Source organism: Macaca thibetana, chromosome 9 (genome assembly GCF_024542745.1).
Source record: "Macaca thibetana thibetana isolate TM-01 chromosome 9, ASM2454274v1, whole genome shotgun sequence".
Classification (NCBI taxonomy): Eukaryota; Metazoa; Chordata; class Mammalia; order Primates; family Cercopithecidae; genus Macaca; species Macaca thibetana.
The window spans coordinates 58,389,439-58,460,349 of NC_065586.1; the positions used below are offsets into that span (position 1 = coordinate 58,389,439).

At 46.2% G+C, this 70,911-nt stretch overlaps 3 protein-coding genes across 12 annotated transcripts in view; 2 read left to right on the forward strand and 1 right to left on the reverse strand.

Annotated features, from left to right (window-relative positions):
• Positions 1 to 1,934: 1,934 nt before the first annotated feature.
• Positions 1,935 to 38,379, forward strand: DUSP29 (dual specificity phosphatase 29). 2 transcript variants are annotated; one of them, XM_050803545.1, is made up of 5 exons: positions 1,935 to 2,017; positions 2,350 to 2,481; positions 17,704 to 17,937; positions 31,191 to 31,411; positions 37,760 to 38,379. In XM_050803545.1, exons 3-5 carry the CDS (start codon positions 17,738 to 17,740, stop codon positions 37,996 to 37,998), a joined length of 660 nt encoding a protein of 219 aa, XP_050659502.1. In that variant the 5' UTR covers positions 1,935 to 2,017; positions 2,350 to 2,481; positions 17,704 to 17,737; the 3' UTR covers positions 37,999 to 38,379. The 2 variants fall into 2 exon arrangements, with proteins under 2 accessions (XP_050659502.1, XP_050659503.1); XM_050803546.1 differs by lacking the exon at positions 2,350 to 2,481 and having other exon boundaries at positions 1,942 to 2,017.
• Positions 38,380 to 43,397: 5,018 nt separating this feature from the next.
• The window catches only part of KAT6B (lysine acetyltransferase 6B), a 205,080-nt gene continuing 177,566 nt past the window's right edge, over positions 43,398 to 70,911 (reverse strand). For all 9 annotated transcript variants that reach the window (XM_050803326.1, XM_050803325.1, XM_050803322.1 and 6 more), the window contains 5 exons: positions 55,009 to 55,240; positions 54,545 to 54,704; positions 53,590 to 53,949; positions 50,599 to 50,890; positions 43,398 to 47,324 (listed from right to left, as the gene is read on the reverse strand). In XM_050803326.1, the coding sequence (XP_050659283.1) occupies positions 44,773 to 47,324; positions 50,599 to 50,890; positions 53,590 to 53,949; positions 54,545 to 54,704; positions 55,009 to 55,240 (3,596 nt within the window). In that variant the 3' untranslated portion in view covers positions 43,398 to 44,772. The remainder of the gene's footprint in view (positions 47,325 to 50,598; positions 50,891 to 53,589; positions 53,950 to 54,544; positions 54,705 to 55,008; positions 55,241 to 70,911) is intronic.
• Positions 44,869 to 70,911, forward strand: part of CAMK2G (calcium/calmodulin dependent protein kinase II gamma) — a 1,229,125-nt gene continuing 1,203,082 nt past the window's right edge. The window contains exon 1 of the mRNA XM_050803448.1: positions 44,869 to 44,872. The gene's annotated coding sequence lies outside the window, so the exon portion shown is untranslated. The remainder of the gene's footprint in view (positions 44,873 to 70,911) is intronic.

A 70,911-nucleotide genomic window follows, 5' to 3' on the forward strand; every position in this document is an offset into this window, starting at 1 on the left:
TCCTTCAGTTCCCCATAATAAATGATGAATTATTTTTTTAACCCTTCTCTATCCTTGTCACCCTCTTTTGGCCTATTTTAGTGTGTGAAGGATTAGAGGATGGGCCATCAGTCTTCTGGTTAACCACATTTAGGGTCTACTCTACTGGAGGTGATAATCCAGCAACCCACCAAATTCTCCTCTTGACTTCATGTAAATTAAGTCATTGAAGGTTTCCTAGATGGTGTGAAATAGTCTTTCTCTCTCTCAGTCATCTAGCTAGCTCAGATGTCTTTAGATATTTTATTTTTGCCCCCTGCTGAACCTACATCTTCAGAGCTCCCTCTTGCTTCCTCAGCCCTTGACTGGGGCTGGGGCTGGGGCTGCCCCCCAGGCTTTCAGCTAAGAAGAAATCTTTCTTCTCTACCTTGGCAATTCCAGCATCTCTGACTCCCTTAGTTCTTGGGGTAAGTGCAGAAGGGCCTTTCGACCTTGCTGTTTTGACTCCAGCACTTGACAGCAGGGACATTTGGACTCTGACATTCTGACTTCATTGTACACTCAGATTCTGTGTATTTGCCTTGGGAATTTTCCTCACACCAAGAAATCAATAAAAGCTAAGTCACTTAGCAATGAATAGTACTAGTAGAAATAATCGCTATAAATAAAACTGGCAGTAGCTAATGTAGCAAATTGTGAGGAAGATATTTGGTTTGCTGAATAAAGTTCTAGAGGACAATATAATGACCTCAGTGCAAGAAGATCGTGTTAAATGAAAGATGTGGGAGCCTGGTGCCTCCTTCCCTACTTCTCGCAGTCCTTCACATACTAAAGCATGCCCCAGAGAGGGTGACAAGGATGGGTATGAATGGAGAACCACGTTATTTATTATAAGGAACTGTGGCAAGCCCTGGGAAGATTTTACTAGAAAATTAGAGGAGACTGGGCAGGATTTTGCCCCTAAGTATTAAAAAGGGGGGCTACATTGGTAGGGCTTGGTGGGAGGGATCCCATTCAGGAATCCCAAAGAATGCTGGAGCCGTTGAGGAGGGAGGTTGACAGAAGAAAGGGCCAAGAAGAGAGACCTGGGAATGACTGTTAACATTATATATATATATATATGTGTGTGTGTGTGTGTGTGTGTGTGTGTGTATGTGTGTGTGTGTATGTGTGTGTGTGTGTGTGTGTGTGTGTGTGTGTGTATGTGTGTGTGTGTGTGTGTGTGTGTGTGTGTATATATATATATATATATAGAGAGAGAGAGAGAGAGAGAGGGTCTTGCTTTGTCACCCAGACTGGAGGGCACAATCTTGGCTCACTGCAGACTCTTAAATATTCTAATACCACTAAATTCTTTATCTCATTCAGTCCTCGTAGCAACGTAAGAGGAGGGCATTATGATTATTATCCCCACTGAAGTCCAGCATGGTTGGGTGCTTGCTGGGGTCTCACTGGAAGCCATACAGCACAAACTCTGCCCAAGCTTAGAGTCTTTCTCAGAGTTTCATTGATCACCCTGTGTGATGTGGCATCCATTCCATTGGCCTCCCAGAGATGGTTCCACAAATTCTCAGAAAAGACTGGAATAGAGAGCTCTTCCCATGCTGGGCGCCCTGGCCCTCCCATGGGATCTGTGCCAGTGGGCAAACCTCCCCTGTTCTAGCTGTTCTGGGACAGGGCTCAGGGCAGGGCCTGTAGACACCTGGCCTCGTCCATCCCAGGAAAACAAAGTTGGAAAATTCCTGTCTGTCCCTGCCCTGGCGGCCACATGTCCTGCCTCTGTGGCTGGACCAGGGACAAGCATGTGAGCTTCAGGTACAGTGCTTCCTAAGTCAAGGGTTTCAGGTCGCACTGGCAAATCATTTTGCAAGCAGATGTCATAGGTCTCCTCTTAGACTGGACGGCACGCAAGGTCAGCGTCAGCAGATCTGACCCTAAAAATAGGCCCTCTGTTGCCAGTCGGGGTGGCTGGGTGTGCAGCTGCCACATGCCCCATGGATCAGAACCTCCTGACCTGGCCAGGCCCCTGAGCACCCAGGTAAGGCTCTTGGGTGGGGAGGCCGGCACCCCTTGGGTTCACCCACGTGTTCTTTGGGGGCCTGGGTGTGGGGATTAGAAGCCCCTTTTCCACCCTGTTCCTGGTGCTGTGGGCAACAGCTGACCTCCTTCTAGTGTGAAAGGTTTCTTACTGTCCTTTTACTAGAGACGCCATGGAATTTTCTCCATTTCCCTTTCTCCAAATCTGAACTTCCAGTTCAATGACCATTTCTAAAGGATAATGGGGTGGATTAAAGCTCATCGAGCCCTTGTGAAGCATTGGATGCATTGTATCATATTTATTCCAACGAGGTTCTATGTTTGTCCATTTAGCCAGTAAAGAGGGAGAAATCTCGGGGGCAAGAGAGAGCGAGGCCCTGGAGTGACTCGGATCCTGTGTAGGGCAGCATCAAAGACAAGAAAGTACTTAAAGCTCCAGGGATGAGAATTCTCCCTGTGTCCCAGGTAATGCAAAAGCATCATTTGGTCAGAGTGACGGGTTTGGAAGCATTTCTCAGTCCTGGTGAGGGGATGGGGTTGGGGATGACGCTGTCGTGGTAGAGATGGGGGGTGGGGCTGGGTCATGAAGGATCAGAGCCACTAGTTCAAGAGTGTAGGTGGCACCACGTGTGGGCAGGAGGCGGGATGGTCCTGCGTCTCAGACCTGTGTGGGCAGGAAGCGGGACGGGCCTGCGTCTCAGAACAGGGCTCTCCCGTTAGACCCTGGTACCCTTGTGCTTTGACCCCAGGGGTCCCTTCATGGGCCCGGAACCCAAGAACAGTTGGGCCCAGGGGCTCTGATTGTTCAGGAAAGTGGAAAATGCTCCAGCGAGCAGGAGGAGGGGGCACGAGGAGGATGTCTGGAGAGGTTGCCACACTCACAGCCACCAGCACCTGAGGGTCCCTGGCACTGGATGTTTTTTCCGCTGCCGCCACCTTTAGCCTGTGGTCCCTCCTTGTTCTCGTCATGAGAAAATCGTTTGGTCCCACCCACAAATCCAAGGACTCTGACATTAACAAACAACACTTGAAGGGCTTCTGAGCTGGGTTCTTAACAAGGAATGAGCGTTGGGCATGGAGGCTGGGGTGGGCATGGGGTGGGTCTGAGGAGAGTCAGTGGGAGTGAAGAGGGAAAGGTTCCTTTGTCTCACAGGGCATGCGATGGGGGTGTGGCTCACCTGTTCAGTACCCAGCTGCTCAGACCTCTAGAGGATTATATAGACGGGTAGGCTGTGGGGCTGTGACCCCATGGCAGTGTCTAGGGGTGAATGTTTACAGCTGAAGCCCCAGTGGGCGTGTGTTACAGGGTGCTCTTTTAGTTTGCTGTCTATAGGCGGCTGGTGTTAACCAGCTCAATTAGACCTCCTTCCTTATCACAAGGACAGAGGGATTTCTGTATGCCGGGGTTTCTTGCCTTGGTGTATGGGAAGCATCGGATCACAGGCAGGCTTGGGGAAAGAGTGCAAGGCTTTGTTGAGTAGAAGTTGCTCTCAGCAGATGGGGGAGCCAGAAGGGAGATGGTTTTTTCCTGGAGTTGGGCCACTCAGCAGCCGACTCTTCTCCTCTGACCGCTCTGGCCAAACTCCGCATCGTTCACTGGTCATGGCCTGCAGGCCTGCCAGTGCCTGTCGGCATGATCTTCTGCCGGCGTGCTCTTGACAACCAGCTGCTTGTGTCTTCTTCTGCCCATGTGTTCCTCAGGACGTCCAGCCGCTTGTGTGTCTCAGGTTTTTATAGGCACAGGATGGGGGTGTGGCGGGCCAGGGTGGTCTTGGAAAATACAACATTTGGATGCCAAGGCAGGAGTGCCTGACCTCACCTAGGTCTGTAGGGGTGGAGCCCTAGCCAGGGACCTGCCTTTCTCTATCCAGCACTTCCCGGCCCCCCTCCGGTATCAGGAGCTCACTTGGCTCTGAAGGATCTTCGTGGGCAAAAGCAGATCTGTGCTGAGGGAGAGGAGAGAGGCAATGGTCCTCTGCATCAGACAAGCTGGAGCCCTTACTGGGGACATTTCAGTCATGGCTGACACCTGGGTTGGGTGGGAACCTGTTCCTGTCTGCAGGTGGCACTCCCATGGCTGTTGTCAACCCCACAGTAGATGAGGAGCTTAGGGGAGGCCCTGAGGCCAGGGGCTGGGCTGTGAGCATTTTCCAGCAGCCCCAGGGAGGCCCAGTTGAGCCCCCCAGGGCGAGGATGAGCAGCCTTCACCAAGCCTTCCCCAGACACTGCGGCCTCGAGGACTGGCAGTGTTTCCTGCGCTATGTGTCTGGCACTGTTCCAAGAGCTTTCCTAACAAGCAGGAATCATTTATTCCTCATAATTGCAACAGCTCTATGAGGGGTGGACAGCACAGCACCATTTCAGATTGGACACAAAGACACAAATACTAAGTGTTCTGCCCAAGGTCATGCAGCCTAGACAGGGGCAGAGGCCAGAACCCAGTGTGCCTCAGAGTCTGGGGGTGCAGCCCCTTTGCCCTGGTGCCCCTCAGTGGGGGTAGAGGCCTGGTGGCATCTCACTCTCCTACTCCTCTCAACCCCTAAACTCCAACCAGGGCCCCTCTCCCGGGGAGGCCCGGCTTGGAAACAGCCACTCCAGGTTCCCAGGCCAGGAGTCAGCTGTTTGTCCTGTTCGGCCTGATTTCAGAGCAGATAATGTTTCCTCTTCTCGTGACCATTCACGTTTCTGGGCCCACCCCTTCCACAGTAATGAGGGGGTCAGATCTCCTAGCAGCCTGACACAGTGACCAGAGACTGACTAGCTGGGGAGAGTCCTTTCTCCTACTCTCTTGCATGTCACACAGGAGGCGATGGACCCTGTCATCCACAGGACAATGCTCAGGCTCACACAAGCCCATCTCCTCCGCCACAGCCTCCCTACCAAGACCTCCGCCCCGGCCAAACTCCTCCACCCACTCTTTCCTATTCTCTGCTGGGAACACAACTCCCAGTACAGCTGGCAATTCCCCACCCACCCTCCTGGCTGCCTCCTTGTCCCTGCTCCCTGAAACCCTCTTTGAGCCCATGCGGATGTGCCAAGGGCTTAGATGATCTCATTTAATTCAGCAACCAGTGAGGTGAATGTTATCCCCATTTGACAGATGAGGAAGCCGAAGCCCAGGTAGTGAGATTCCAAGGCCCGTGAGAGCCACTTGCTGCAAATTTACATGACTCTGGGCTCCACTCTGGGGAGGGAAGCATACAGAATTGACAGGCCCAGGCATGCCCTCAGGAGCTTATACTTTGTGACCAAGAATATAGTGAAGTATCTGTTGCGGTGGGTTGGGATGTGGGGCTGTTGGGTTGAATCCCATTTGTACCCCTTACTAGCTTAGTGTGTTGTTTCTTAACCTCCCTGACCCTCATTTTTTCATCTGTAAAGTGGGGGCAGTTATTCCCTGTCTAGAAGGTTTCTTACTTTTTTTTTTTTTTTAGACAAGGTCTCATTCTGTCACCCAGGCTGGAGTGCAGTGGCATGATCTTGGCTCACAGCAACCTCCGCCTCTTGGGTTCAAGTGATTCTCATACCTCAGCCTCCCTACTAGCTGGGATTACAGACATGCACCACCACGCCCAGCTCAATTTTTTTTTTTTTTGGTATTTTTAGTAGAGACAGGGTTTCACCATGTTGGCCAGACCGGTCTCGAACTCCTCACCTCCAATAATCTGCCTGCCTCAGCCTCCCACAGTGCTGGGATTAGGGGTGTGAACCACCGCGCCTGACCGAGAAGGTTTTGAGAGTAGATAATCACTGCGCACACAATAAAAGCAACATGATCATTTCCCTGGGTCCAGCCAAGGCCTTGATTTCTCTGCAAGCTTTTGTGGGTGGCAGATTTAAGAGGTGGCAGCCTTAGCCCCTCGCCTTCCCAAGGCCCAGAGCGTCTCCTGTGTAGCATCTGAGACAGGACTAGTGACGAATAAGTGGCCTGGACAGGAAGTGGTGGAGCGGCAGGACCATGGTGAGGGCTGCACCTCCCGAGTCTTGCCCTTCCCCGAACAAGGAAGGCTTGTTCTGAGGTGAGGCCCAGTGGGAAATGGTTCCTGTGAAACCGCCTGTGGTGTTTCCACACATCTTCAGAGGGAGTGAAGGCCCAGCTGCTTAGGATTCAGGAACCACAATGGGCCTGGTCAGACGTCATGGTCTAGGTCTCCAGTGCCAGAGCTCCCTCTCCCCTGGCCGCTCGGGAAAGTCCATCCTGGCCGGCTCCCTTGTCTGAGAAGGAAGCTGAGAGTGGCCTCCAGCCTCCTCGGGGTTTCCGGGAGGCCCGCCTCTGCCAAACCAAGATTGGGGAAATCAATTAGAAGTTCATAAATTACCACCCCAAGCGCTTTGAAACCATTTGAAGAGTTAATCAAACAAGTTCATGACATCAACACCATCAGAGAAGGAACATTAAATTACTTTTAAAATGAAGGCTCTTCTGTATTTTTAATAAAAGGATTTTATATTAATTCACATAATTGCCTCCTGTTAACATACTTGCCAGAATCCAAAAGAAAAAAAAATCTGTTAAACTTGGAATATGTCTGATACATTAGGAATTAAATTATAGGCCACAAAAAATTCCTGGGTTTTTACATCCAAATTTTCATTAAAAAAAAAAAAAATCCACTTATTTTATTCCCTAGTTGGGATCATTTTTGTAGATCTAAAATGCATAAAGACAAGCACTGACTTGTACTAAGTTAAAAATATGTACATATTTACATATGGACACTGCTGCCAAATTCTACCCCTCCCCACGTACCCCGGCAGTAGGTATTACTCTCCTAATAGAGTAATTCACCCAACCACAATAACGTTTTTACTCTCCCCCTTCTTTCCAAGCATATCCAAGCCCAACTTGGGTGGTATGTGGAAGAAACATGGTACACAGGCACTTAAACACAGACCAGCTTTCCCCATGAGCTCCATGCTTTAGAAACATGAAAATGCAATGGATGTACACACAGGCACAGATACAGAATGCCTTTGAAGGGAGAGGAGGATTTTTCATATTTAGAAGGTTCTCACTCTGTCATCCAGGCTGGAGTGCAGTGGCATGATCATAGCTCACTGCAGCCTCAAACTCCTGGGCTAAAGCGATCCTCCTGCCTCAGTGTCCCAAGTAGCTGGGACCACAGGTGCATGCACCTCCATGGTCAGCTATTTTTTTTTTAATCTTTTGTAGAAACGGGGGTCTCATCATGTTGTCCAGGCTGGTCTTGAACTGCTGGAATCAAGCAATCCTCCTGCCTCGGCCTCCTAAAGCACTGGGATTACAGGCCTGAGCCACTGCACCCAGCCTTTACTGTATTTTAAAATGCTAAGGTGGTAACTTTTCTGTTATATGTATATAATTTTTAAAAATTTTCTTGTAGAAGGCTGGGCACAGTGGCTCATGCCTATAATGCCAGCACTTTGGGAAGCTGACAGGGGTGGATCATTTGAGGTCAGGAGTTCAAGACCAGCCTAGCCAACATGGTGAAACCCCGTCTCTACTAAAGATACAAAAATTAGCTGGGCATGCCAGCGAGCGCCTGTAATCCCAGCTACTCTGGAGGCAGAGGCAGGAGAATCGCTTGAACCCGGGAGGCAGGGATTGCAGTGAGCCTAGATTCCACCATTGTACTCCAGCCTGGGAGACAGAGTGAGACTCTGTTTCAAAATAAAATAAAAATAAAATAAAATATTTTCTTATAGAGACAGGGTCTCACAATTTTGCCCAGGCTAGTCTTGAACTCTTGGGAGAGGAGAATTTTTAAAATGTTTACACTATAAATTGTTCTACTCAGCTAAAAACCTCTAGAAGGCAGAGACCTCCCTGGCCTGGCTCAGCACACCCCTTTCCAATCCCCTCCCATGCTGGTCTGGCCCAGCCCGACCCTACACAGGGACATACACAGTAAAGTTTTGGAGTCAGGGCCAGGCCTAGAGAACGATGCCACTCCCCATCCCTTCTCATGACCCGCCAGAGCACCCCAATGTCCGCTGAGTTAGACTAAGACCAAGCTAAGCAGAGTCAATGATGCTGGCTCTGACACTGTAAGGGATGGGGTGGGGAGAGGGGCTGCCGTCTTCATCTGAAGTCAGAGGGGAAGGAAGGTCCCCCCTGCTCCGAGGTGGATTTGCCCCAAGCTTCAGAACTGTACGCTTGCACCAGCCTCTTCCAAGGCCCTATACCTATTTGGTTTTTTTACTTAAAAAAATTGAGGCCGGGTGCAGTGGCTCATGCCTGTAATCACAGCACTTTGGGAGGCCAAGGCAGGCGGATTGCTTGAGGTCAGGAGTCCGAGACCAGCCTGGCCAACATGATGAAACCCCATCTCTACTAAAAATACAAAAATTAGCCAGGTGTGGTGGCACACGCCTGTAGTCGCATCTACTTGGGAGAGGCTGAGGCAGGAGAATTGCTTGAACCCAGGAGGCAGAGGTTGCAGTGAGCTAAGATTGCACCACTGCACTCCAGCCTGAGTGACAGAGTAAGACTCTGTTTCAAAAAAAAAAAAAAGAAGAAGAAGAAGAAAGAAATTGAATAAGCTTCAAGATCCACAAAACCTAGATTCCTCCTGCTTTCTCAGGAGGCACGGGGGGCTAGGATGACCTTCTGACACCACGGAGGCCTGGCTCTGCCATGGGCAGCCTTGGGGAGGACACAGAGCTGCCTTCAGGGGCTTCCCACTTGACAGGAGGCACTCGGTGCCACTGGAGAGATGTGAGGAGCAGGGTCAGACCTTGTCCCGAGGGTCACCTTCCTGCCTCGGCCTGGGGATTTGGGGCGAACGTCTACTAGGTGCAGAACACTTCTAAAATAGAACTTTCATGGAATTTTGTTTTTTTCCCTCCATATGCTCAAGTAAAACATGTCTAGCACAGAAAATTTAGAAAAGATGGTTACTTTAAAAAAAGAAAACAAAAATCACATATAATTTCGTCACCCTAAAACGAGCATGTAGCCAGTGTTAATATTTTGGGGAAATTTATTTTTGTACAAGAAGGGGATGGTTCTGTATTTGCTGCTTCACAAACTTCTGCGTTTTCTCTCCGCCGGCGCCAGCCTCTTTCCCTTTGATTTCTTGGAGTCACCGAGAACATGCCTGTTGTGTATAACAATTCTGTTGAAGGGTTAGGGTCCCAGTGAGAGGGCTGCCACGGCTATGGGGCACTGCCACGTTGAAGGTTGGGAACCCCCGTTCTCAGTAATCTCGTCGCTGTTCCTCCCCCAGAAACTCCTCACTTGGTGGTCTCTGGCCCCAACTGCTCCTTTCCTCAGCCCTGCCGCAGGGCCCCCTCATACTCCTTCTAGAATGTTCTGGGAAACACAAAGTCTCTTGCTTTATTGTGCAGAACAATTTAGTTCTCTTTGTTTCACTGCACCTCTTTCTGGGCCATGCTGCAGAACTCATCTTTTTCCCATCAAAGGGATCCTCAAATAGGCCAAAGTGGCTCACTTTGTAATTATTTTACTTTATGCCTGTAATCCCAGTGCTTCATGAGGCCAAAATGGGAGGATCGCTTGAAGCCAGAAGTTGGGGACAGGCCTGGGCACCATCGCAAGACAGTCGCTACAAAAAATAATAAAATAAAATAAAATAAAATAATAAATAATAATAATAGTAAATTAGCTGGGTGTGGTGGCACATGCCTGCAGTCCTAGCCCCTCAAGAGGCTGAGGTGGGAGGATCCCTTGAACCTAGGAGATTGAGGCTGCAGTTAGCCATGATTGAACCACTGCACCACAGCCTGGGCAACTGAGTGAGGCCTTGTCTCTATGGAAAAATAAAAAAATTCTTAAATTGTGCTTTTTGTTAAGCAAGAAGCCTGTATGTGGCTCTTCAAAATGTTAAGATGGCCGGGCATGGTGGCTCATGCCTGTAATCCCAGCAATTTGGGAGGCCAAGGTGGGTGGATCATTTGAAGTCAGAAGTTCAAGACCAGCCTGGCCAACATGGTGAAACTTCATCTTTACTAAAAATACAAAAATTAGCTGGATGTGGTGGCGGGCACCTGTAATCCTAGCTACCCCAGAGGCTGAGGCAGGAGAATTGCTTGAACCCACGAGCTCCAGCCTGGGCGACAGAGCGAGACTCTGTCTCAAAAAAAAAAAAAAGAAAAAAGATAAGCCTTCTTTCCTGACACATGCTCTCATTCCTAGGCATGGCTCCCTAGCCAATCTCTGCAGCCTCAAGGGTTCTACTTAGAGATTTTAATTTTCCCACTGAAATGAATTATGCATCTCTCCAGGCCGCTTCTCCCATCTGCCACCTTAGCAAGTAAAAGAGTTCAGCTTGAAGGTTTTTTTTTGTTTGTTTTAAAAGTGTCTTTGCCCCTCTAGCTTTAGCTCCATTTTTGTCAAAGAGGGCACCGGAGCTCAGGGAGGATGGAACATGCAGATCTGAGGGTCTCTAGTGATTGTCGGGGCCAGTGACAGTGCCAGGTCCCAGGAGCAAGTGAGATGGGGTGGAAATCGCAAAATAGAAGTCACAAGCAGCTTCCTGCCAAGACTGTTCTGTTTGGCCAGCACACTTTAAAAATATACACGTGGTTATTTATTATAAAATATCACTATTTATTAAAAGAATCCCAAATTAGGAAACAGAAGAAAAAGTCACCCACAGTATTGACATTTTGATGTATTTTTTTCTAGCTTAAAAAAAAAAAAAAACTATAAAAAGTTTTTTGCTTGTTTGGGTTTTTTTATGCATAAAGTAAAATAATGGTGTCAAATTACAGTTTCAAATTCAGATTAAGGCCTTTCGTACTTGGGCAAAGGAAACCTTGAACCAAATGCAAGGCTTGCAATAGAAAATTCTGAAATAAGCCAGGTGCAATGGCTCATGCTTGTAATCGCAGCACTTCATGAGGCTGAGGCAGGAGGATCACTTGAGCCTAGGAGTTCCAGACCCATTTGGGCAACATGGTAAGACCCTGTCTCTACAAAAGACTTTTTTTGTTGTTGTTTTTTGTTTTTGAGAGGGAGTCTCGCTCTGTCACTAGGCTGGAGTGCAGTGGCGCCATCTTGGCTCACTGCAACCTCTGCCTCCCAGGTTTAAGCAATTCTCCTGCCTCAGCCTCCCAAGTCACTGGGACTACAGGTGTGCGCCACCACACCCAGCTAAATTTTGTATTTTTAGTAGAGATGGGTTTTCACCATGTTGGCCAGGATAGTCTCAATCTCTTGACTTTGTGATCCACCCACCTTGGCCTCCCAAAGTGCTGGGATTACAGGCATGAGCCACCATGCCCGGCTACAAAAAACTTTTTAAAAAAATTAGCCAGGTGTGGTGGTGCAACCTGTGGTCTCAGCTACTTGGGAGGCTGAGGGAAGAGAATATTGAGCCCAGGAGCCCAGGAGTTCGAGGTTGCAGTGAGTTGTGCCACTGCACTCCAGCCTGGGTGACAAAGTGAGACCCTATCTCAAAAAAAAAAAAAAAAAAAAAAAAAAAAGGTCTGAAATAGAGTCTGAGTTAATGAGGAGTCCCTGTGCTGATAGCTCTTCAAAGGCAAGGTCACTTTCACGAAAGGAAATGGCACTCTAGGCCTTAGTGGTCAAGTACTGCTCGGCCTTTTGCATCTTCTGTTATCATGGTATCTTTATTTTTTCTTTTCTCCTTACATTTTTATTTTTAGTTGACAAATAATAATTGTATGTATTTATGGGATACAATGTGATGTTTTGATATATGTATACTGTATCTTTCACCTTTAAATGTTTTTAAATTAGCTGTACCTTGGTTTAGTTTCCTTTAAAAGCAGACCCTGAGACAAGAGTTTGGGTGCATGCTGTTTATTTGAGAGGTGCTCCTGGGAGTACAGTGTGGCATGCAGAGCACCCAGGAGGGAGGAGAACCAGTAAAGGATGTGTGAACGAGCAGAGTCCCACTGTGGGCAACTGGAGAGCTCCAACACACGGGCCAGCCTCTGGGAGACTGTGCAGGACATATTTCAAAAGTGGCCCACTCAGGGTTGAGGAAGTGGGGAGGTTGAGGAACTGGGCAACTCCTGCCCCTAATTGGCGATAACTTATGGGGGATGTTTCCGCACACTGCAGGCCTGACCAGCACAAGGACTAGAAAATGCCCTCAAGAAGAAAATAGGCACCTGAGGTAGGAAGGCTTTTGTGTATAAAGAACTGTCCACTTCTGCTGCGGTGACTTGAGCTGAGGAGGCACCTGTAGGCACCTGTAGTAGATGCTTTCCTTGTAACAGGACAAGGATAGTATTGACTACAGGAGCTTACATTTAAAAATCAATAGATCTCTCACAACAATCTATGTGAATCATAAAAATATCAGAAAATCTGGGCTTGCATTCCCACGTGGGATGGCAAGCTGCTGCCCCCTTAATGGGGGTATATGCTCCCTGGTGTGCCACACTCCCCACCACTCCCTAACGTCTCTTGCCTGAAGCCAACAGTCAGGTTTTTGTTTGTTTAATTTACTTCTTAACACCCAACCCACTTCCTTCCTCTATGTTATCTGCCTGGTCCCTCGCTGAAGGAGCCTGAGTTTGTCACCTTTTAAGGAGGAGACAGGCTGCCGTTGCATGTAGGCCAAGTCGTCTCGGAGATAGCATTTGATTTCCTGGGACCAAATCCTTAAATATGAAGCTGTAACAGGAACCTGGAGGCCTCTCTTGACAGCCTGCCCAGCTCTCATTATGACATTTAGCCTGTGATTGATATTGTGTGTGTCATTGAGACCTTGGCAGTTAATCTCTGGGTCGAATCTATGGAAACCAAACAGAACAGATTTGTCTTCCCTTCCATGTTGGCTGTGATCTGGGAAACAGATGCTCCTGGCCTCTCTGAGAATTAGAGAGTTGGGAGCCATGCAGAGAGGGTGCACACAGGCCGCCTTCAGGATTTGGAAAGATTACAGGTCTGTGGTTTCTGGACGGTTCCACACTTTGTTCTCTTTCCCCATCAAATCTGCATGCTGGAGGATAATAGATCCCAGGGCTCACTCTGCGTGCCAAGCTCTTCAGGGTAGACCGCACCACTTCCTCTTCTGTCTGGAAATCCAGCCGAGGCTTTCAGCACAGCGATGGAGACGGGTATGGTTCCCTCCACAGTGTAATGAAGGAAGAACAGCCTCATCAAGGGTGAGGTCAGCTTCAGTGATCAAAGGAGGCAGACGGAGGTTTCAGAATGGAATTGACCCCAGTGTCTCCTGAAAATCACCTCTTCTGAAGCTTCCATTAACCGCAGGCAGAGTTCAAGATGGCCTAAATCACCACCCTTAGGTGTATGGTGCCCAGCTTCTACTCACTTCGAACAAGAAGAGTGGGTGCCATGGATGGGCTGAGCTTCAGATCTTTAGACACTGTGGGCCTGAAGCAAGGAGAGCTATAACTACTTATGCTCTTAGGGGACTGAGGGGTCTGGGCTCGTTTCTGTGAGAAAGATTTCTGGCCACTCCTTGAAATAATTTCTTCCTTCCTGACTGGAAACACAGAAGACAGGCCCCAGAATAGTTTGGGCCTGAACGACCACCCGTGGCAGGAGGGCAGCCCACCCTGCGCCTGCAGTCCCCTCACCTTCACCCTCCTCCGAATCAGCCTGGAGGCTCAGGCCTGCCTTAGCAGCTCTTGCTGTGCCCCTAGCACAGGCCTCACAGCCCTTAATCATTCCTTCACCCCTCAGTCTCTCATTCCATTCATTCACTAAGCCACTTCCTCATCCAACCCATATCTCCTGAGCGCCTCCTACGTGCCAGACACCAAGGCTACACAGAGAAGCAACACTGAGGAGTCCCAAGGTCCTCTCTCCTCCCAGCCTGCAGCTGCATTCTGGGCTAAAGACCAGGTCTCCCATCCCACTGGGTCAGCGGGAGGCATTTTGAATAAGCGCCCTCACTACCTTCCCCTTGACTCTGCAGCGCCCTGGCTCTCTAGCCACATCTCAGACAATTATTATCAAACTTCACTAAGTGTCAGACTCACTTGGGAGCTCACTAAAATACAGATGCCTGTGCCCCAACTCCTGGTCCAGGGTGCAGCCCGGGAATCTGTATTTTTGGTCAGTGCCAGGTGACTCTGACAGAGGTGGTCTTCAGACCACACTTTGAGAGACTCCACAGGAGGGTCCCTTCTGCTGCCCATTGCCCTCTCCACACCCCACCAGGAAGCAGGAAGTTGCTGGAGGAAGTCACAAATCCTGGCTTCCCACAATCCCTACAGACACACAGGGCTAGCTAGTGATCCTTTAAGTCATCTGCTATGGACTTGGGAGAATCGAATTCCCCACATCAGTGGTGTCAACTCTTTCCTTTTAAATTTCTATCATGGAGAATTTCTTTTTTTTTTTTTCTTTTTTTATTTTTATTTATTTTTTTTTTTTGAGACGGAGTCTTGCTCTGTAGCCCGGGCTGGAGTGCAGTGGCCGGATCTCAGCTCACTGCAAGCTCCGCCTCCCGGGTTTACGCCATTCTCCTGCCTCAGCCTCCGGAGTAGCTGGGACTACAGGCGCCCGCCACCTCGCCCGGCTAGTGTTTTTTTTTTTTTTTTTTTTGTATATTTTTAGTAGAGACGGGGTTTCACCGTGTTAGCCAGGATGGTCTCGATCTCCTGACCTCGTGATCCGCCCGTCTCGGCCTCCCAAAGTGCTGGGATTACAGGCTTGAGCCACCGCGCCCGGCCTATCATGGAGAATTTCTTTTTTTTTTTTTTTTTTTTTTTTTTTTGAGACGGAGTCTCGCTCTGCCGCCCAGGCTGGAGTGCAGTGGCCGGATCTCAGCTCACTGCAAGCTCCGCCTCCCGGGTTCACGCCATTCTCCTGCCTCAGCCTCCCGAGTAGCTGGGACTACAGGCGTCCGCCACCTCGCCCGGCTAGTTTTTTGTATTTTTTAGTAGAGACGGGGTTTCACCGTGTTAGCCAGGATGGTCTCGATCTCCTGACCTCGTGATCCACCCGTCTCGGCCTCCCAAAGTGCTGGGATTACAGGCTTGAGCCACCGCGCCCGGCCTATCATGGAGAATTTCAAACACACCTGAAGAGAAACAGCAACTGGCCAGGTGTGATGGCTCACGCCTATAATCCCAGCACTTGGGGAAGCTAAGGTGGGAAGATCACGTGAGCTCAGGAGTTCGAGACCAGTCTGGCCAACATAGCGAGACCTCATCTCTATTTTAAAAAAGGAAAAAAGAGAAACAGCAACTGCTTTATAACCATCATCCAGCCCCAATCACCATCACTCATAGCCAGCCCATCTCATTCACACCTACATCAATACCCTGCCCCAACATTGTATTATTTATATTTTCTAACTATATTATTTTTGAAACAAGTATTTCAGAATATTTTTCTAAAAGATAAGGCCCTGTGGTATGACGTTACTGTCCTCGGAATCTCCAGCAAGTTGGCTGATAGATACAGACCTGAGGACCCTGAGAAGACCGAGGTTTTTTTTTGGTGAGATGACTCCTGCCATGGTGGTGTGCTCTTCTGTCCGAAGGCATATAATGTCTGATCATCTCTTCTTATTTGTATGTGGTTGGCAGTTTATGCTGTCTCTGGATGCAGCAGCTCATCAGGTGGTGTGAAATGGTGCTTCCTTCTTTATTCATTATCTGGAATACTTCTATAAAAGAAAATTTCCCATATTGAGCCAGTAGTATATAGTTTGTATAAGAGAGGAGCAATACATGCAGATTCTTCTCCTTTATCTATCCATCTTCAAAATAAGGAGCTGGTTCCCAAACATCTTCCAACTGTGCATAATTAAGTTTTGGGTTTTTTGTTTTTTTTTTCTGATAGGGTCTCACTGTGTTGTCCAGGCTGGAGTACAGTGATATGATCATGGTTCACTATAGCCTCAACTTCCTGGGCTCAGGTGGTCTTTCCACCTCAGCCTCAGCCTCCTGAGTAGCTGGGGCTACAGGCATGCACCACCACACCCAGCTAATTTTTACATTTTTTGTAGAGATGGGTTTTGCCATGTTGCTCAGGCTGGTCTTGAATACCTGGGCTCATGCAATCCACCCACCTCAGCTTCCCAGAGTGCTGCGATTACAGGCATAAGCCACTGCACTTGGCCTGTTCTCAGTATTATTATTATTTTGAGACAGAGTTTCACTATTGTTGCCCAGGCTGGAGTGCAGTGGTGCAATCTCAGCTCACTGCAACCTCCGCCTCCTAGGTTCAAGCGATTCTCCTGCCTCAGCCTCCCGAGTAGTTGGGATTACAGGCACCCACCACCACACCTGGCTAATTTTTTGTACTTTTAGTAGAGAAAAGGTTTCACCATGTTGGGCAGGCTGGTCTTGAACTCCTGACCTCAGGTGATCCACCCGCCTCGGCCTCCCAAAGTGCTGGGATTACAGGCATGAGCCACCGCGCCCAGCCTTCAGTATTATTATGACTTAAGTGTTTGATGTGTTTTGATCCACTGGAATTATTGTTATTTTTCATGTTCAAATTGTTCCATTTTTGATAAATGGAAGCTTCTTCAAGTTGTATTCTGAGTCCCTTTGACATGTTCCTAATGATCTTTGAAGCCATGAACCCTTTCCTACATTCTCTGCATCCCGGGCCTGCCCCTGCTCACACTGCACCTCATCTCCCTCCCCATCACACTAAGACCCTGTGCTACAGAGAGCCTCAATTCATGATCCTCTTTATCTGTAAAATGGGGTTAATGATAGGGTATTAGAATAACCCTACCTCAGTGTTGTTAAGATTAAATGGATTTACAATCATCAAGCACTTGGAACAGTGTCTGGCACACAATAGGTGTTATATAAGTATTTGTCAAATAAATAAACAAATAGCACTCCCTCCCAGTCACTCACCTCTATGGTTCTCCGTCTTCCCACCTTTTCCTCCTTCTCTCCAGTCTCAGAGTAGGAGCACAACTTCCCTTCCCAGGCTGACCATAGGTGCATCAGTTACTCAACTCCGGAAACAATCGCTGTCCAATTCCACTGCAAATTCCTCTCCTTGGGGACAATGGAAAGTCCTCTCTTGCATTCCACTGGCAGAGCCTAACGAGTACTCCAAATTCACATTTCAATCTGGAGGCACAGCTTTCTATCTTGGGGCATCTCTTCCAATCCCCTTGGTAAGTTAAGGCAATGATGGCCAGGCTCCCAGTGTGAGAGCATGAGCACTGCCTTCAGCTCTTCTGACAGGTTAACTCTCACGCGGCCACGTGTCCTCCTCTCTCGAGGCTTCTGAATCCTGCTGACGTGCATGTGGCCCAGACCCAGGCCCGGGCAGGTATGGCCTTGGCGATGTGCTCTTTCCGCTGGCTGATGGCTCCCTGCAGACGCTGAGAGGGCCATGGACCTGGAATGTCAGGGATCTTCTGGGCCTTCCTATTTTGGGTCCAAAATGGCCCAAACCAGTAGGTTTCAATCAGATGAAGGAAAAAGTAGGCACCAAAGGAGTAAAGTCTAAAGAAAGGTGGGAAGGGACTGGCTGCTGCTTGCAGGATTTCTTAGCCCCAAAACCTGCCTTGGCCCACATCCAAGGACCCCAGCTCTCCTACTTTAGAAAGATTGGAACATTGGGGAAGTGTCATTTAACTGTCATCATGGCCTTCCTTGTTTACCTGGGTGGCCTGGGAAGAGGAAGCAGGGGCATAGCAGGTTGGGGAAACGCTTGCCAAATTTTAAGATTAGCTTATTCCCACCTCTTTTCGTAAAGCCTATTCCCTGCCTCAGTGTCCCCTGCTAACCCCCATCCTGCTTCTCTCTCATAACCAGCTGCAGAAAGGAGAGAAAATCCCTTAGCTCTAAAATGACATCCGGAGAAGTGAAGACAAGCCTCAAGAATGCCTACTCATCTGCCAAGAGGCTGTCGCCGAAGGTGGAGGAGGAAGGGGAGGAGGAGGACTACTGCACCCCTGGAGCCTTTGAGTTGGAGCGGCTCTTCTGGAAGGGCAGTCCCCAGTACACCCACGTCAACGAGGTCTGGCCCAAGCTCTACATCGGCGATGAGTAAGTGCCATAGTTAGCTGTGCCACAATTTACCCACAATTTCTCAGATGCGAACATTAGGGGAAGGAAGGAGAGGGGTGTACAGAAACTCTAAGGTTTTCTCCTTTGAATTCGGCTTTATTGAGAAATAATTCATAGACCATAAAGTTCAGCCTTTTAAAGTGTACAATTCAGAGGTTTTGTTATATTTACAGAGTTGTGCAACCATCACCACTCTCTAATTTTGGAACATTTTTATCACCTCAAAAGGAAACCCCGAACCCACTAAACAGCCACTCCCCATTCCCTACCTGCCCTTCGGGCCCTGGCAACCACCAATCTACTTTCTGTTTTTATAGATTTACTGATTTCCAGACATTCTGTATAAATGGAATATTATAATATGTTCTTGGCTTTCTTTTACTTTGCATAATGTTTTCCAGGTTCATCCAAATTGTACTTGTATCAGTATTTTATTCCTTTTTATTACCAAGCTCCATGTGACTTTTGCACTTTTCTGTAAGTCTAAAATTAGTTCCAATTAAAAAAGATACACATACACTTTGACCCAAAATATCACTTTAAGAAATGTAATTTACAGAAATAAGAGTAGCAATAATGAGAAAATATGTGCAACAATGCTTATCATAACAGTGTTTGGACTAGCAAAAAAAAAAAAAAGGAGGGACTGACATCTCTAGCCTTTTAATAACAAAATATTAATTAAATGTAGTAAATATTTCCTATAACGAAAGTAATAGGCCGGGCATGGTGGCTCACCCCTGTAACCCCATCACTTTGGGAGGCCAAGGTGGGAGGATTGCTTGAGCCCAGGAGTTTGCGACCAGCCTGGGCAATATAGCGAGACATCATCTCTACAAAAAATTTTTAAAAATTATCTGGGCTTGGTGGCACACAACTATAGTCCCAGCTACTTGGGGGGCTGAGGTGGGAGGATCACTTGAGCCTAGGAGGTCATGGCTACAGTGAGCTGTAACTGTGCCACTGCACGCTAGTCTGGGTGACAGAGTGAGACTCTGTCTCAAAAAAAAAAAAAAAAAAGTAACATATGCTCATTGTGTAAATAGAGAAGTCTCGGTTTCCCTGTTGGTAAGAGGCTAATAAGATAACCTTCCTCATGGGGCTGTATGGATTAAGTGGGATAATGTGTGTAAAATAGTACACTGCCTAGTACATAGGAAGTGCTCAGTAAAGGTTAGCTACGATAAAAAAATGATAAATGTAAGAAAGATTGCTTTCAATATCCCAAAGCAATCACCAAAGGCCATTACTCCAAAGATACTCCTATTAATATTGTAGTATATTTCCTCCTAGACTTTCCGAATATTACTTTTGGTTTTGGAATTTGTTTTTACATAATTGTAACTATATTGATTATTCATTTTCTCTTATTTCTCACATAGCATCATTCATAAACATTTTCTTTTATTACTTCTTATGTATTTAATTATAATAGACATGACAATATATCAGATGAACAGAAGAGCGTTCATTTAACTACTTCCCTATTGTTGGGCATATCAGTTACTTTCATGTTTTCACTTTTATAAGCAACGCTGCAGTGGACATCTTTACACATAATGTTTTTTCTATATTTAGAATTATTTCCTTAGATCTGACCCTAGAAATGGTACAACCAAGGAAAGAGGGATTAAGATTTTAAGACTTAAACTGTCTCTGTATCTTTATCTATGCTGTTCCCTTTGTCTAAAATGTCTTTCCCTGCACCTCATGTCCGAGTCCAGATCCTATGCATTCTTCAAAGTCCACTCAAGTCATTTCTGCCATGAAGCTAGCTTCCCCCAATCCCCATAGTGAGAAGTAAGCTTTTTCTCTGTATATTGTATACTGTATTTATGTTTCCTTTGGCTTATAATAATAGTAGCTAAGTTGTATTGAATTCTTAGGTGTTAGGTGTCATGCCTTGTGCTAGGCGTCATTTAGACTCCACAATAACCCTATAAAGGAGGAACCATTATTATTCCCATTTTACAAATGGACAAGTCACAGCTCAGAGAGTTCATTCATTCATTCAGTCAGCCAGTAACCGTTTACTGGACACCTTGCTTAGAGCTGCGGGGGAAACAAGAAAGAAACTGAGGCTCAGAGAAATCAAGTGACCAGCCCAAGTTCTCACCACCAGAAAGGGGTAAAATTTATACTCAAACCCAGATCAAAAAAAAAAAAACATGGTCAGGCTGGGTGCAGTGGCTCACGCCGGTAATCCCAGTACCTTGGGAGGCCGAGGCGGGCGGATCACAAGGTCAAGAGATCGAGACTATTCTGGCCAACATGGTGAAACCATCTCTACTAAAAATACAGAAATTAGCTGGGTGTGGTGGCGCTTGCCTGTAGTCCCAGCTACTCAGGAGGCTGAGGCAGGAGAATTGCTTGAACCTGGGAGGCGGAGGTTGCAGTGAGCAGAGATTGCGCCACTGCACTGCAGCCTGGTGACAGAGTGAGACACCGTCTCAAAAACAAACAAACAAAACATGTCAGGTACAGAAGCTGTTTCCGAGTTGAGAGGGCAGAAGATGGAGATGGGCGGAGATGTAACAGGGAACAGAAACAGCAGTGAGTGCTGGAGGGGAAGGAGTACAGGCTTGGGGTCTTGGCTCTGCCACACAACACGCCAGTTGTGTGACCTTGGACAAATTATTTTACCTCTCTTCACCTCATATGGCAACAATAATAGGACTTCTCTCACGGGGTGAAGATTAAATGAAATCAAACAAATGCTAGAGTAGTATCTGGCACATAGTAAATGCTCAGTAAGTGCTTGGTGCTATTATGGATCTCAGAAAGGTCACAGAAGACATGAATCCAGGCTCGACTTTTGAAGATGGGTAGAATTTCAAAGAAATTCCAGGCAGAGGAGGCAGGATGGGAATAGCTACAGAGGTGAGAAAAGCAGGGGGATTCATCTGGAATATAGAGGATGAATGTGGTACACTTTCAGAAGGTCTGAGATTAAGCCAAATTCTACTGCTGTGTGGTCAGTTTCGATTAGCTGTGCTAGTCTAATAGCTCACCCCAGCATCTTGACGGCCTGCCACAGCAAGGTTCTTTTTCACTCCCACTGCAGTCCATGGTGGGCCAGCTCCGCTGCATTCCCGGCCACTTTACTCTAGGACCCAGGGTGACACAGCAGCCCCGATTTGGGATCTTGCTGGCCTTGCAGCAAAGAGAAAAGAGAGACCTGACAAACCATAAGCTGATTTAGAAGTGACACTTGCCATTTTTGCCCACATTTCACTGGCAAAAGCAAGTCCACACCAAAGCCTTATGTCAGTCGGGCAGGAAAGTATAACTAGCACAGCCGGAGGGGCTGCAAACATTCTAACAGTAACGCCATCTGGCACAGTCTCCTAGTCAGGTGCATTGGCTTTGGGCAGGTTATTTTACCTTTTCCTCAACTTAAAGAATAATTGGCCAGGCGTGGTGGCTCACGCCTGTAATCTCAACACTTTGGGAGGCTGAGGCAGGTGGATTGCTTGAAGTCACAAGTTTAAGACCAGCCTGGCCCCGTCTCTACTAAAAACACAAAAATTAGCTGGGCATGGCCGGGTGCGGAGGCTCACACCTGTAATCCCAGCACTTTGGGAGGCTGAGGCGGGTGGATCACGAGGTCAGGAGATCGAGACCATCCTGGCTAACATGGTGAAATCCCGTCTCCACTAAAAATACAAAAAATTAGCCAGGCATGGTGGCGGGAGCCTGTAACCCCAGCTACTCAGGAGGCCAAGGTGGAAGAATGGCGTGAACCCGGGAGGTGGAGGTTGCAGTGAGCTGAGATGGCCCCATTGCACTCCAGCCTGGCAACAGAGTGAAACTCCGTCTCAAAAAAAAAAAAAAAAAAAAAGTAATAGACAAATGCAAATATTATTGTTACTTAACAACATATTGTTACTTAACAACAACCACAAAAAGAAATCTGGAACGGTAGGTCAGGGCCAGCTCGAGGAAGGGTAAATGACAGCCAAGGGACTTCATTCAGAAAGCCATTGAGTATCTGAGCAGAACCGACGTGTTCTAGTTAATCAAGTGCCAGACAATAAAATATGCTTGCCTCCTTGATGTTTGACCTTGAACTTGCTTCTTTCAACCATGAAGATGGAAAATGTCACTGCCCTTGTAATTCAACTCTGCCTAATCGAGCCCCAATACAAGCACACACAGGTGTGTGAGGCTTGCACTCCCGGCTGGGGGCCGGAGCCTCAAGTCAGCATGGCGTGGTGCTTGTCCCTGATTTCTGTGACACTCACTTAACAAGGTTAAGGACACTCACAGATGCTTATTGCAAGAGCAGTTAGCTCCACCGCCAGTGCAGCCATGCACAGGCCATAAACTGGGCTGTGAGCCGGCAGGGCTGCCTGTGTTTCTTGGTCTTTTTGCAGGGGTTGCCCAAAGCAGCCAAAAGCTCCAAGCTGGTTCCTCGTGCATAAAACCTCAGTTTTAACTTGATATTTACATTTTGGTTAGGTTTTTCCTTTCCCTAAAAGCACCTAAGATTTTTGAGTCCAGTACCGAGGTACCAAGGCTCTGGAAGTGAAGGAGGTCAGGACTCAGGAGTAAGGTTGGATGTCCTGCAACGGCCAAAGCTACTCTCTATCCTTGGAGCCCAGGCCAGTGACTGTTGGGCCCGCAGAGGGGCATATGTACCTCTAAGATGAAGCTCACTCTTTTCCCTGCTCCTTTTTGTGGAGAGAGGTCGAGTGGCTAAGCATCTGCTCTGGAGCCACAGTGTCTGGACCCAATACTGGTTTCTGTGTGGCCTTGGGCAAGTCACTCAAGCTTTGTGACTTTCAATTTCTTCACCTATAAAATGCGGATTCTATGCGTTAATGCAAACAAAACATGTCTCACAGTGCCCAGTACCTTCATGCACTGAATGACAAATCAGGCAGGTTCTGGAAATTCGACTCACAGTGTATGAGGAAGATAAAGAACAGTCACTGTGCCTTTCCACCCAGGGTCCCCATGCTAGGGGAAGAAGCCTTGGGACAGAAAACAACTCTGGGTCAGATTTCTCCCATGAGATTCTATCATGACCCAGGGCAGAGTGCTGGAAGAAGGGCCTGCCCTCCTAGACCTTCCAGGGAAGTGACCTAAGGCCTAAGAAGGCAGCCACATCAAAGCTCCTTGGGCCTGTGGGTTTCAAAACTGCTAAAGCATTTTCTCAATCCCAGGTTAGCCCAAGGGGATTCACCAAGTGGGCTGCCTGGTAACTCCAAGTCCTCATTACTCAGCAGCCCTGGGGAGGGGAAAGGTGGCCCTGCCACTGCAGCCTGATGAGAAAAGGCCACAAACAGGACGGTGATGTGAAGGGTGCTCATTCTGCCGGCTCAGCAGAGGGGTCGAAGGGGTGGGGCCTGGCTGGCCACCTTGCAGATATTCCTGGGGTTTGGGGGAAGTCTTCTTCACACAAGGTGTAGCCACCCACTCCCTACTCATTCCTCTAACTCGACAGGGGTCTGAATCTGCCACAAGTGGAACCACAGGCTCAGTGTGGAGTGGAGGGCTCAAGCATGACTGGGCACAGTGTCCCAGTCCCCACTGTGTGTGGGTGGCCACCAACTATGGGTGGCCTTTGGCAAAGCATTTTATTGTTCTGGGACTCAGTTTCTTTATTTGTAAAATAAAGGATGATTTCAAAGGTTCCCTTCCAGCTCTAAAATAAAATTATTTAAGAAATGGCCTATTAAATGAATTAGGCTTTATTAGTTTCAAGCACACACTTGTTTTATTACTTTTAAGTCATTCAAATTAGATTCAAATTAGGTTAACCAAGTGTTGCCCTCCAGAGAGCCAGGGACTGGCGTCAATGATGAGATAAGAATAATTCATCACCTCTTATCAATCAGCAGTCCCTAAATGGGTGCTTCAAAAATGCTTGAGTATGCTCGAAAGCACTAAGTTTCTGTAATTTAAATATTCTCACTTTAATCTCGTTCACATCTTTCATTTGCTTAGCAAAATCTTTTTTCAGTCCTTTTTTTCCCTATAGTCAGCAGGAGGGGAAATATCCTGGCTACCGTCAAAGTGATTGCAAATTCCTAGGCAGGGCAGCCTCCAGTGATAAGGCTTGGCTGAAACAGGATAATTGAGAAATCCCTCTTGCCTCTCCACCACGCGGGTGTCAGAGCCAGTGCCAGGGTGCAGTTAAACTTCCGCTGTTCATGGAATGGTGGGGGCCCTCAGGAGCTCCTTGTTTTTGCTTAAACTACAGTTGCCTCTAAGGTCCAGCATTTGGGGTCAGATTCCTGCCAAGGCCTGCGGCCTGTCCCACCCACCCAGCCCAAGGTGGCTTTCCAGGGAACCCTCTGTCTTGTTCTTTCTGCTTTCCTGCTTCTGACTGGACTCACAGCCTCAGAAGCCAGAGGCATCTCCAGGGCTGACCTGGCCTCCAGAGCCTGGGAAGTGAAGTGAAGACAAGTCAGTCAGCTGAGACAGCTCCTTCTCCTTGAAAAGGAGGAACCAATTCTGCCTTAAGGCACCGAGCAGGTATGAAATTAACCTGCTTCTTCAAGGTGTGGGTGGCCAGTTTAGGATGCAGCAAAACACAGTTAAGGTTGCCAATTTAACATGCTGGGCATTACCTGAAATAACTAGGACTTCCAACTACTGAAGGCCACTGAGGCATAGCTGGGCGGCGGTCACGGGCAAGATGGTCGGGGAGAGAAGCCTGAGGCCTTGGCCTGGCCTGGCCTTCTCATTGCCAGAAAACAGCTTAGCAGTCAAGGCCTCAAGCAACATAAACCATCTCCTTGCATGGTTAGGCAAATGCCAAGCCCAATTACTCACACCACATCATTTCTCAAAACCAGGCCTCCTGGGTATTCTCTTCTCTTCACCTCCATCCTTGGAGGAAGACAGTTTGAGAGAGAGGGGCAGACAGGAGATTTCCAGCAGGAGTTAAAAACCCCGAGGCCACCTTATGCCTCTACAATGGTCTCTCCTGAGAACTAAGGAAATAACAATACACATCATGCTATACATTTACATAGTAAATGAATATATGACTGGCTCATTACTGAAAATGTACAAAATGTAGAAAGACAAAAACAAGAAAATTTAAATTACATATAATCCCATTACCATATTTTGTCATGGGATAAGCACATTCTGACATACATCTTTCCACTGCCTTTTCCCCCTGGAGTCATCTTTTAACCTCTCAAAGAAGCTTCAATGCTGCATCATTCAACTTCACAAGACTGTCACAAGGAAAGTACTGCCAGTGTAATCGGTGCTGTTTAGCAAACAAAGAAAACGCAGGCTCCCAGTGGTTCTGCCGCCTCAGTTCACAAGTCAGTTTCAGCTGTCGGCCCTGTGTTTTCTCAGGTGCCTCAGCCCGGAAGAGCTTCACCATCAGCAAGTAACAAGAACACCCAAGACGCAGGAAGGCCAGTTCATTTCACCTTCCCATCAGGTGAACTAACAAAGATCAGATGCCAGAAATGTGCCCACTGTTTTAAAGTCCACTTGCAAGGAACGGGCACACTCAAGACTGCACGGTTAAGACTCCACTGGGTTTGGGAGACGGAGGCAGGTGGATCATCTGAAGTCAGGAATTTGAGACCAGCCTGGCCAATATGGTGAAACCCTGTCTCTACTAAAAATACAAAAAATTAGCCAGGTGTGGTGGCAGGCACCTGTAATCCCAGCTACTCGGGAGACTGAGCTAAGATAATCGCTTGAACCCAGGAGGCAGAGGCTGCAGTGAGCAGAGACCACACCATTGCACTCCAGCCCGGGCAACAAGAGCAAAACTCCGTCTCAAAAACAAAAGACTCCATTGGGGAAGGTCACCATCAAGGCCACACCCATGAAATGATGTGTGACCATGACAGTGTCACATCCTACCAAAAAAATAAGGTGCGAGATGGCAAGGTACAGCCTGCCAGCAAACAGAAATCCATAATCAGGTGTGGGAAATGTGCGGATTCTCCGCAGACGTCAGAGTGTGGGGAACCATTCCGATCATGAGGGCACTTCCTTCAATGCCCAATGTAGAGTCTGTGTAACATGGGAGCAGCCTGCTGCTGCCTGAAGGAAGCTGCAGGGGGTTTGTACAGACACATATATTCAGGGCTTGCGCCTCCTCCCCTCTGTGCAAGGGCACACGCCTGGGAAAATGGGCTTGCCAGCAGAGGCTGAGGTATTTAGGCTGACAACAGGAGAGTGACAAGGGGTCTGAACAAGTGAAACGTCAGGAGCACTGCCCAAGAAGACCGCCTCACGGAAAGGCAGCTTATCTGTCATTCCTCTGGGGTGGGGGCTTTGAAGCAGGCTTCCTGGGAACAACTCCAGAGGGGCTGGCAGGTATCTGGGCCAGGCCAGAGAAGCAGGCAGGGAGGGAAGGGCTTAGCTGAGGAAATTGGGCCATGCAAGAAGGAAGTCGTTTCTTCAGCTCTCCTCCAATCCGGAGTCCAAATCCAGAGCTAGGCTGGAAGTTCACAGGAAGGGAGAAGAGTTCAAGAGATGTGAGTCAAAACGGGGATATGACTGATAGTGTTCTTCAAAAGTAAACTGCATAGGCCAGGCATGGTGGCTCACACTTGTAATCCCAGCACTTTGGGACGGCCAAGGCAGGCGGGAGGAGGCCAAGGATCGCCTGAGGTCTGGAGTTCAAGACCAGCCTGGCCAACATGGTGTTACCCTGTCTCTACTAAAAATACAAAAATTACCCATGCATGGTGGCACGTGCCTGTAATCTCAGCTACTCAGGAGGCTGAGGCAGGAGAATTGCTTGAACCTGGGAGGCGGAGGTTGCAGTGAGCAGTGAGCCGAGATGGCACCACTGTACTCCAGCCTGGGCAACAGGCAAGACTCCGTCTCAAGAAAGAAAAAAAAAAAGTAAACTACACGATTCCAATGAACTGGAAAGAGTCAAAAAATGTTAAAAAAAAAAAAAAAAAAAAAAAGAAAAGTAAACTGCATGAGTCCAACAAATGTGTAAACAAAGTCTCTCATTGCTAAAATGAATCAGTGAAAACAAGACACCATTTTTCTTTTGTCTATGAAATTGACGAAGTATATGGACTGCAAATTTTAGCAAGTTTTCTGTAGGGTAATTTAGTAACAAGTATCAAATGTATTTTAAAATGGCCATATCTGTTGACCTAGCAATTTCACTTTTAAAAATGTCTCCTATGAACATAATCAGAGGAGTGCCCAAAGAAACACAGCAAAATGTTTGGTAAGAAAAAATTGGGACTTACCTATATAATGAAATAGCATGCAGTTATTGAAGTCTTGTATGTTGCCATAGGAAGATGTTTACAATATATCACCATGTCAAAGGTTTTGAAACTTTATATATAGTATTGTACCAAAAAAAAAACCACTCTCTATAAAATATGCAAATCTATGCATAGAGGAACAATGGGAGGTTCCTACATCAAAAGCTAACAATAGCCTTTATCTCCAGGGGAGTAGAAATACAGGTGATTTTTTTGGAAGGGGGAGTATGTTTTCTGCATTCTACATTGAGCATTTGTTATTTTTGTCATGAGATGACATATTATATAAAAATTGAACAGATTGATCACATCTAGGATTATGCCTAACCAGAAACGAAAGCTCCTGTGTCATCTAGATTCTGGAATTACATTCCTAAATCTGTTTTTCTTTCTGAAGTCTTTTCTCCCTCAGCAGAGGCATTTATGTGGACCCAGGAGTGGGGCACATGGCCTTTTCTCCATGCCCATCACCTCAAAATGCCCCTGTGTTTCTTAGTCTCTTTTCAACATATGTGAGCAGATAATGTATCTGGCCCTGAAATTTAAAAACAAAACCAAAGCAATCTAGTGTCAGACACCACCCTCTGAGCCTGCCCCACTCCCAGTAATTGCTGAGCTGGGTGTCTGTCCCAGCTGGGGATTGGACGATGGGTGTCTGTGATGATGGCTCTGCCTCCCCCACAGCATCTGTGTAAGAGGCACTCCGTTTATTTGCAGATTCCCATTCTGCTGTGGATGCTCTTTCAAGCCCTCAACTGAACTCTAGTGAACGAAGCTGGGGGGAGTCCCCCGAGTGATGTGTGAGGATACCGACTCCCCTTCCCATCCAAGGAGCCAAGACCCTGAAAACTTGTGGTGGGCCTCAAATACCCACCAGGTCTTGGAGTCCTCACGAGCCTCTTTCTCTCCCTCAGGCACAGCCAACATCAGCCTGATTCGGTGGATATGGAGGTGTCAGGCAATGAGTCTTGTTGCATATCTACCCCACTCCCCAAAAGTGGCAAAGTGCAAACTGTTATTCATTCAAACTGCCACTTGATTATGTTGAAGACCAGTTACTGAACCCAGAGAGAACAGTCTTCACGGTGGGTAGGAGCTTCCTGTCAAGGAGAGTTAATTTTAATTTTTCCACTGAGCTCAACCTCAAAGTGAGGTTGATTGCTATTCAGCAAGATGGACCACATTAGTGGCGGCTTTAATTGGGCGCAGAGCTACATCCCCAAAGCATAATGTTTGTTGTATACATACTTTGGGGCAAGACGAAAAATGAAAAGCAGACCTTTCTGAGGAAAAACGGAAAGCACAATGTGTCCCACAGTCAGAATGGTCACACCAAGAGCCAAGTGGAGGGGGGCTCAGTGGGACTCCCCACCTCCCCATGCCACAGTTCCGATGAGCTGTCTGCAAATGTTTCCAAATGCTCAGTTCCCTTCCCAAACACTGGACACCATCGTGGTTCTTATGCCAGATAAAAAGCTCCAGGAAACCAGTGAAAGACGAGCGCGCCCTTGGCCGAGGGGCCATGGCATGTATTTCTGGTGTGAGGCTTCCTTCTGGCCCAGGGTGTTGGTCCCTGCTAGCATCTAACATGGTCACTTCTGTCCACATGCTTTTACCAGTGGCCTTGAGATGAGCCCTCAGCTGGAGTGCAATGCCACTTTTACCCTCTTACTGGTACGGCTCCAGACCCTTGTCACGTCTTCCCTGAGCTGAAGTACTGGTCTTCACGCAATTGAGGGAGATGTCTTCTTAAACCCAGGTTGTATCACTTCTCTTTAAACACTCTCTAAAGCTCTCCTTGACTCCCAAACACAGATCCCAACATCCAGCATCCCCACACATCAGCCCGATTGATTTTTTTTCTTTCTTTTTTTTTTTTTTTTTTTTTTAGACACAGTCTCTCTCTTCTGCCCAGACTGAGTGCAGTGGTGCAATCACAGCTCACTACAGCCTCAACCTCCCTGAGCTCAGGTGATCCTCCCACTTCAGCCTCCCCAGTAGCTGGGACTACAGGCACATGCCAGCATGCCCAGCTATTTTTTTCTTTATATTTTGTAGAGATGGGGTTTCATGATGTTGCCCAAGCTGGTCTTGAACTCCTGGTCTCAGGCCACCCTCCCGCTTTGGCCTCCCCAAAGTGCTGGGATTACAGGTGTGAGCCACCTTGTCTGGCCAGATTGATCTTTAAAAAAGTAAAAAATGCTTACTTCTTTCTTAAAATCCTCTAGCAGACTTCCGCCACACTTGCAATAATACTCAAACTCCTTCCTATGGCGGGCAGGGCCCACCACGATCCAGTCCCTCTACCTTTCCAAACTTCTGTACCACTATTCCCCTTGCCACTTCAGCCACTGGCTTCCTTTCTGTTCTCAGCACTTGTTCCCTCTGCCTGGATGAAACGCTTTCTCTCCAACTCATCCTCAACCTTCTCACCCTCAGTCTTGGCTTAAACACCACTTCCCCACAGTGGCCTTTCCCGACCACCTTGCCTGAAGCAGGACCACGGTCATTCTGTATCATGTCATGAAGTTTTAGGTCCTTCGGACAGCTCTCACTGCTCCCTAAAATTATCTTTACTTGTTGTTTATTCCTACCCCCATTAGTATCTGACCTTCCTAAGGGACCTTCACTAACCTGTTCACTTTTGTTTTTTGAGACACAGTTTCACTCTGTCGCCCAGGCTGGAGTGCAGTGGTGTGGTCTCGGCTCACCACAACCTCCACCTCCTGGGTTCAAGCAATTCTTGTGCCTCAGCCTCCCAAGTAGCTAGGACTGCAGGCATGCGCCACCACGCCCAGGCTATTTTTTTTTTTTTTTTCGTATTATTAGTAGAGACAGGGTTTTGCCATGTTGGCCAGGCTGGTCTCCAACTCCTGACCTCACGTGATTTGCCTGCCTCGGCCTCCCAAAGTGCTGGGATTACAGGCGTGAGCCATTATGCTCAGCCTCTGTTCACTTCTTTACCATCAGCACCCAGCACAGTGCAAATAGATTGCAAATCATTATTTGGGGATGGATAATTGATTACAGGAAATAGACAATGCTTCCTGAAAGGCCTTCGTTGTCTCCAGGCTCCATACCTTAGATGGTGCTGTTTCCTTGGCTTGGCCCGTGCTTGCCTCCTTCTTCCCCTCCATCACCAAATGTTGACACTTGTAGTGACACAGGTCCCTCCCTGCCCCACCCCACAGGCAGGAAGAACCCATGTTTCCTCTGTCAGCCCATCTCCACCCCGGCCCCACCATGCTGCCTTCTGGTCGAGTCATACTCCAGAGCCATCTACTTCAAGAGGACTAAATTTACTGTTCCTGGAAATTCTTGCCTAGAAAGATAAAGCTGTAGCCCATTAAATAACTTCACTGCTGGCTTCAAGAACTTCCCTGCAATCAATTCAAACAATAGATGGCTCGAAATGCCCTCCTTCTCAGAACAATGCTCTGCCCAGCTGGGCAACAGCTCCCAGCTCCCCAAAGCAACACCTTCCCGTTCACATCGTGCCAACGTGAATTTGTGAACTTTGCTCAATCCCAATCCAATCCTCTCATGGAAGGCCTTGCTTTAAATCATTCAGTTGAGCCTCCATCTCCAAACCCTAAAAACATACGGCAGGTTCAGAGGAGAGGCTGGGTGAAGGCAGCCCTGATGAACAGGTTATTTTGGAGGGCTTTCAGGCAATTTGGCAGGTCCAGATCTGCGACCACCATAGAGTCCAGCACCAGGCTCCACTGTGTATAGTGAATGATGAAAGAACGAATGGACGAACGAATAGCTCAGCTCGCCTACCCCAGCCTACACCCTGTCCTTTCTTGAGACAACTGAGCCAGAATAACAAAACAGTGCAGGTGGCGTAGGGGACTGGGTAAGAGCAGAGCTTTGGGACTTCATTTGCAATAACTAGTCCTTATTCTGGGAACTGGAATCCACGGCAGAAAGCGTGGGTGGCCCCTGAGTTTCCCGGACCCGGGGCAGGGCGCCGCGCGCCCACAGATTTCTCTCCCCTGCGCCCAGGGCGACGGCGCTGGACCGCTACCGGCTGCAGAAGGCGGGGTTCACGCACGTGCTGAACGCGGCCCACGGCCGCTGGAACGTGGACACCGGGCCCGACTACTACCGTGACATGGACATCCAGTACCACGGCGTGGAGGCCGACGACCTGCCCACCTTCGACCTCAGTGTCTTCTTCCATCCGGCGGCCGCCTTCATCGACAGAGCGCTGCGCGACGATCACAGTAAGAGACCCGCGGCCCCGCCCCGCCCCGCCCCGCCCCGCCCGGATCTGCCCCGCCCCGCCCCGCCCGGATCTGCCCCGCCCCGCCCCGCCCCGCCCGGATTGCTCCGCCCCGCCCCGCCCGGATCTGCCCCGCCCCGCCCCGCCCGGATCCGCCCCACCCCGCCCCGCCCGGATCTGCCCCGCCCCGCCCGGATCTGCCCCGCCCCGCCCGGATCCCCCGCCCCGCCCGGATCTGCCCCGCTTGTAGTCTAGGCCCCGCCCCTTTCCTCGCCCCGCCAAGGCTCCACCCCTAGCCTAGGCTCCGCCCTTAGCCCAAGGTCTCCCCGCCCCAAGCCCAGGACGGAAGCGGGTTGTACGCGTGCGAAATCGTTGTCTGTCGCAAAGCTAGGCCACTGGGGCTGCTTGTGGCCTACGGTAAAGGTCTGAGCCCCTGGAAGCTGTGAAAGTTTAAGGACCTGCACCACCGAGCGTGCTGCTGGCGGGGTTCGGACCTTGATTGCAGCTCTGGGGAATGGAAATAGGGCGTAAAAAAAAAGGCCTTTTGGTCGGAGTCTTTGCTAAAGGACATTTGCCGTCCTTCAAAAGGCGGAGGCGGTCTGGGAGCCCTCAAAGCTGGGACTACGGCTGGAGACAGTAATTGTGCCTGGGCCTGGAACCCAACCAGTAGCCAAGGGCTTTGATGCCGGAAAACCCTCAGGGAGCTGACTTGAGTGGGAATCCATGGAGAGACCTTAAATTCTCCTGCCCACCATCCAATTTCACAGCCTGCCTTCTAGCCGCCATGTCCCCATTTACACTTAACCTAGTGAGGCCTCCAGTAGAAAGCTGACAAGCTGAGCTTTACTGGCACACTGCATTTGAGGTATAATTTGGGTTTTGCACTTCCAGCTTCGAAGTTTTCCCAGCGTTAATTATCCATCTTTTAAATCACAGTGCTAGTCTTTGTGCTCAGAATGCACTGCTGGCTACCCTAATCCAGCAAAGACTACAAGGCTATCTTGGAGAGAAGGGCACAGCTTAGGGACGCATCGGGGGTAAGACAATATACAGTTATTGCTGCAGGGTGTACTTTAGTGGCATTCCACAGAGGCCAGAGGGACTTCAGCTCCCTAATCTGTGCTCTGACTTCAGGCCAATGTGTCACACACCCCTTTGTGGAGCCATCACATAATTCAGGGTATCCGGTTACTGAAAGCCTTTCTTGCCACAAGAGGTCAAGTCTCAGTGACTGACCAAACTGTCTGCTGCAGGAACTTGCAACCTGGGGCTGGGCATAGGCCAGGTCTGCTGGACAGTATCAGACTTTAATGGACATCCCAAGGTGGCCCTGGCCCCACAGCCAACCATAGCCACCAACAGTTTGTCATTATTTTGGCTCAGAAAGCAATGTCACAATGAAAAAAACCCTTAGAGCTAACATGCTTGTATTAGAAGATGCCTCATTTCCAGGCCTTCCTTTTATGAGCCTATTTATGAACCATCTTTTGTACTGTGTACATTCTGGGTTTCCAAGTAGGATCAGAAAAGCAACTGAACTGAGTCATCACCACAAGGTAAAATTTGTCTCATAGTATTTGAAGTTAACTGAAAACATATTTGACATGAAAAAAACAAAGGCTGCAACAACCTAATCCTTCCGTTTCTGTTTAATGCACTCACTTGCCATTACTATGTTTTAGACCTTACCCTTCATGGAAAGGGCCTGGCAGGCTTCGGAGAACACAGGGCCGGGTTTACATTTCTGACACACAATTTACTAACGATGTGATTTCTCTGAGCCTTGGTTTCTCCATCCGGTGATAAAAATATTTACCTTCAGAGGTTATAATGAGGATCAGCAGTAATGCACATAAAGTGCTTAGCATAGAACCTGGCGGACAGCAGGCTCTCGGATGTATTTGATAAAGCATGGTCATATACCGTGAAGCATATAACCACGCCAGCATGTGCACATCATCATCGTAAAGTTTCCAATCCTCAAAGAAAATAAAAAAAGACATTCCAACTTTGAACTGTAAGATATACTCACATGAAAGCTTGTTTTAGGTTCCTGGCACTCAATTTTAGGGTCTGCCCCCACTGCCAAATCCAGAAAGAATCAGGGTCTCAAGTTGAAGCTTAGGCCTAGGCAGATGACAGAAAATTGTGAGGAGGTGTCAGGCTGCTGTGGATCATGACTATTAGACCAGGTGGCACCTAGCAAATGAAGGGCCAAGGGAGGAGAGTAGATACTAGGATCAGAGACTTTGAGGGGGGTAGAATGAATGGATAGGGGTGCCGGGACTCGACCGGGTGGCTAGAGATGGGGAGCAGGACATGACCCCACTGGAGATGGCAGGGTAGGCTCTGCTCTCAGTGCCTTTGCACTGACATGTCTAAAGAATTCAAGTCAGGGCTCAAATGCTTACCCTGCAGAACCACACAGAGTGTAAACAAATGAAGCTGGCTGCGTGTACAGCACGGAGGTGTGGGTAGGGGGCACTTGTGGCTAAGCAGAGAGCCCTGTACCCCCTTCACAGGGGCACCTACCACTCAGCCTCAGCTAATGCTTGTCTTATGAGAGTCAGTGCAAATGTGGGAGATCTGACTTTTCAGAAGTCTCCAATCTGGATTTTACTATAAAATCGCTTGATTTTTAGGTCTTGGCAACAGATTTAAATTTCTTAAAATGCTGCAAAGGACAAACTAAAGCAACCCAGTGGCCATCAGGTTGTAACCTGTGCCGTGAGTGGTCACAGCAACCAAACAAAATGGCCGCTAGCTTAGGAGCAGCAATACCATAGACTTCATACCCACTGGATGGCAGGTGCTCAGCCCACCTGCCACATGCAATGGATGGCCCAGTTGTGTCTAGGCAAGGGACACTGCTTAGCATTTTAGTGCCAGACCCAAGGAAAACCAAGGGACACTGCTTGGCATTTTAGTGCCGGAACCAAGGGAAAACCAAGGGACACTGGTTGGCATTTTAGTGCCAGACCCACTTGTATGTTTCTTACACTCTATGTAGGAGGTGTGGATAGATAGTCTGGCCAAAAAGGAAGGCATCACTCTTTGCTTCCTCTTGTCTATGTTCTTCGTTCTCATTGACTGGTTTCAGCCAAGTGTACACCATTCCCCCCACCTGGCTTCTCACAGCCAGTCTCTTTTACTCTTTTTGAAAAGCATTCCTTGTGGAGCTGTACTGTGGCTGTAATCAGACCCTGGGGCCCTCTCCCACCCCATCCCTACCCTGACTTGACCCTTTAGAAAGAACTCCCCAGGCAACCTCAGTCACTCTTAAAATACCTCGGAGATAATCTAGTCCCCGGTCCTGCCCCGACAGCTGGGCAAACAGAGGCCCAGAGAAGCCAAGTGAGGTGCCCAGGGTCACAGAGCTAATCAGAGGCAGCGCCATCAGGACACCTGCCTACCAGCGGGGATTCCTTCTGTCACCGAGGCCTCACAGAAGAGTCCTCTGCCCTTATTTTGAGCACCTGGTGACTTTGCTGTATAAGAGGTCACCAAATATCACGGAGGGCGAGGCATGCCAGCTGGTTATAGGATCTGAAAAAACTGAACTTGTCACTCTTCATCAGAAAAATAAGTCCTCACAAAATACTGTCACAGGAACCCCACTTGGGTTGCCTTAACTGCCCCTGATGCGGCATCCTCTGAGGTGAATTAGTGTGGTTTTAGTTTAATGAAGTCTTCTAAGAAACTCCAGGGCAAATGCCACGAGGCACTTTAGTATCATGCTCTCCTTTTGTCTGCTCTTTCTTGTTCTTAAACAGTCCGTAGTCTGCTTTTGAAGGCATCTTAAAATTTATGAGGCTGGGCGCAGTGGCTCAAGCCTGTAATCCCAGCATTTTGGGAGGCCGAGATGGGTGGATCACGAGGTCAGGAGATCGAGACCATCCTGGCTAACCCGGTGAAACCCCGTCTCTACTAAAAATTACAAAAAAAAACTAGCCGGGCGAGGTGGCAGGCGCCTGTAGTCCCAGCTACTCGGGAGCCTGAGGCAGGAGAATGGCGTGAACCCGGGAGGCAGAGCTTTCAGTGAGCTGAGATCCGGCCACTGTACTCCAGCCTGGGGGACAGAGCGAAACTCCATCTCAAAAAAAAAAAAAAAAAAAAAAAAAAAAAAATCTATTATGGATAAGGGAGGTATGAATAAATAAATGAAGCCTGCTTTCAAGCAGGAGGTTGATTCTCTGGTGCTTCTAATAAGCTTTAACCAGACCAGATTTTCACTGTTTTGTTTTTGTATTTGTTTTTTGAGATGGAGTCTTGCTCTGTCACCCAGGCTGGAGCGCAGTGGCGTGATCTCCACTCACTGCAACCTCCACCTCCTGGGTTCATATGATTCTCCTGTCTCAGCCTCCCGAGTAGCTGGGAGGTGCTCACCACTACACCTGGTGAATTTTTGTATTTTTTAGTAGAGATGGGGTTTCACCATGTTGGCCAGGCTGGTCTCCAATTCCTGACCTCAAGTGATCCACCCGCCTTGGCGTCCCAAAGTGCTGGGATTGGAGGCGTGAGCCACCACGCCCGGCCGATTTTCACTGTTTAAGGGTCTCCTGCCCTATCTCCCTCCAGCCCCAGCAGTTCATAATACACCTTGCACCTTTTTTTCTCAGAACTTCCACACACTAGAACCTCTTGGGAAGAAGTAAGGGCTCTACCAGAATTTCTTTGCAAGTTGATAAGAAAGGAAGGTTCCCAGATAGTGCATGGGAGGTGGGCAGAGAGCATCTCCTGAAAGCAAGGAAGGAGTCTGCTTAGCAAGGAGCACACCTGGCTGGGGGCGGGCCATGGTGCAGGGTGACAGCCTTAGCCCATGTCTGATTTTCGTGACAGAGGCCTACCTTCCAGTCACTTCTAAAAGCACGCAGTTGAGGAGCAGTAGAGATTCTGGATTTGGGTTTTCTTTTCTGGAGATGGGGTCTTGCTCTGTCGCCCAGGCTGGAGTGTAGTGGCGCAGTCTCGGCTCACTGCAACCTCTAACTCCTGGGTTCAAGCAATTCTCCTGCCTCAGCCTCCCGAGTAGCTGGGACTACAGGTGCTCCACCGTGACTGGCTAATTTTTGTGTAGAGACGGGGTTTTGCCATGTTGGCCAGGCTTTAACCACATGGGCTCCAGGTGCTCTGATTGTGAGAACATAAGGACCTGCAAGCATAGGTATGCACTAGCTGCTGCTATTCCTAAAGATGAACTCTGGTCAGGCACACCTCAAGGGCTCTGACTGTAGTCATGAAGAAAAGTATCTCCAAGCATGAGAGGGGTGCTGATCTCTCCCACTGTGTGCTCTGGCCAGGGGGACCCTTGGAGCTCTGACAGAAGTTGGGAAATAAAAGCCCAACGCAGGTATAGTGCTGGCCCCTGTGACTGTGAGAGATGTGCTCTGGCATGATGGGTCTCAGCTAATCTGACCACAAGAAGGAACAAAAGTGTTGCCTGGACCTTGATTCTTCTCAATGGGGCTGACTCCTCCAATGGTAACAGATGTGCGTTCACCCAGCTTAAACTCCCAACCTCAGGTGATCCGCCCACCTCGGCCTCCCAAAGTGCTGGGATTACAGGTGTGAGCCACCGTGCGTGGCCTCATGCCCTAGTCTTGGAAACAAAATTCAGCTCTTGGAGCTCCTACCCGAGCTGAGTTTCCTCTGTCCCTCCTCTTCCCCTTTCTCTCCCGCTCTTTCCACTTCCCCCTTTCCTCCCACCCCCTCCACTTCCCCCTTTCCTCCCCCCTCCCTCTCCCTTCCAACTCTTTCTCCCCTTCCCCCTGCCACTTAACAGACTTGAGGCCCCCAAAAGGCTTAATGAACTACAGCTTTCATCTGTTTCAAGTATTGAGTCATGACAGAAAGAATTACTGTTTTCTGGGAGAGGAAGAAATGCTTTGGTTATCAGCAGGGCTGGCCAGGGGCCCGGCAGCCTCCGGAAAGATCTGTGGGATTTGAATGCCAGGGGTAGACATTCATCCAGCTGGACACGTTCACACCCCAGGAGCACGGTCATGCCCGGGAGAACCTGGGACCAGCCTCCCTGAGATCCGAAACAGCAATCAAGAAGTGGGTGCTTGCTTTCTGGCCACGGTGCTCAGGGGAAAGGCAGCCCGGCCACACTGTAGGAGCTCAGCAGCCATTCATTAGCACAAATTGTGCTAAAATTGAGTTATTTACAGGGTTATTTGCCTTCTCAACAACCCTATGAAGAAGACACTGTTCTACAGAGGCAGCTGTGGGGCACAATGCTGAGTCACTTGCTGTGGGCGAGAGGGTGACAGTCAGGATGGGAGTGGGCCCTACCTGTGCCTCCAACGCCTGCCCCTCAGTGTGGGTTTTCTCCTCCCCGCTTCTTCTGCAGGTAAGATCCTGGTTCACTGTGTCATGGGCCGCAGCCGGTCAGCCACCCTGGTCCTGGCCTACCTGATGATCCACAAGGACATGACCCTGGTGGACGCCATCCAGCAAGTAGCCAAGAACCGCTGCGTCCTCCCCAACCGGGGCTTTCTGAAGCAGCTCCGGGAGCTGGACAAGCAGCTGGTGCAGCAGAGGCGACAGGCCCAGAGCCAGGACAGTGAGGGGGATGGCAGGGAACTGTAGGGCCCGACTCACCTGGCCAGCAGAGGCACTGGGGCAGAGGGGAGAGGCACAACATAGCCCTGGCGTAGGACTCCAGATAAGGGACAGTTAAACCAAAGCTCGACTTCTTCCAAACCATCTTGTTCAACTTCCCCATGTGTGCTGGGGACAGGGAGGACCCAGAGTTGCCCCCGGGCAGAGCCGAGCACTCAGTCTCTCAGTGAAATGGGAGGGACGGGCTCCCGGCTCTGGGTCACAGAGGAGCATGCGACGCTGCACAGTCTCCCTGCCTTGCTTTTGTTTTTTTTGGTGAGAAGGAAAGGATTTTAAAATGTGTAGGCATTATGTTGTGATTAAACGTTTGGCTTTGTCTGAAAGGAAATTCACGTTCTTATAAAAAGTATTTTAAAATAGAAATTGCTTTTCCAACTACGGAACAGTACTGGGTGAGCGGTGTCACAGGAGCGCCCGCGTAGCCGTGGAGGCTGCTTCCCGGCATCCTGCGTTTCTGTGGCATCCCCTGCACCCCGTTTGTCTTTTCAGCAGAACCCCCAGGCTCACGCCACCATCTCTAGATGTGCTCCTCCAGCTGGGTGGGGAGGGGTCCTGAACCCCCGTACAGAGGCCCCGGCTTCAGGCTTCCCCCACTTTCCTGAGGGACCCAGGGCTCCTCAGACTCTTAGCCAGGGCTGCCACTACTGAGAAAAATTCAATGAATTGTGGTGAATTTGGACAAGTAGGAGTTTGACTTTCTAATTTTGGGGGAAAAAAGGGAGGAGACCCTCTCTAGCGGGACCTCAGGGAGGCTCTTTTCACGTGGGTTCTAGTCAAAGCAACACGAGCTGGTTTTCAGGCACAGCAGAAAGTATTTGCAAATTGTTGTCTGCTGTGGAATGGGAGGATGGGGCAGCCAGGTAAGCTCAGGTGTGGCGTTTGCCTCCCCGAGAGCTAAGCCAGCACCATGGCTGCGTGATTTCCACTCTGAAGGAGAAAACGGCAGCAGGCACGAAGCGGGTAGTGACAGCTTCCAGGGTCAGGAATCCCAAACCCGACAGAACCCAAAGAGAGTTGCTGCTGTTGGAGATGCTGGCCGTCAAGGACCAGACACGGAAACGGCCTGGAGAAACCAGAATGTGATAAAGGCCTTCTAGGAAAAAACGAAAAGGGGCCTGGTTCTTCAGTTTGGTTGTGGTTTCCAGCAGAATGAAAGAGGAAGTTATTGATGGGTGGAGGAGAGAATCCCGGGCCTCAGCAGATGTGTAAGCCACCTGAGAGTCACCCTGTGACCTTTGGGGATATGCCCTGCTTTGTGCCCCTGTGGCTGGGCCTGGCTTCCTGGGACTGCCTCGAGTCTGCTCTGAGAGTCGCCTTGGCTCAGGAGGAGCCAAGGCCCTCATGTTCACATGCACATGGGGCTTGGGGGGGCATCCCCGGGGACTCCCTCATGGTAAGAGCACTGGTCTTCTAATACATTTTGAAACCTGAAACACTGCAAAGGGGTTGCAAAGCAAAAAGGCAAAGATGATACATAAACAGAAATGTGCAGTGAATTGATGTGTCCTGGTGCTAAGATAGAAAAGGGGTACATGTTCCCTCTGAAAGTGCGAGAGTCCTGAACTGGACAAAGATGGAGTGTATCAGTCACAACTCATGTGGCTGTGAGGGAGAGAGCAATACTGGGTGTGGGACGACTACAGATGATGGAATTGCTTAATGACTCATACTTGGGTGTGAGGGGACCATATTCCGGCTCTTGGGAAAGAGATGCAGGCCAAAAGGGACCTAGGGTCATAGTGGCCCCAACCTGGGCTTCCCCATCAGGATCCTGCTACCCCCGTCTGAACTCTCTTATTGCTTAGCTCTGATCTGTTCCATGTCCAGAGAGAAGTCAGTATTTCCATTTTAATGAATATTTACATTTAGATGAATTCACGTTGGGGAGGATAGAGCATAGCTAGGTGCATTGCTGGTGTTTCCTGAGCGCCCCACACTTTCCTCATGCTCTCATCTCTTTGTGGGACTCTGGGTCCTGCCGAAGGCAGCAGAAGCTGAGAATGGCAAAATTGCAGTTATGGTCTCATCTAGATGACTCCTGGGAGCCAGAGGCAGGAGAAAGGAGGAACAGAAGTTTTTGCAAAAGTGTTTCAAGTCTTCAGAAGTAAGGTAGGAAATATTTGTTTGGTTACCAAGTGCCTATTGAGAACCTACCACATGCCAAAACCTGGGTTAGGGGCCAACAGGAAAAATGAAAATGCACGTTGTGATAAAGCACAATGCAGGAAATAGGCATGGAGGTGGAGAAAAGTGGGGAAGGGGAGAAACCCTTTTAGGCGGGGTGGTCAAGGAAGATCTCTCTTAGACATGAAGACACAAACCTTCCGAATGTGCTGGAGCATTCGAGGCTGAGGAGCTGCGCATCACTGAGGCCGGAGCTGGCGGCTGAGAGCGGGAGTGGAAGGAGGGGCGGAGAGACTTGATTGTATTCCAGGTGCACAGAAGATTCACTGAAGGGTTTTAAGCCAGTGTTTCAAGATCACTCTGGAAAGATCCTTTGGCTGAAGTATGGAGAACAGGTTGTAGGGAGTTAAGAAGTGAGGCAAGACCAGTTAGGAGGCTGTTGACAGGAAAGGAGGAGGTGGACTGGCCTGACAGCGCCAGGGGATTAGTATTCCAAGATTATTTTGGAATTAACCCAGAAAATGGACAGGACCTGCCGAGACGGGGAGGGGAAATGAGGGTTAACTGATCTGGTTTCTCGGCAGTGCTTTAACACTGAGATGGGGTGGACCAGAGCAGGAATGGAGGAGGAGTCAGAAATCACCAGTTCGGTTGTTATGCAGATGTACAAAAGGTGTCCCAGGTCATTTGATGTGGCATCTAAAGCTCAGAGGAATGTTCACAGCTGGGGATGTAATTCTGGGTGTCACCTGCAGAGAGGTGGAATTTGAAGTCATCATACTAGATGAGATGATGAGAGAAAAGAGAGAAAATACTCCCGGCCCGAGTGTTGCAGAACATGAATGTTTATAGCTAAGCCTGGGTGGAGGAGGAAGGTCCAGGAAAGGGGACAGAGAAGATAGAAGGAACGATGGAACCCTGGGTACAGAGAAATGGAAGGTGCTGCTTCATAATGTAACAGTACTTGTACTTTGAGTATCTAAGATTGATTGTAGACCAAGGCTTGCTTGCAGCCACAAAGGGACCTGTATTTACATAGCACTTACCAGTTTTTACAGCAACATGCATTCATTAGACAAGCCTTTAAATCAGAGAGGTGACAAATTAGGGCCTTTCAGAGCACAGTGTTCTAGAAAAAAAGAGCTGGGATTTGGAAAGACCTGGGTTTGTTTCAGCTCACACATTTTAGCTGGGTGAATTTGGGTAATTAATGTAGCTTAATCTGAGCCTCAACCTCCTGATCTGTACATTGGAAAGAATGGCCCCATTTCCTGCACAAGTTGGGTGTGTGGGAGGAGTTTGTGAAAGCTTTGTGACAATATTGTGAGTCATTACTTCTAAAACAGAATGTTGGTGAGGAAGGCGGATGCCCTCATACCTGGGCAGGCACCACTTGCAACTATTAAAAAGTGAGGCTGGCAACTGACCACCACTTGGTACGACTCTTCCAAATAACAGAACACAGTTACGATTTTAAACAATGTGGCCTGTTAATGAATCTCAATCTAATGGTGTATTTCAGCTTTGATGAATCCAAGTTCCTGTTTCGCCAAATCCTGGGCGTCACATTCAGATGTGAACTGATTTCTCTAGTGAGAGTGGGTAAGGTGGAGGGCAGGGTGTTCTGAGGCCATCTCAGATCAGCAGTTTCCTTCCCATGCTAAGCCTTTCTGTTCCATCAAGGAATGTGGGGACTGGGGCCAGCAGGGAAGCTCCCAGTCCTAGCTCTGCTGCAGTTCTTAGGGAGCCTGGACAACCGAGGTGTCCCTGGGACTGTTCTTAGATTTGGGTTTGGCAGGTCTGGGGCAATGCCTGGGACTCTTCCACAAGCTCCCTTAGAAGGCTGTTAGGCCGGCAGGGTATGGGAACCCAGACATCGCACAAACCACAAGGTGTGATTAGCAGGCCACGGCCAAAGGGAACACAGAGGGGAATCTCAGCCCCCAGAGAATCTTAACCCAAGAGGAAAGAGACAAAATATGTGTCAGCTTCAGGTTGGGGCCCGTGGGGGGCTCTGTGTAGCTTCCCCATCAGATTGCTTGCAGGCCCCAACCCCACCTCCAGGGCTCGGGCAGCCTCTTGCCCGATGTGTGGCCCACTGGGCTGCCCAGTCCTTGGCCACTCCTGAATGGACGCAGTGTTGGATTTGTGCAGGCACAGACCACCACTTCCCACTCGGAGCATGTTTCAGAGGTTTCTTTTCCTACTAGCACAGCACCTTAAATGGATCTTTTCCCTTTGTGCCTATGGCCCTTGCAGACGTGTCTTTTTGGAATCCCTTCCTCAGCTATTACATATATTACCCCCATTGACTTTGCACTTGAGGAAGGAAGGGACTAAAAGATAACATCGTGACACTAAACCCAATATACTTGGTAACTGTGAAAGAAAATAACCATACGGGTGAGAGTACAAGGCAGAACTCCACTGGGCACCCTCCGTCTGCACAAGGCCTTTTATTCTGGTGTGTATGCTCTATCCTGCCTTTGCATGATTTTGGGTCCACTTTAAGGCTTATATCTATGCTTTGTGCAACATCTAATTTTTTTGTGTTGGACCAACAGTGCAAAGGCAACTTTTTTCCTCCACAGGGTAGTGACCTGCTTAACAGGAGTTGCACACATGTTCAGACACCTGGAGAGCTTAACGGGCCAGTTTCACATGGGTGCTAGGTCAAGAATTCATTTCTAGACTTACTGTTCCAATAACCAAATTCAAGCAACACTCAGAACTTTCTCTGAACGCTATACTTGTGAATATTCACTTTTGGCAGGGGGTCTAAACTTTAGGCTCTAAAGAAAACATACAATTAATCATTCACAACAGAGCAAAACGTTCACACTTTTTAAAAAGAAGACGATGTTTCAAACATACAATCCCAGATTGGGTGTTTTTTGGTATTAATCTTTATAAAAAGGAAGTTTGCGACCCTGGTGCGAGGCTCGGAGGGTGTTTCTACAGACGGTGCGAGTGAGGCAGCTGGATATTTGTGCGGGATCTCTTTGCAAATGAAGATCAAAGTCCAAAAGAAAAAAACAATTTCACTTTATTTTAAAGACAATGATTGGCATACAGAAGGTATGCACTCGCATAAAATAAACTTTCATGAAAAGCATTAAAATCCATTATAAATTAATTTATTAAATAGGTATTTGGTATATGTGATGGTTTTATTAGATATTACTCTTATTTATTGCCAACCCCTCCCCCAAAGTCAAAACAAATCAGAAAATCCCGTAACTCCAATTTACACTAAATAATTTATTTTCCCAAAATGTGTATGTGTTCTGAGGCGTGACACATGATACAGTTCCATTGGTCATTCTCTATCAATCATAATATGACAGGACACAAGAGGCTAAAAATGGCTCATCATAATTTATTTTATGTTAAAATGTACAGCTTTTTTTTTGTTTGTTTTTTCTTTTTTTGAAGTGACTGACTAAAAAGAGAACAGATAAATACAAGAGTGTCGCTGGATCCTATTTTATACAAGGATTACGCCTCTCCTGCTTGGCCCTTACTGTCACCCTGTACAGGTACAAAGGCTACAAAAAAGGAAGCAATATAAACAGACACAAATAACTTTTTTGCTTTTTTACATGCGATTTGTAAGCTTAGTTTGAGCTATTCACAAGCTACTTTTCTATTTTTCCTTAAAAAATAACTCCAATATTTTATAAAGATAGAAAAATCTACAGATGGAATGAAAATGTAAAGTTAGAGGCATTTCCATAAAATAGCAACTTTACACCAAATTCACTATTTTTTTTTAAATCCTGCCAAGTATTTGGACATATATGAAATGTTTCAAAACCTGACAGATAAACACTGAGATATGCTTCATTCAATAAACAGAAGTCTGCATTTATAAAACAGAAAGCTGCCTTTTTTCCCCAAAGAAATCTGTCACCAAAATGGAAAAGGGTCTCAACTTTACACCAAACATTTAGCAATAAAACCCTTTTGACTAACCAAATGGGAATAGCTTTTATAGCTCTTTACAGTTTTATAATTAACAAAAATATATATTTTTTAAAACCCTCAAATTAGGGCACCCTAATCAAGGCAAAAAACTTAAGAAATGGCTTACTGTTAGCACAACACTTGTACAGTACTACAAAATGCACTGTCACTAACAAAGACATTAGCGGCATGCTGAAGTGTCACCTTAAACAAAATATACAATAACTGAAATGCTAAAGGCATTTACATGGAGTGGACAGGGAAGGAAAAAAAAAGCTCTAGGTTCAGTATTAAAACAGATAATTTGGGGGGGCTTGATATCCACATTGTTTAACAGAAGCAGGCACAACAAGTGGCTGCCTCCATATTGTAGTCCAAAGAGAGGCCTTCCTTTGCAGAGAATTTTATATAAAAGTAACAGAAATGAAGGTACCAAAAAAAAAAGGAAAAGGAAAAAAAGAAAAACAACTTGTATAAGGCTTTCTGCTGCATACAGCTTTTTTTTTTTTTTTTTTTTTTTAAATAAATGGTGCCAACAAATGTTTTTGCATTCACACCAATTGCTGGTTTTGAAATCGTACTCTTCAAAGGTATTTGTGCAGATCGATCCAATAGTGATACCCCGTAGGTGTTGTGGACTGCCCACGTTGTCTACCTTCTCATGTAGGAGCCATTGAGAGACTGTTTGGACATGCCTGTGTTCATGTAGCCGTGATGTCCAGGGGCCGTGTACATCATGTTACCGTGGGGGGGGGTCTGCATTGGCTGCTGGGCATATGGCTGGGTGCCCATCATGCCCATCTGCATCTGCATAGGGTATTGGGGCGTTTGATTCATATAGCCATGATTGCTGTGGTAGCCACTGTTCATCATTGGCTGGGACATGCTGTACCCATTCATGGCATTGAGAGTGTTCATGTTCATGTTCACAGAGTTGACATTGTAGGCTGGGGCTGGCATCAGGTTCACACTCATGTTCATGCCTCTTTGCATCGTTAAAGTCCGTGCAGGACCCTGCATGGCTACAGTCTGGGAGCGCCCATAGATTTGTGACTGATGGGTGGCAGCGGCTGGTGACAGAGACGCTGACTTGGTTCTCATGGAGACGTGGCTCTTGCTGGCAATCTGGGTTTGCAGTCTTTGGCTGTGAGAGATGCCAATATTTGATGCAGCCATGTTTCGTTGCAAAAGAGGCGGCGGCAGATTCATTGGAGGAGGAGTCAGGTTGGGGGGTGGGGTCATGGTAGCTTGTGCTTGGGGTCCCCCAGGGACGGAGTGTGGAGACTGAGAAAGCTGAACAAGCCCTGTGTTACTTAATGGTGTGGACAAAGAGGCACTGTTTGCATAGGAAGTCACAGCAGCGGAATGGCTGTAAGGCAATGAATGATCAATAAGTGTATTAGTTAACTGCTGCAGTTTGGCAAGGCTGAAGGTGGCTGACGGCTGTGGGTAATGCCCAGCCCCAAAATCACTCTGACCCATTCGCTCGTATAAGCCAATGTTGGCGTTGCCCGTCTCGGGGATTTCAGCCAGCTGCATGGGTGGGGTGAAGTTAGCAGCCATGCTGCACTGAGCCAGCTGCTGGCTGCTGCTCGGAGGCCTCTCCACCACACAGCCTTGAGGAGACTTGACACTGCAGGTCGGAGGGGAGCTGATGCTGGTTTGCTGCAGCATGCTGCAGCTCCCGCTGATGTTGGACATCTGCTGGGTGACAGCACAGCTGCTCTGTGTCAGACTGCTGGAGGTGAGGTTGCTATAGGAGCAGCTGTTCTGTGAAGAGCCATTTCCACAGATGCTGCCTCCCATAGTAGAATCGTAGCTGCTTGGGTTTTCGTAGTTCTCAGTTGTGCTCTCGATACTGCCCAGGTCACTAAATCCACTGTCTACGACTTGCTGTGAATGATCTGAAACTGATGGGACATCCATCATGGGACTGGTTTCCATGTTCTGCAGAGATGGCACTGAGATGGCACTTTGATCTGGGCTGATTTGGGCATAGCTGTTTTCCAAAGCAGGGACACTTGGGCTATTGACAGAACGTACGGACTGGCCAGGATGGGAGTGGACGGATGAAACCGGGCTACTGTGGTCTGACTGTTGGCAATCGTCCAGAGTGGTGGCAATCTGTGGACTTTGGTCTGCACGGGTGTAGTTCTGTAGGCTTCTACAGGCCTCTTGAGTCTCGGCACAATCCTGAAAGGTGTCGTCCTGTTCACTGCTCTCCTGGGTCAAAGACTGAACTGCCTGGACGGTCTCAGAGTCGATTTCCATGGTTGCTGGGTTTCCCTCTTTGAACTCTGTATCGACTTCTTTGCTGTTCTTTTGGTCCTGCTTCTGTGCCTGTTCTCCTGGGGGTGGCTCCTCGTCAGATTCGGGTACGGCTTCAGGGTCCCCAGCAAGCTCCTTGGGCTCACTGTTACAAGAGGCTGTCAGGTCGACGCCACAGTCCATTAAGACCTCTGGGTTCGAGTGACTAGGCTGCACATTAAGGTCTAAAAAAGCCTCCTGGTTTTCCAGTACTTCTTTAAAGCTTTCTCTGGGCAGCTCTTCCTTCTCCACTTCGGCAGACTCCATGTGGCTGTCATCCTCGTCATCGGCATCATGGTCCTCGTTGTGAGATGGCTCTTCATCCTCTTCCTCCTCCTCTTCATGATCATCCAAACGTGCAGAGTCTTCTTTTTCCGGGGAGATTTCTGGTTCCTCTTTTTCTTGGCTTTTAGCACCATCTGGATCTTTTTCTACATTTCCTCCTTCTTCTTCTTCTTCTTCTTCCCCTTCCTCTTCTTCCTCTTCTTCCTCCTCCTCCTCCTCTTCCTCAGGTTTGATGAGATCATCTTCTGGTTTTTCACCTGGTGATGTATTTGGACTTACAGGGGCACATGTTTCTTGCCTTCTGTTTTCCTCTTGAGGCAGCAGGGCTTCCCCAGCTTCCTTGGCCTCCTCCTCAATGCTGATGGGAGTGGGGCTGGTTTTTCCTTCTGAAGTCTCCTTCTGTTCTTCCACTGTTACCTGCTCATCAGGCTCCAGGGGTGTTTCTGGTGGGGTGTACAAATTCAGTTTAAATCCGGTCTTCCTCTCTTTGTTTTGCCTCCACTTAGACAGACCACGCTTTGTTCCTTTTGGCCACGCTTGTTTGCACTTTAGAGGTTCGGGATTGTCTTTACTGCCTTCTTTCAAGTTACTCGAATCATCATTCATATTGTCTTAGTGAAGAGACAAAAAGGGGAAGGAAGAAAAACAGTCTTAGAAAGCATAACCATGGGCAACTTGAATTCATTCCTCTAAATTAATTAGCAAACACTGCTTTCAATTTGGCATGTTAAGAGTTGATGGTAAAGACATAATCAAGGCTAATGTGTAATAATATTGTGGTATAAACCAAGTAAATAACCTAGGCCTGGGAAAGTAACATATTGGGAACACATGGATATAGGCAATGCTAATGTGCTTATTTGAGTTTAATGAACAAGACATTCTCTGATGCAAAAACCTAGAGTTCCACAGTGTAAAAAAAAAATCAATTTGAACATTTACAAATTAGGACATACAGGGGAAAGGAATTAATGCTAGCTTATATACAAATCATTACTGTCCTCGAAAAATGACTAGAAGCCTTAACTCTCATATCTACCTAGAGAAAGTAAACCTCTGTGGACATTTATAGGATGTAAATGTTCTTGGATGACATGATTTATTTACTTTGATTTGAATGTGCTCTCTGGCATAAAAATAAGCTGTATACCTCTGAAACAAATCATAAATAACTAAATACCCAAAACAAATGCACTTGTCATCATCATTTTTAGGATCATCATTTTTGCATGATACAAACTACAATGTAATTACTAGCAAATTCCTGAACATTTAAAATACAGGTATTCTTTTTATCACTAATTCTGTCCACATTGAATTCTGGATCAGCATGTTGCTGATGTAAGGTTTGAACATTAAAGACAATCAGAAACAAACCATAATTGTGAAGTTCATTTCAGTTCAGGTGACCTTATTTTTACTGAACCTATATGCACATGTGAATATAGATGTAAACATGTACATATTTATATAAGCAGATGGATAACTACATACATATTAATAAATATATAAATAAATATATGTATAAAGCACCCAAGTATTCTTACGATCTTTAGATTACACTAATCTTCTAGAATCAGTGGTCAATTTAAAGGAAAAGCTTTATATAGAACAATAGTTTTATTAGAAACTCTATTTTGGAGAATAAAAATAAGATGTCACAATCATCATAAAACAGATATCCCTTCTGCCAGAAGAGAGTGAGTTCTAGTCCAACCGGTGAACAGCAGAGTAAGCACTGGCTGATTTAGGTAATAAAAGGATTATAGAAAAACTTACCTGCAAGTATTACTTTCAAACTGACCAGCTGAAAAGAACACATATATGATGCAGAATGGTTCCTTGAGAAGTGCCCAGTACCATGCCCGAGTTAAGAGTCATCTCAGGACATTTCTATTCACAATGGCAGGTAATAGCCATGCCAGTGCCCCCGGATTCCACATTCTTTTTATTTTTGAGACGGAGTCTTGCTCTGTCACCCAGGCTGGAGTGCAGTGGCATGATCTCGGTTCACTGCAACCTCTGTCTCCCAGGTTCAAGCGATTCCCCTGCCTCAGCCTCCCAAGTAGCTGGGACTACAGGCATGCATCACCACGCCTGGCTAATTTTTTTGTCCTTTTAGTAGAGATGGGGTTTCACCATGTTGGCCAGGCTGGTCTTGAACTCCTGACTTTAGGTGATTTGCCTGCCTCAGCCACCCAAAGTGCTGGGATTACAGGCATGAGCCACCATGCCTGGCTGGATTCCGTATTCTTATTCTACATGCTACTGGACCTACCAGCTTTTGTTGGAACAACTTCCAAAATCAGAAGATGAGTTTTCTGACAATTATTCTTAAGAAAGAAGGACATCCTGAAAGGAGTCAGGCATAATACGAGAAGACAGCCAAGAAGGGGAAACAAAGCTCATTCTCACACACAAAATGATTGCTCATCGCAGTTTGTTGTGGTTTGTATGTTGATTTGTTTAAAGAAAAAAAAAAAAACAAAACCCCAAAGAATAAGGCTTGGTTTCTCTATACCCAGAGTAAGAAGTCATTCCTTCAGCAAAAAAATGCATGCAGGAATAGCATTTCTGTGAACTAAGAACGTCAAGAAGATGCTTGTTCTTAAAACTGTGGCTTTTCAAAAGCTAGAGTGATCCTGTGGTTCCCAGGAAAATGAGATGGCCTGTTCCCCAGATTAGAGTAAGTTCTGAACAGAGTCATCTCGGCCAGAGAATAGAGACAGTATACCATAAACCCTCATGAGTCAGCTGGGAGCACACGTTCTCAACCTGACAGCAAGGATAGGTGTTTTAAATACAGCAGGAAAGACGATTCACTGGTGTTCAGTATATTTTTTAGAGGATGGGGTACAGGTGTCCCTGTCAACTTAAAAAGGAAGGTTGTCCCTGTCAACTTATATCAGTTTACTGATTTCTATATTATACAATATTATCAAAGCTAATCTTGATGTGTGGGTAAATTTAGATGATTTTTTTTTTTTTTTGAGAAAGGGTCTCATTTTGTCACTCAGGCTGGAGTGTAATGGCATGATCATGGCTCATCCTGAGCTCACGTGATCCTCCCATCTCAGCCTCCCAAGTAGCTGGGACTATAGGCACACATCACCACTCCTGACTACTTTTTGTATCTTTTGTAGAGATGGGGTTTTGTCATGTTGCTCAGGCTGGTCTCAAACTCCTGGGCTCAAGTGATCCACCTGCCTCAGCCTCCAAAAGTGCTGAGACTACAGGTGCACACCACTACACCTGATTAATTTTTGTATTTCTTGTAGAGATGGGGCTTTGCCATGTTGCCTAGGTTAGTCTCAAACTCCTGGGCTCAGGTGATCCACCTGCCTCAGCCTCCCAAAGTGCTGGGATTACAGGTGTGAGCCATCATGCTCAGCTTAGTTTAGATGAATCTTTATAGTAGTATATACTAAGACACCGCTGATTATAAGATGTACTATTGATTCACTAATATTTGTTTTCCAGGAAAAAAAGAAACGATTCCATTCAATGCTCACATTGATAATAATATATACCTTGATTTCAGAAATACTAAATGTGGGAAAAAAAGTACATATTAGAATCAAAGAAATGTAATGTGTTTCTTACCAACAGACTTAAAAGTTTTGGGGGATAAGCCAATTTCTGGTAAGTAAGATGAACCCACCTAGAAGAATGTTCTGGCCTTAGAAGTTGTTTAACATAAAATCCAATTCCAGGAAGAAGGGACAGAAGCTTGTAAGGATGGGAAAGGGCAGATGGGCACTTGCTCCAGGTGCATCAGCACCACTTCCCAGGTGCCTCTGGGCATCACGCCAGAGGCCTGCTCTTTGGCACCCAGTCAGATACAGACATTCTCAAGGGTAAGGTTTTTATCATTCCTCTACTTACTTCTACAAGGGTCAGCATTCTTAAAGCAATGATTGTCTTTTCCTTCCTCTTCCTCTGTTTGTCTTTTCTTCCCAGGCTGATGTTGGAATGCTTTTCTCAAGACTGGCTTCCTGCCATCTTCCTCCACTTCAATCTCGCAGGTAGGCTCCAGCTGTGGCATTGGCCTCTCTTCATCTGAGTTGTCGAAGGGCTCATTCAGTACTTCTGTCGTCTCTGAAATGGTCTCTGTTGTTACACTGCTGTTGATCCTCCTGCGTTTACGACCCCTTTTCTTCTTTAGTACAAAAGGCCTCTGAAATTAATTCCAAACATAACACATAAGAGCTCATGAGAAATTAAACGGTTGAGTCGACATGCAGTGGACGTGTACTGAACACGTGTCTGAGAATCTTACACGTAGAGACTTCTGTAATGCCTTTGTACTTAACCTTCCATTTGATGTTTAACATCCCTCTCGGGCTCCAACTACACAGGCAAGTGTTTTCCAAATAAAACAGTTGTTTACTCAAGCAGATGCTTTGAGAGGGAACATCCTAGCAGCTTGACTGGAGATTTTAAAAACTAAGCTTTGCTTTTCTAGTATATATTTTCCAAGTGGTACTTGCTGGCTTCAGTACTCCTCACATCACAGACATTTAAGGTCATCACAGACTCTAATGTCTTTATAAATGGTTCCGTAATTAACTAGCCACAGGGTTAACACATTTAATACTTGATAACTCTTGAAGGAGCACCCACTATATGGACAGCACTGGGAAATATGATACAAGACCAACCTACTTGTTCTTATTCCACAGGACTTCAGGAACTATGAAAATGAAAGGAAAGGTACTTGAAGAGAGGATTACTGTTTATAATGTTAACAGAGTCAAGTACTGGTGGCTGCTGAGATGTAAGCAACTGATAACCTGGCAAAATATTTTAATAGAAGGCATCTAAAAACGTTAAAGACCTGCCAGATGTCTTATTTGTATGACATAAAAATATTTTTTCTTTTATTTTTCTTTTTTGTAGAGACAGGGTTTTGCCATGTCGCCTAGGCTGGTCTTGAACTCCTGAGCTCAAGTGGTCCACCCGCCTTGGCCTCCCAAAGGGCTGGGATTATAGGCGTGAGCCACCGCACCTGGCCTAAAAATATTTTTTCTGTTTGCACTAAACGTTGGCATAAATGACTCTCCATAATTGTAATTATAAAATATTTTCCCCCGAGCAAAAAAGTTTTTAATGACACAAAATTCAAAGAGGAATAGCAGGTAGATTTGCTGCTAAGATGTAATTGTTGCCCCCCAGATTATTGAAAATACACTGCAAAGAAGGGTTCAATATGCTTGGTTAAAAGCTAACCTCCAGGTAAACTGTACTCAAGAATTATTATTATTATTATTTTTTAAATATTTATTTATTTTTTATAGAGAGAGAGTCTTGCTTTGTTGCCCAGGCTGGTCTTGAACTCCTGAGCTCAAGTGATCCTCCTGCCTCAGCTTCCCAAAGCATGGAGATTATAGGCATGAGCCACTGTGTCTGGCCTCCAAGTATTCTTGTGTCTTACTTTTGTAATGCTCTGAATGCTCACTGAAGCACACACACAGCCGGTTAATCATATTCCGTAATTTAACATTACGGTTATTATTCCCCCAGTCTGCCTGTCCTCTTTAATCCACGAGGGAATTTTCCCTAATATGAAGGAAGCCAAGGTAGAGAACTGGTTTTCTTCAGGTTGAGTCCAGTTCAGATCATGCCTTGGATGATTCTTGTTTTTGATAGTTTTAGAACAAGTTTCTTTTATTATATATACAACACATGAATACACACTCCTCCTAAGAAATGGAAACATTATTCTTAAGCCTGACGTCTACTTTGTGGGATGTTCCTTTCTACCACCTCCCCATGGAGACCCTTCCAGAAGACTGCCAAGCCTAGAAGAACGCTGAGCTGGGAGTTAGAACAGCAAGTTCCCTAACAGATGCCATATCGGATGGCCTTGGGCAGAGCCTTAAGCTTGTATTGTGATATCTCTATCAGTCTTGGCTGAACTAACAATATTGGCTCTCCTCTATGTCCCAGATAGATACGGAAGACAAAGATATCAGATCTGGGTGAGCAGTTACCTAAAAACAAAGTCAATTCTTTACTTTCCGTACCATTGAAGATGATATGGTCTATCTAGAGACACCACTGGACTACTAAGATCTGAGGAGATTCAGTAATGCTTTCTAACAATTCTGTGCCAAGAACAAGAGAAAGAAACAGCATGAAGAGCACTGGGCTTGGAGTCTTTTGGTTTTGTTTTGTTTTGAGACAGAGTTTCGCTCTTGTTGCCCAGGCTGGAGTGCAATGGTGCCATCTCGGCTTACTGCAACCTCTGCCTCCCTGGGTTCTCCTGCCTCAGCCTCCTGAGTAGCTGGAATTACAGGTGCGTGCTACCATGCCTGGCTAACTTTTTGTATTTTTAGCAGAGACGGGGTTTCACCACATTAGCCAGGCTGGTCTTGATCTTCTGACCTCAGGTGATCCGCCCGCCTTGCCCTCCCAAAGTGCTAGGATTACAGGCGTGAGCCACTGCGCCCGGCCCAGGCTTGGAGTCTTGAGCGCGCATTTGGTTCTGTTTCCATCTCTAATGAGTCATATGACCTTAGAGAAGTCTCCTGGCCTCTAGGTCTTGGAGGGTGGTTTAAGTGCTCTCTGGGGCCCCTTTCTGTTCCCATAAACCTCAGTTACTCTACTCCTGCAGACCAGCAGGTGGCAGTGACTACTAGACTACAAGGCTGGCCTGTCCCTGGTTTCCTGTCACAGTGCTAACAAACCTCAAAAAGTAAACATAATCATGACTGTGAGATAAACGATTATGACATATGATCAGCAGGACTGGGTACACGCACATAAACTACGACTAAAGAACAGAGAGTGAAATACTAATAGAGAGAATGTCTGCAATGACAAATAAGATTTGATGGAAGGTGACTCAGATAGAAAATCTAAACAGACACCGACCTTTCTCTTTATGGCAACTGACTGTGGTTTCGTCAATCTCGGGGGAGAGCTTTGAATATTTTCTTCTTCTTCTTCCTCTTCTTCTTCCTCTTCTTCCTCCTCTTCGTCCTCTTCCTCCTCCTCTTCCTCCTCGTCCTCCTCCTCCTCGTCCTCCTCCTCCTCCTCCTCTTCTTCACTGCTCTCTTTAGAGAGCTCCAGCAGCTGCCCTCGCTCCCCTGTGACTGGCCGGCTCTCCGGGGAATGCAAATATTTATTTTTCGATTGTACTTTTGCAGGTGATTGCCTACTGTTAGCTCTAGTTGACAGGACTTCTTGTTCCTCCTTCTCCCAGCAGCTAGCTTGTTCCATTAGCCGCTCAGCCTAAGTGGGGAGGGTAAAAATGGTGGCCAGTGAGAGGGCAGTTACACAGCCAGAGCCTCTGAGGATCAATGGCAAAGTGTCTCTAAGTCGGTTCTGATCAGGACAGCCAGCCGGCCAAGCACATTCCAGCTGCATCATCTCAGGAACCTTTTGCATCAGTTAGGATAACAAATCAAAGAAGATTGGGTTTCATGGGATATTTAGCAGTATTAATGATGCAGCGAATTGATTTGAGTCCTTTATCACTACATTACATGCTCACTGGCATGGAGCACTTTAACCAAGTTCATAAACACAAAGAATCGATTGACACTGCAGCCTTGGAGCTCAGCACCGAATTTGATCTGATTACATGCTCTCAGTAGTGAAAAATGCTGCTTTGTAATCAATGATAAATGTTTCATTTTTCATACTCAATTCAATAAAATTATCATGTCTTACCATGAAACCTCAGTTAGGATAAATTAGTGCCATATCATTTCACATGCTATCTCTACATAACCAAGCTTTTGACAACGATCTTAATGACTTTCTTAGCTTAAGAATGCTACAAGATTGAGGTTACACAACTTAGGATGATAAAGACAATCATTACCTCTTTCTCAGCTTCTCGCTCTTCTTCAGACACTGCAGCATTAGAAATTAAAATTGGGGTCCACCTCAGACTGTCTGGATCAAGTTCATTGGCTCTGGAACAGGTTTTCAGCTTTTCCATGTGGCTCAGTATCAACTTTTCCCGTCTAATGATGACAAATCTGTAATGTGATAAGGCAGAACAAGATGTAATCACAAGCTGAAATTTCACTTCAGCTTCACATACGGACATATGCTAGCACTAACGTTATCTGGGTTAGGAAAAATCAGAAAGCACCTCAACGAGAGGGTACAGAACACTGGAATCCAACCAGCAAAAAAGTGTCATTTCATGTATTATTTTTAGGAGAAAAGGTTTGTTAATACTGTTAGGGAACCTCGATCTCTAACTGGAATGAATGCACCTATCTCCAGGGACCCTTTCTGGTGTGGGATGCCTGAGCCACGGAGCTGCCCAGGACTCACCTGCCATCTCTCTTGTCGATCATGTGGAGGTGCTGCAGAGTGGTGGCAATGTCATGTGGGCACATGCCCGTCGCTCTGCTAATTGCTTTGATGCTGATGTGCCTCTCATGGTGGTGGTAGAGATACTCTAAGATGACGCTCTTCCAATATGCCAGGTAGGAGAGACGGCCCAGATCGGAGAGAGGCTTTTCAGGAGACCCTGCTTGGCCTTCTCTTCTAGAAAGCAAATAGCCTAGGGCAGAAAAAATAAAGGGGCATTCCTCACTTTGGCATTCCCAGAGCTTAGAACAGGAGCCACCAGAAGTAATATGAGTAGCGACAAGGTAAAAACATCACACCAGAGAAGTGCATTCACTTTAAGAATGTAGCCTCTTCCCAGTTATAGTGATTTGATCTCTGTGAAGTTTATGCTCCTGAACCTCTGACAGTGGCACTCTAAGTCAATTTACGCAGCTAGCAGCAGCATTCCAAACACATATTGTGGCATATTTCACAAAGACTAAAAGCGATGGCTGAAGACATTACTCCTGGTGAGTCTCAACATCTAAGTCTCTTACAGCTTTAGATTCTTCCAAAAACGAAATGTCAGGCACTTACTCAGAAATCCTGTCAAGGGACCACCCCAAACATTAATGGGCAAGTTGTTTTCCACAGGAAGGACCTAATGACCCTTTGACAGCTGGGTCTTAATAAAAAGAGAACGATCTCTGTTGACTCAAGAGTCTATATTGCTTGTTACATTTAACTAGCAGGTTGATCTGAAGCTTTGTTTTAGGACTAATAAAAGAATGTCTTTCAAGTCAACTGCTGCGACTCACATCAGCTCCACTAGCTCGATTTTCACCTCTTTCATAGAAATTAATTTACAATCCAATCCCAGAACATTGCTCCTACAAATTAAGACAAAACAAAACAAACTCCTTAAAACAACCTATTGCATGTATGCTCAGAAAATCCCCCAGCATCTTAAGCTTTTAAACGCATTTTACAGCATTACTGTGAAGGTTCCTTGGCAAAGGAACTTTAAAAATGAAAAAAAAAAAAAAAAAAAAAAAAAAAAAAAAAAAAAAAAGAAACCAGCCCTTTAAATCCACTTGAAGGTAATGAATGAAAGCTGGCAGCTGTCTCGGTAATTAAGAGCCACTTATGGAGTAGAAAAGAAATGCTATAAACTAATGATGTCTACCTTGCTCTAATTATCTATTTCAACAGCCTCACCTTCATGAACTTCCTAAGTTTAAACAAACATCAACCACATACAGTAGGTGGCAGCAATGACAAAATCATACTGCTCCGTAAACCACCCAAATCTTCAGCATTTTTCTTCTTTATCTACATTTCCAAAATGGCTGCATTCTCAAGAATTTTCTCAATTTTAGGGTTATTTTTTGTTAAAGAAGAAATCAATGCCTCTGATGCATTTTCCTGCCTCTCAAAATCACTGCAAATACAGTAATGCAGATATATAAAACAAGCATCCAGCCTGAACCCTCGAAGGATATAATCACAGCATTTTGCATTTTGATGGCTTTAATCTGAATGCCATTATAAAGAATGGGCGTAAATTTAACTTCAGGTTTTGCTAAGGTCTTTTGACTTACTTGTCTCTTTAACCCATGTTTAAGTGCAAAGTATTTGACTGAATGCGAACAAGCACCACAACATTTCACAGTGAAACCACTGTCTACATGTAATTTGGCAGCAGGCTGGGGCTTTCAATAGCAGTGTGTCAGGAATGCTAACACAGTGATGGCCACTGTGCCGAAGCCAGACCACACTGTGTCCTGTCAACACGGAGAAGAGCTGTCTCTGTGTCGCCAGAGTACGAAGGGGGCCCACACCTCAGAATACAGATGATTGGCACATCCGTCACCTGCCTCCAAAGTGCTTGGTACATGCTGAGAAATGTACTCAGGTGGCCGGGGGGGGGGGGTCCCAGCTTTGTACTCCTGGGGGGTGAGAACCATAGAGCCGTGGATATGGAACTATCCCCTTTTGTCCATGAGATCCCACAACTAAAAGTCCCCTGCAGTGAGTGTGAAAGTCCCCAGGTCCTCTACTGGTTCTTATTTGAATCCAGCAGTCAAGGACAGAAGGCCCCACTCCTCTCAATCTTGCAGAAAGAATTCTGTACAACCAAAGTGTTCATACCAAAGTGGTATGTGCCCCCCCATACCTTATGTCCCCCACTACGATGGGCCAGCTTACCCAGAAGCACATGTGTTCCTTTGTTCTGTCTCCCCGCTACAGTCCCTAATCTGGAAGGCAGCAGCAGCCAGCATCAGGAAAAGCCACGCTTTCCGCAGCTGTTCGTGCTTTCACACCCTGAAGTGGCGCAGACACACCCCGTCAGGGCCTGAGCCTAAATGGGTTAGGCCACTCAAACTAGCAGGCAACTTGGGGTCCATGGGGAGCATTTAGGCATAAACCTTTTTGCACCTGCTACTCCTACCATGTTAAGTGGCTGTCTCCCGGGACACTCCCGTGGACACAGACTTCAGGCTATGAGTGATAGTCACGGAAGAGTCCTGGGGAGGTGGCAACAGGGTGATGAGCCCTGATGGGCGTGGGTACACTGACAGCCCAGTGGTCTTTTTCAGCAAACACCCTTGCACTGTGCTTGCAAAGGCCAGGAGAAAGCAGGGAGTGGCCAACACCTGCCAGGAGGCCATGCTTCCCTGGGTGCTGGAAAGAAGACAACTGCAAACCCAAGCTCCAGCCACAGCACAGCAGGCGGGTGTGCAGGGATGACGTGCACCAACACTGCAGACTGCCCAAGGCGACTACCCGAAGGGACCACTGCATGGTTTGCAGTGGGTTTTTCCCTCTCCTCTCTGACTCATGAGACCCTCAAGGAACTAACAATAGCAGCAACCGGCACTTACGCCAGGAGCCATTTGGAAGTCCACAAAGTCTCCTCATGTAAGAGAAAATAGAATCCATCAAAACGATCAAAATGAACAAAGATACATTTCTGATTCCTTACTAGTTAAGTGAACTCACTTGTAATATGTTAAACTGCAGAGCTTAGAAGAAAAGTGTGTGTCATGTCCACTCCACTGGCACGCTTGGCGGATGTAGGACAGAATTCCATTTGAACGTGCAGCAGCACTTCCTCTCAGAAGGCTGCAGCTGGTGGCACTTCACTACTCTGACCCTCATAACATGCGATGTTTTAAAAAAGGAATTTCTTGCCACCTTTTATTTCTTTGTACTTTTATTTTTTTGAGACAGAGGCTTGGTCTGTTGCCCAGGCTGGAGTGCAATGGTGCGATTTGGGCTCACAGCAACCTCCACTTCCCAGGTTCAAGCGATTCTCCTGCCTCAGCCACCAGGCCTGGCTAATTTTTGCATTTTTAGTAGAGACAGGGTTTCACCGTGTTGGCTAGGCTGGTCTTGAACTCCTGACCTCAATCCCTCAAGTGGTGGGATTACAGGTGTGAGCCACTGTGCCTGGCCTCTATTTTCTCTAGGCTCTTCACAACATAATTACAATATAGCCCATTTAAAGAATAATTTTTGGTAAGAACATTTTACTTATTGAGTAATCATAGAGATGTGGTGGTTTAAGTTACAGCTCTTAAATTTAACTTACCAAAAGGATTCCAAATAATTGATCTAAGATGCAGGGAAATAAAAAGCACTTATCTTGGCCAGGTGCGGTGGCTCACGCCTGTAATCCCAGCACTTTGGGAGGCTGAGGCGGGCAGATCACCTGAGGTCAGGAGTTCGAGACCAGCCTGACCAACATGGAGAAACCCTGTCTCTACTAAAAACACAAAATTAGCCGGGCATGGTGGCACATGCCTGTAATCCCAGCTACTCAGGAGGCTGAGGCAGGTGAATCACTTGAACCCGGGAGGCGGAGGTTGCAGTGAGCCGAGATCACGCCATTGCACTCCAGCCTGGGCAACAAGAGTGAAACTCCGTCTCAAAAAAAAAAAAAGGCACTTATCTTGGAAGCTGGTGTATTATCCTGAAGCATCTGAAACAAGTACAATATACCCCTGACGAACAGATTCCCATGGTGCTTTAACACTTCTCCTTAACTCGGGATACTTTCAATCAGAAAACCTCAGCTCTCCCTGGAGAAACCTGGCTGTTTCAGATGGAAAACAAAGTGATGTTTGGAGGACAAATCCCAGTAGCTGCAGTATAATTAATCGCTGGTGAAATTATTCCCTTGAACTTGTCTGTGAGCCAGAGGTGCTGGTGAACAGCACCTACACTGTGAGTGGGAGCCTTGTAATTGAAAACGGGGTAGCCCATAAACCCCTCATCCACATCAACTATCTTGACCATAGCAAAAGCTGGCTTCCTCTTTTGCTTTACTGGAATTACTTATCCTGGGGAAAGTGACATCTGAGTTGCAGTATACAGGCCACATAATCAATTCAAAAGATTATCAAGATGTCTGCTTAAAGGGAAAGGAAGAACAGTGCAACTTCTGTCTATAAAAAGTAAGCATTTCTAAGCTGTACTGCATGGAACCCAAGTGTGCCTCACCTCTGTTAAGGCTGAACTACTTGTAGTAAGACAATCAAATCTCATGTTAACTAGCCCTGATTCCCTGGAGTTTGAAACAGTTAACTTTCCCCCAGGGGGAGAAAATCAAAGTGGTAGAGAGTTACCTCATGTAGACGGATCTATTAGGATAAGGAAGGAACTATCTAGACAAGGTCAAGATTTGTTTTTGCAGACCCAAATTCCCAAATTAAATTTAATTCCCAGCATAATAACTGTAATGTTAACGTTCACTGAAAATGAAAATTCCTTCCCTTTAAACTAGTGGTATTCAAGGGTGTAAATGGACCATAGTAGAATCATGTTCTCAGGCAAGGGCATGGATAGGGACAGGGATCTCCCCTGACAGGGGCAGACACCCTCACCCCTGCACACCTCCATCTTCCACTACCTGGGACCAAACCATATGAACCTCCTCAAACACCAAAGTGTAAACTTTGGCAACCTACTCACTCCCAACTTCCATCTGTCTGGATTATGTGAGTTTGGGGTCACCAGCTGCTTTTAGGGGATGGTAATCTTTGAGGATTACACACTTTTCATCAGACACCTGTTTAGTTCAGCAAATCCTGCTGAAAGGTCTGTATCAGTCGACAGCACTGGGTTTGCAAGCCTGGGAACAGACACCAGGCCAGGGATTTATGGCAGCTTTTGAGCACAGGAAATCTGATGACTCTAACCAAGTTATCTCATGCTTGGAGATGGCAATTCACTGGTCTGTACGCTCATCTGTTCCTGGTTTCTGGTGCAGAGCAGCACTGTGACCAAGTGGATGAATGGCATGTTATCAGTTTAAATAATGATAAATGAACCTGACAGCCTATTTATATCTCCTCGTTTAAATTTTGTGGTGATTTTGCAATTAGTGCAGAGGAAGCTGAACCTTAGTCCTCACAGCATTTTAAGAGAACAGCCGTGCTCTAAATGACCTGTGACCTGCCTGATATCTTACTGCTTTCCACTTATTAAAAGATACAGGTGCCTCCTTGGCAAAGATGGAAATTTTGAATTTTTCAGATATTTTACATTTTAAGAGATTGGTGTTGAAACTGTGGAAGTTTAAGAACTCTCTCCTGTAAGTCCTATGGGCATGACGTAATTATATAAGAACTTGAATAAATGCTGCTTATCAAGATCTCAGTGTGGAGACCTGTGGCATCAACATCACCTGACAACTTGCTAGAACTTTAAATTCTCAGAACCTATCTCAGACCTGCTGAATCAGAATCTTTGGTGGGGAGAGGCAGAGCCCAGCATCTGTGCTTTCAGAAATCCCCCAAGTGATTCTGATGTACCCAAGTTTGAAAACCACTGCTAGAAACCTGCTCTGAAGCTGCTGGCTTTGATGAGGGTGTGGCCACTGAAGACAGTATGTATGACTGAAGAGTCTCAAATAGGTGAGACCTCACTCAGCTCCTTGGATGGCAGATAACTGGAGAATGGACTCGCCAAAGCCCCACCAAACTGAAATTTGGCTAGAGGTCACTGAGTTGCCAAATCGCTTTGTGCAGACGTTCTATGCCTCTGCTTAACAGCATGGACTCCGGTTCAGTAGGTCTGGGGTGCGGCTTGAGATTCTGCACGTCTAACAACTTCCTGTGGCATGGACCACACTTGAATAGCAATGGTTTATACTTTAAATCGGTGGTTTTCAAACGCTTTGGTCTCAGGACTCAAAGAGCTTTTGCTTATAAGGGCTCTATCTATTGATTTTACTGAGAAATTTGACAAATATTAATTTATTTAAAAGATAACAATAAACCCATTATGTAACATTTTTTAAATGAAAAAATACCCTACACTTTCTAAAATATAAATAAAATTTATAGTGAATAAGAGTGGCATTATTTCACGTTTTGCAAATTTCTTTAACTTCTGGCTTAAGAGAAGCCAGTCAGATTCTCTCTTTCTCCCTTTTTCTCTATTTTGTTCTTTCTTTTTCTTTTTCAAGAAGACAGGGTCTCCCCATGTTGCCCAGGCTGGTCTCAAACTCCCAGGCTCAAGCGATCCTCCCACCTCAGTCTCCCAAAGTGCTGGGATTACAGGCGTGAGCCACCACACCCGGCTTGCTAGATTTCATAGATTGCTTTGGTACTGAATCTGTTGTGATACCACAGGTCATGACATTCTGGAAAACTCTTCTGTATACTCATGAAAAAATGAAAGGAAAAAGGAAAAAGAGTATCCTAGTACTACTAGGAAAATAGTTATGACGTTGTAGACTCACTGAACCATACTTTGAGACCATGTACATTAAACAAAGATGAGAATTTTTTGAAGTTGGGCAACAGGGCACTGGTATTTAAAAAGAATATGTCATATATTGCATACAACATGACAGATCGTGAGAGGCTCTATGGGTGGGTGAACAGCATGGGCTCTGGAGCCAGACTGCCCAGAATGGAATCTGGGGTCCACCATGTACCAGCTGTGTGACCTGGGGGATTTTATTTAACCTCTCTGTGCTTCAGATCTCTCATCCATATGATGTGAATAATAATTGTACCTAACTCTTACAGTTCTGGTAAGGATTGAGTTAATATGAAGCATGCAGAACAGTGCTTGACACATTACAGTAATCCTAATAAGTGTTAGCTATGATTATTATTCAACATATTGAATGAATCAACTCTCAAGGTGATCATTTGGGTAACTAAATATCCTTAAGGTAGGGGAAATAATTAAAATTTGGACAGAAGGAAAGCAACAGAGACAGACTGCTCTATAGAATCAGATTGAGAAAAGCTAACTTTCTTTTCCTACTTTTGTCTGAGGAACCTGAAAACCATTCCATGGACTCAGACAGAAGCTCTCCTCTCATCCCACCCTTCCTTCCTCTCCCCTCCCCCCAGCTAACCACCCAGATACAAATTGAATTAAAGAAAGAGGCCACGAAAAAAAATTCTGCCTCAGGAGTGGTCTTAAGAAATGGCAACAAAGTTCCCAGCAAACACAGTTCTGTGTCCCCAAATTCCCTTTGGCCCCATGGTCCTTAACTTCAAGGACCATCCTTAGGAAATGGCAAGCCCATGCAACCACAGAAACAATGACTGGTAAGGGCTTCCGCAGAGCCCAGGGACAGTCCCGAGACAGATGAAAGACTCAAATATTTTACAAGACTCAAGTGTGTCTCTGGAAAAATGGCCTGACCCAGTGAAACCCTGAGCATGGAGACAGCGTGTCTTTGGGGAAGGAGGCTGGCTGCCCTGGGTCACATTCCAGCCTGTTACTCTAAGCCCCTCTCTTAGATCTCTCTTCTCTGGGATCCCACAAGCTCCTCAGCAGACCTCCAGCGCTAAGCTCTTCCCCAAGGGGCCACTGATTTTTCTTACTGAATGTCCCTACCCCTCCAAGTCCATTCCAGGGCGGAATGGTCTTCCTTCAACCTCCCCAGTGGAAGATGTATGGCAGGTGCATGACTCCTCCAATGCTGTGTGGTGTGCCCGTGTCTCTGAGCTGACCGACCATGCTGGGATTTACCAGATAGTTCCATGGTTCTGTGGGTAGGTGTGCACTCCCTTGCGGGGGTGGTCATTCTGCATGTCAGTCCCCAGGTAAAAGGTACAGGTGCTTAGAAAGAAAATGAACTCACAAGTAGGGCATCAGGCAGCAGGAAAGGGGACTTCCCTCCCTCTGCACCGCCCCTGTGTTGAGAAGCGTGCCCCTCTGTGGATGTGCTCCTGAGCCGGAGGTGCCGGGGTAGCACGTGCCACATGGAAGCAGCCTGAGGGCCAGAGACAGCTGTGTGAGATGGCATTTATTCCTGATTCTCTTACCCAGTGAGAGAATTAATTGCTCCTTTTTCTTTTATTTTTGGGACAGGGTCTCACTCTATCACCCAGGCTGGAGTGCAGTGGTATGATCCTGGCTCACTGCAGCCTCAACTTTCTGGGCTCAAGAGATCCTCCCACCTCAGCCTCCCAAGTAGCTGGGACAACAAGTGCACACCACCATGCTTGGCTAATGTTTGCATTTTTTGTAGAGACGGGGTTTCACCATGATGCCCAGGTTGGTCTCAAACTCTTCGGCTCAAGCAACTCTCTTGCCTCGGCCTCCCAAAGTGCTGGGATTACAGGTGTGAGCCACTGAGCCTGGCCTATTGCTCCTTCTTCTGTCTTCAAGTGTAGCCCAGTGGTTCTCGACCCTGCCTGCACGTCAGAATCACTTGGGGCTTTACAAAGCCACAGATGTCTAGGTTCCACCCAACCTCATGACTTGTCTGGTTTCAGATATATTAAGGGTTCCATTAAGGAAAGGGCCTTGGGGACTATACTTGGGCCAGAATATTAAATGGGGTGCAGCACCACTTCTTCATTTTTGCCACCTCACAGGGCTGTGGTGGTAGCAGTGGTGCCTAATGAGAAATCCCAGCAGCAGGCAAATCTTAGAGAAATAGAGGCACTCCGAATTGAGGTGGGGGAGGATGGCCACTCCATAAAGAACTGTGTGATACCCTTCAAAGAGTTTCATTTCGTTAAACATTCAACTGAGGAGTATTTGTGAGTGTATGGTGTGCCACCACAACTGAGTTCCTGGTCTAGTGGATTAGAAGAATAAATTTTTTTTAATAAGATGACTACAAAATAGATTCATCCTTCAATTTCCTTGTTAGGAAAATGAGGTACCTGCCACACGATAAAATGATCATGGAATGAGAGATGTTATACTCTGTCAGTATCATTTATGCCCCAACTAAAATTGTTTGGAGAAGGCGAGAATTTTTAAAACTATGTTGACGTAAGAATAGCTTACCAAATTGTTGAAGTAACCAAATTGTTCACGAAGCCCATTGCCTATCACCAAGCTAAGTTAACGCTCTGATTTGTGACCGAGAGGCACTTTCAGTTAGGTGATGATAAAGCCCCGGTGCCATGGCCTTCGGCATGACAGAAATGAGAAAGGCACGCAGAGGAAGGCCCTCGTCTTTGACCTTTTAAATTTTCCACAGTTCAAACCACTTTTAAATTCTGGGATATTTTAGGAAGAATACATTTATTTTTAAAAATATAAAGATGAAGTAATTTGGCATTTTAAAATTATTTCCTCTCCTATAAGTAGGCAAAAGTCTACATTAGAGATTCATTAAAAAAAGAAATAGTTTTTGAAATAGAAAATAACATAATTGAAATAGAAGATAACTCACTTTTTCAGTTTTTACTAAAATAAAGCATTTTTAAATATCTGGCTCCCCCCAGGCTTGTTCCCCAACTTGGATAAAATTTTCATGTCTAAGTTACAAAATTCTGGTAACAAGAACTTACCATTGAAAGGCTTTAAGATGGCAAACTTGATTGAACACATATACACTTCAAATAAAGCATCTGCGCCAAACAAATGACTGCATGCACTTAAAATGCTTTACCTTTAAGACCATTCTCCTGCTGTGAAAACACTGCAATTGAATATTTGCCTTAACTAAATCACTAAATGCAAAAACTGAGACATCTTTTGCCTACTTTTATAGGTCTGAGGATCTATTGAGGCAGCTGAGATAGTTCATTCTAGTATCTAGTCATCTGATCTGGTCCAGCCCCACAGACGGACAGTGGAGGGTAAGAGAGGGGTTGTATTTACATAATCATGGCAGTATCACTGATTTCAGAACCAGGTTTGGGAGACAGGATGGTTGGAATAGCAACTTGCCTTTCCATTTGCTCTCCTACAAGCCCCCTAAAATGCTGTGTGTATATGTGGAAGGGAGTGTGTGTGTGTGTGTGTACCAGCTGTAATTTTTAAAAATAGGACAAAGTTATGTTGTAATTCCAATTCTGGATGATGAGCTTTCACACAGCAAACAAAAATACACAGCAAGATTGAAGAAAGAAAAAATGAGAATACAAATCTCCTTAGAAATTTTCTTTGTTTTCAAACAAAGTACATTTCAAAAGGGAATCTGTCAGTTTTTGAGATGACTTTCTAAAATCAAAGTATAGCCTATCACCTAATCTGACTGATCAACTACTGTTGGAAATGTAAGACAGAGAAACTGTTGCTAGTTGTCCTCAGGTTATCTAGACAAACAATCCCACTCCACTGATCTACTTTTCTTTTCGCTTATTTTTTATTTATCTCCCAAATGCTTTGAAACATGATTTGAGGTAAAAAGCCTCTGGAGGTCAATGGCTGTGTCGCCCCAGGGTTATTGCTGAGGCCCCTCTGAAGCTGTGCAGCACACAGGCACCCTAGGCAGCGGAGCTGAGGTGGGGGGGGGGGGGGGGGGGGGCACCAGACAAGTGGCTGGCTAGTTTGCCCAGGGACTTGGTGTCATGTAGGGACTTAGCTTTTTTTTTTTTTTTTTGAGAGGGAGTTTCTCTCTTGTTGCCCAGGCTGGAGTACAATGGCGTGATCTCAGCTCACGCAACCTCTGTCTCCCAGGTTCAAGGGATTATCCTGCCTCAGCCTCCCGAGTAGCTGGGATTACAGGCATGTACCACCACGCCTGGCTAATTTTGTATTTTTAGTAGAGACGGGGTTGCTCCATGTTAGTCAGGTTGGTCTCGAACTCCTGACCTCAGGTGATCTGCCCGCCTCAGCCTCCCAAACTGCTGAGATTACAGGCATGAGCCACTGCGCCCGGCCAGGGACTTAGCCTTTAATCTTAGGGAATCTTAAAGTCCAAATTGGCTATAGTAGATGTTAGCTGTTAGAAAAACAAAACACATATGCAATATCATCACCAGCAGTGTTAAAGATAGCAATGACTACCCCTTCGGTTATAGATGACACATTTCTCTGAGCCCCTGGAATGAGCTGCTGTTCTGTCCACTGTTTAGCTAAATTTGAGACTTAGCAACAATACATTAATATTAGCAGAGCTTCACCACAATATACTAATATTATCACCACGAGACTGTATATTATGTTAATCAAAGAATCTCCATTCCACTTTCAAAGGCTTGAAATGGTTTTGTGCTATGTCCAACAGTTGAGTGCCTACTAGGTACTAGGCACTTTTCCGGTTAGGTTGTATACAGACACTCTGTTTTCCAAATTTAATGAGAAAAAAAGCTCTGGGAGTTTAATTTGTTAGCTGGTATGCAACTGCTGAACGCAAGAACCACGAACTACGTAAATAACAGGAACTCAAATAGACATGTTAACAGCTAAAGTTCATTTTTTAAAAAATCAATTCAATATGCTACATTGCAAGGAATCAATCACACTGCAATCATCATTTACAAATCAAAGTACAACACACATACTCATGGGGGTATATACAACTAGGTAGAAGTGTGTGATTATGGACAAGTAGATTGAAACTGTAAATTATGTAACTGTCTCTTGTAATTACCCTGCTTGAGAACTGAAACAAACTTCCTGTATAATTTTGCAGGAGAATGGAGACTGAGATACAGAATTGCTTTTTAGTTGGTTTTAACCCTTCCACAGCTATTTAATTATGTGTGATGAGGTCAAAGAAAGTTTATGCTTAATTTATGAAAAATTGGCAGGGAGGTATTTCAAAGTAAATCCTCTAAAAAGCTTCCGATTATTAATTAAATCTGGTGATTTCTCTTCCTCTTCAAGGAATATTTATATAAATTATTAGGTAAAATAAACAATGTTTAAAACAAATTCACGGGCATCATTCATTTTATTTCCTCTCTAAAAACATTCATTACGTTCTATAAGTTTTTAACTGGATGCAACTGAAAAGCTACAGGGATGAAAGGCTGTCTTCAGAGGCATTTTCTGCTTCGGTAGAGAAAAATCTTATTAATGTCCTTAACTTCACGGAGAAAAGCTCCAACGCCGGGCGAACCCCAGGGCAGGACTCTTAGTCTACGAAGAGAGAATCACCCTCTTAAGAAGAAGGAAACCCGTTTTTCTCATAAATAGCAGAGCCTCAGTTCAGGACATTTTAAGTCATCCTAGCCTTTTTCTTCCCTTTCTTAAAAATCTAACTTTTAACATCTTTTCTCTAAGTTCTGTTTCTAGTGGCTAAAGATCTACCCCAAATTTTAGAACTGCTCAGCAACCAAGGAGGAGGAAAGGGCAGTTTTCCTGTACACATCTTACAGGGTCTGCTGGTGCTATTCTTCCCACAAAAAAAGAAAAATGGGAAAACAGTTCTCATGCTGCAGTGTCTCTTCTTTCTCTCCTCAGGCTCACAGTTAAATACCTTCTCTGTACTCCATCCTCACTCTGCATCGCCATTCCTTGTCCGAATCCTTCATTTCATCCTCATTCTGTTAATGCACAACCCTTCAATTATGTTTTTCTAAGTTTAAGAGTGAAAGTGAAATTTACAGGAATGCTGTTCTCTGATGAACTAGACTCTACACTTCAGAGGATTTGATTCAAGTAAATTTCAGTACATTTCCTTCACATAAAAATGGCTCTGCAAAGGCTGACATGGAGTTGATGCCCGTACACTAAATACTTGTACACTCAAGTTTTCATTTTCGAGCAGTCAAGGTGAAAACCGTGTCTCTCTTTAAAACATGACTAATAGGATGCCACCAATCGAGTAAGTTTCAGTTTTAAGAGTTACAAAAACCCAAGCGCTAAGATACCATAGGATGTCACCTCCCATTTTAAGATGATCACTTTCTAAAAAAACAAAAATAAAACACAGATACTGAAAATGACAAAAAACAAATATATGGCTTAATGGATTATTAGGCAACTGTCCTTGTAACTATCACTCAGGATCAAGAAAGAGAACTTTGCTGGCTACTCCAGAAAACCTTCTCTCTGCTCCAGCCAATCACCCCTTCTCTCTCATAAGTAACCACTAGACTGACTCTCACAATAATCTCTTGTTTTTTTTTATACTTTCATCACCAAAACAGCCCAGCCACTAGAATAGTCTTGCCTATTAAAATAAAAAAAAAATCTTAATGCCATTTTAATCTAGGAGTTCCACCTTCACCCCTTTCTTTTCCTTGTAATCTATCTGTGGATGAACTGGGGCCACTTGACCTATACTGTCCACACTCTGAGTTTTGCTGATCTCCTACTTGTACTGCAGCTCAGTATGCTCCTCTTTATTCTGTATCTCTTGCAAAATGGCAACTAGATCCAATGCTTGCTTGATAAGACTTGGGTTCAATCCACTGGCAAGACTACAAATATCCTTGATCAGAAGATACATAATTTCTGGTTGTCCTTTTTGCAACAGTTGTTTTTGTTCATTGTCTACATCCATTAATTCACAGTGGTGGTGGGGATTACAAAACGGTTATATTTTAATTCTGTCATTTTCTTTTCTTCTTTTTTTTTTTTGAGATGGAGTCTCACTCTGTCGCCCAGGCTGGAGTGCAGTGGCGCGATCTCGGCTCACTGCAACCTCTGCCTCCCGGGTTCACACCATTCTCCTGCCTCAGCCTCCCGAGCAGCTGGGACTACAGGCGCATGCCACCACACCCAGCTAATTTTTTGTATTTTAGTAGAGACAGGGTTTCACCATGTTGCCCAGGCTGGTCATGAACTCCTGAACTCAGGCAATCCGCCCGCCTCGGCCTCCCAAAGTGCTCAGATTGCAGGTGTAAACCACTGTGCATTTTATTTTCATTGGTTAGCTGGAATATGTTTATAAAAAGATGTTTCTGGCCAGGTGCGGCAGCTCATGCCTATAATCCTACCACTTTGGGAAGCCAAGGCAAGTGGATCGCTTGGGCCCAGGAGTTCAAGACCATTCTGGACAACGTAAAGAGACTACAGAAAATGAAAAAATTAGCTGGGCATGGTGGTGTTTACCTGTAGTCCCAGTTACTCAGGAGGCTGAGGTGGGAGGATCTCCTGAGTCTAGGAGGTTGAGGCTGCAGTAAGCTGAGGTCGCACCACTGCACTATAGCCTGGGTGACAGAGCAAGACCCTGTCTCAAAAAAATTTTAAAAATTTAAAAAATAAAATGATGTTTCCCCTCCTTTACTACTTGATTACTTCACTGTACAGTTTATATAAGAAAGGCAGGATAAATGCTTTAATTATATTTTTTGCGGTTTTCAAGATAATAAACTGGTTCCTATTATCCTCTAAATCAGTTTGTTTTTAAATATCATTATGAACTTATGAATTTAAACATTTGATAAGTTGCAATAAATTGCAATTTTTTATCTTTATTATTATATTTATTATCTGGTCAGAGCCTCTTCAAATTGACTCCTAAGTCTTTTTGACATGACCCTAACAATTTTTGCTTCCTTGCTGTCTAGTATGACAAGCATGACTTTTGTTTTGTTTACAGAAATAACTCTTCGACTTCATTTAAAATGATGACTGTATTTGCCCCAGAAAAGGACATATGCAAATTTATTGTGGAGAGTGATGTCCACCTGTATTATATTTTCTCATGATTTCAGCAACACCTTTTCGTACCTTCTGCTGTGTAATTGTGCTACATATTTATTTCCATGTGGACAAATGGTTACGTGTGAAACTGAATTGCTTTTAATCCACTCAACCATTTTTATACACTTTAGAAACATTAATTTAAAACAATTTTGCTGAAAAAAAGAGTTCCTCTATGATGTTAACTCAAAGCAGGACTCCATATAAATAATTACAAAACAGAGGTTTTTATATTGGTAAACATGAAAATGTAGCATGAATATTAGGGTACAAACATGCTAACCACAATCCCTCTGTGGGGGAGAAAAAAAATCAGATTCCTAACTAGTATTTTCCTAAACAATTCTAAACAAGTTAAGGAAAACCTTCTGTTTTACCCAATATGAAGTTATATTTAAAAACAAACAAACACAACACCAACAACCAACCAACCAACGAACCAAAAAACTACCTTACAACCAGCTGAAGTCATAAATATGTTGTTTAGGGCCAGGCGTGGTGGCTCATGCCTGTAATCCCCAGCACTTTGGGAGGCTGAGGTGGGTGGTTCGCTTTTACTCAGCAGTTTGAGACCAGCCTGGGCAACATGACAAAACCCTGTCTCTACTAAAAAATACAAAAATTACCCGGGCATGGTGGTGCGTGCCTGTGATCCCAGCTACTCAGGAGACTAAGGCAGGAGAACTGCTTGAACCCGGGAGGCAGAGGCTGCAGTGAGCTGAGATCGTGCCACTGCACTTCTGCCTGGGCGACAGAGCAGGACTCAGTCTCAAAAAAAAAAAAAAAAAAAGAAAAAAAAGAAAAAGAAAACGAAATACCATCATGAGAGGGGTAAGTGCAGGCAAACTTTTATCTTAGAATATTCTATCTCAAACATAATGTCTCTATTACAAGCTGGAAAATATGTTCAAGGGGGAATAGAGCTCCTGAAACCCAAACCAGGTATAGCACTAATTTCAGCCAAGCAGAGCAAAATCTTTCTTGATCTTGTTTTAACAATGGGTCAGGGCACAGTGGCTCACACCTGTAATTCCAGTGCCTTGGGAGGCTGAGGCAGGAGGAGAGCTTGAAGCCAGGAGTTTG

Excerpts from the sequence above, each read along its gene's own strand:
- DUSP29 (XM_050803545.1), top strand. The coding sequence starts at position 17,738 with ATGACATCCGGAGAAGTGAAGACAAGCCTCAAGAATGCCTACTCATCT. Across the intron at positions 17,938-31,190 it reads AAGCTCTACATCGGCGATGA|GGCGACGGCGCTGGACCGCT; the intron begins GTAAGTGCCATA and ends CCCTGCGCCCAG. Across the intron at positions 31,412-37,759 it reads AGCGCTGCGCGACGATCACA|GTAAGATCCTGGTTCACTGT; the intron begins GTAAGAGACCCG and ends CTTCTTCTGCAG.